The 72089-nt window shown below is 45.2% G+C and overlaps 3 protein-coding genes across 3 annotated transcripts; all 3 read right to left on the bottom strand.

The window, feature by feature from the left end:
* Positions 1 to 8649: 8649 nt before the first annotated feature.
* LOC132401094 (uncharacterized) lies at positions 8650 to 30808 on the bottom strand. Its single transcript, XM_059982967.1, has 2 exons — positions 26960 to 30808; positions 8650 to 15670 (listed from the first exon to the last, which is right to left on the bottom strand). The coding sequence occupies exons 1-2, from the start codon at positions 30806 to 30808 to the stop codon at positions 13025 to 13027; spliced, it is 6495 nt and encodes a 2164-aa protein (XP_059838950.1). The 3' UTR covers positions 8650 to 13024.
* Positions 15543 to 41433, bottom strand: LOC132394247 (paraneoplastic antigen Ma3-like). The gene is made up of 2 exons (XM_059970136.1): positions 41358 to 41433; positions 15543 to 19176 (listed from the first exon to the last, which is right to left on the bottom strand). Exon 2 carries the CDS (start codon positions 17030 to 17032, stop codon positions 16202 to 16204), a length of 831 nt encoding a protein of 276 aa, XP_059826119.1. The 5' UTR covers positions 17033 to 19176; positions 41358 to 41433; the 3' UTR covers positions 15543 to 16201.
* Positions 23688 to 26434, bottom strand: LOC132394230 (zinc finger protein 229-like). The gene has a single exon (XM_059970113.1). It carries the CDS (start codon positions 25210 to 25212, stop codon positions 24091 to 24093), a length of 1122 nt encoding a protein of 373 aa, XP_059826096.1. The 5' UTR covers positions 25213 to 26434; the 3' UTR covers positions 23688 to 24090.
* Positions 41434 to 72089: the final 30656 nt, after the last annotated feature.

Genomic DNA, 72089 nt, shown 5'->3' on the forward strand with positions numbered 1-72089 from the left:
AATGGCCATCTGAAAATCACAAAATCAACTAATTCTCCTTTGTCAATCATTTTTGTTATTTCATCAAAGCATTCCAATAGATTTGGCATTCCAACAGATTAAGATTTTCAAGTGAGGAAGCGATATTGACTACGGCTTACTTCATAATCTGCCTCCAACTACCCTCTGACCTCCAGCTTAATAATTACTCCATCATTGTCCCAACTATTGGGTCAGAATAACTGGCGCAAAATTTCCTTCCTTCTGCCTCTCGTCCTTCTTGAAGAGTGGAGTGACATTTGCAATATTCCAGTCTTCCAGAACCATTCCAGAACCGAGTGAATCTTGAAAGATCATTACTAATGCCCCCACACTCTCTTCAGCCACCTCGATCAGAATCCTGGTGTACACCATCTAGTCCAGATGACTTATCTACCTTCAGACATTTCATTTTCTGTTCTAGCTGTTTATGGTAACTTCATGGCATCTGACACATGGTACTTCTGCCATACCTCCAATACCTTTTTACAGTGAAGAACGATGCAAAATACTTATGCAGTGTCCGCCATTTCTTTTGCAGCGTCGTTTCCCAGCCGTCTGATACCCACTCTCATCTCCCTTTAACGCTTTCTGTATCTGAGGAAAAATTGTTATCTGCATTGACTTTGTTGACTAACGTACATTCTTTACATGCTTAATGACTTATTAGTTCCCTTCTTTTGGTGTTTAACAGCTACCCAGTCCTTTTAGTTCCCACTAATTTTTTGAAATGCAGGGTTCTCAGATTATTAACTGTAGTGTTAACTGTTAAGTGCATATATAAGATGGCTTCTTTGTAGTGTTATAATGAATCGGCTTCTCTGTGGATAACTGATGAGGTAATGGTCTAGTTAGCGGAAATGTTTGGGATATAATTATTGATGACGGAGGAACTAACCGATGAAAGCGATGTTACTCTATCTGCGTGTGAAGCTGAGTGAGTGCGAGGGCTTTTTCGGGAGGAGAACCAAAGAGGAAGGACGTGCTGGACGCGCTCAGGTCAACCACCAAAGGTTGTTCCCATGTGGAGAGTCGAGGAGGTCGGAGAAGGTCAAATGGTTGAAGGGAGTCTTCGATAATTGAGCTCCAACGGTTGTGCGCGAATTGATTGAACTCTAATAAGCTTTGACGCCTTTTTTTCTTCCTTTTTATATTGTATCGCTACTAACTACCTAGTTCCAGTAAGATTTATAAAGGGTAATCCGTAAATCATAGATTGGGTGCTGTCTGATATTGTATGTGTGGGTTTTTACCACCGTGCATTACACAGTATCTATGCAAACAGGAGACAGGGTTTGGCCAGTGGACGGGTTTTCCGGTCGACAAACACGAAGCGTTATATATGTCGGGTGCTTGTCCGGGATAGCATTCTGTGTGACCACTCTGCTTAAATAAAGGAAGGTTCGGATGGCGGCTGCTGCTTTTCGGCGATGGGGTGCGGCTGCAAAGATGGTAGAGAGCAATGCGTGCGTGTTGAGCCGGGTGGAGAACCGCGTAGCGGAAGAAGTTTTACTTCGACGTTTGAGTGCGGTTAAAACTTCGGCAAAGTGGAAATTATATCGCGGAACTTTGATTTTGAAGTAGGTACAGATATTGTGTTTGTGCAGACTAATGGGGACATAATAGAGAGGAGTTGTCACAGGGGAGTTGCGACCTCGGGAAGGCGGGGCCATGGCGCCTGCAGAATGTTGGGGTGGGGTGCAAAGCGCAGCGAGCAGAGCTGCTTACAGAGCGGGAGGAGATTTTAGGGAACGGATTCAATTGGTGATGGAGGATTAAGTGAAGCAGTGGTCAGATTTGTAACAGTTGGCCAGTTCCCGTCCCACAGAGAAAGTCTGTTAGCTATGTTGGACACATAATCTCTCTGTATGCAGTACCTACAGACCCGGCTAAGATAGAAGCGAGACCACGTGGCCGAGGCCCCGGACTGTGAGCGTTCAACACTCGTTCTTGGGGTTCTGTGGTTATTATCGGAGATTCGTGAAGGGCTACGCCAAAGTGAGTCCGCCTTAAACCAGCTTCTGCATGGTTACCCTCCCTTGGGGAAGAAAAGAAAATGAGCACGGGAGGTTGGGGACTATCTCAAACTGTCAGAGGCCTTCGGATGGAGGTGGGATGCAAAATGAGAGGAGGTTTTTAAATCGCTGAAAGAGTTGTTGACGCCAGCCGAGAGGGATTAGGGGCCGTCTTGTATCAAGATCACGGCAAGGGTTGAGACCTGTCGCGTTTGTCAGCCGGAGTTTGTCGCCGTCCGAGAGAAACTATCCCACAGATAAGTCGGAGTTCCTGCATTTGAAGTGGGCAGTGGTGGTTAAACTGAGTGACTATCTCTACGGAGCCAAGTTTGAGGTGAGGACGGAAAACAACCCATTTACTTATGTCCTGACTTCGGCGAAACTGGATGCTACAGGCCATCGGTATTTGGCGGCTTTGTCGGTATATGATTTCAGCCTGAAGTACAGGACGGGGAGCAGGAATGTCGATGCGGATGCTTTGTCACGACTGGCTCATGAGGAACTAGAAACGGACGAGGAGTGGGAGAGCGTCCCTGCCCCTTGGGTGAAAGCCATGTGTCCGCTTGCTATCACTGTGAAGGCCGAGGAAAAGGAGAGGCCGGAGCGAGTGGTATACTCATTGGGGGCTTCTGATGACGCCCTACCCCCAGTTTACCGTGAGCAGACTGCGCTGAAGGCTAGGCAGTTACTGGAACTAAGTCCGGGGAAAGTGGCAGCTGCTCAGCGAGATGGCCCAGGCATTGGCACTGTTTGGAGCGCGGTGGAGAAGCAGAATGTGGCGTGGACGGAGAAGATAAAACATGTTTCAGAGCCTCTATTATCGGGGGAATGGCCTCGGTTGAAGTTGAAGAAACAAGTTTCATATCGGGTAACGTCACTCCCGGACCGACCTTGGCGTTGGCAGCTGGTCCTGCCTGAGAAGTGTCGGAAGACTGTGTTAATGTCCCTGCACGATAGTTCTGCACTTCTGGGGTTGGAGAAGACCTATGGATTGCTCAAAGGCAAAGGTTTTACTGGCCCGGAATGAAGGCAGAGGTGGAGGAGTACTGCAAGTCGTGAATTAGCTGCATACGCCGGAAGAGGCTACTTGTTCAGGCCGCTCCGCTGTCACACTTGCAAACTGAGGGGCCTTTGAACCTGGTGTGTATGGATTTCCGGGCCATAAAACCCGATACCAGCAACACGACGAATGTCTTAGTCCTCACAGCCCACTACACCAGGTATGCTCAAGCGCTCCCTACCAAATATGAAAGGACGACTACGGTGGCGAAAGTGCTATGCTTCTGCTACCATCTCTTATTGAAGACTGGAGCGACATATGCAATTTTCCAGTGCTCCAGGACAATTCTATAATCTAGTGATTCGCAAGTGAGTTGTCCACCTGTCACTTCACTCCTACCCCACCATTCAATGACTGACCCATTCCAGGCCTCAACCTTTCTTCTCTCCCAGTTCCACATTTTCCACACTTCCCTCTTATTTCTAAACTCCATCTCCGTACTCTTTAAAACACTCCAAGAATTAGGCCTCCAGAGTTAGAGAGCACTCAATATTCCCTACACTCTGCCTAAAACACTGCAAATCCGATTTAAATTTCCACTTACTGACCTTGTGACTCTAACTGCCCATTACAGCTTCTGGCACTGGCAGAAATATCTGAATATTTCCCTTAATACACTACTAAGGACTTCGGGATTTTCTGAAATTTCACTCTTCACTTGTCCAAGATACCTAGATTTTTTTATTCACTTGAATCACTGGACGTGAACACCCTTTAACCCAGGAACAGACCTGATGTATCCCTTTCGTAATGACTTGAATACCTGCAATTAGGGAACTTGAACTGTCCCCATCTGTATCCTCAGCAGTTAACCTGTCAGAATGTTTCCCGATTTTTAATCCCGTCCCTTCAGTAACAAAGAAAAATATACCTCTTTCGTCCCTAACTGCTTGCTGCACCTGGCTATAAGCACAAAGATTTCTGCACAAGAAAACTTCGATCTCTTTGTACTTTATAATTGCTCCCACAGAAACGACAGTCTGATCTTTAATCCATCCTGCCATTGCACATGCCCTCGCATTTACACGCATGAAGCTCCATTTACCGTTTTCTCCCTCTCACTCACTCTATTTCCTGTTTTATAGGCTAAATGTCCCTATCGTCCCTATCACAGTATCCCATTCTACATCTATCCCTGGTGTGAACAAACTTGAACCCCTCACTTGGTAGGTGTACAGTAGAACTCGGGATGAGATGGTAGGAATGGGGAAGAATAAATTGGGATTACAGTAATTGATGGGTTTTTTGTGGTGTCACAGGGCCAAAGGTCCTGTCTCCATGTTCTGTCACAACCAGTTTGCAAAACATAATCCTAGAGAAATTGACCAGAAATTCTCTCCCAGATGAAGGAAGAACATTGATCAGTGTTTGAGAGAAGAGAGGAGAACACCTACTCCATAAACTACATTGTGCTAGATGAGTTACAACGGTGACTATAATACATAAAACTGCTCAGATATAGGCCCTCCTGGCCATGATACTTAACCCAGCCATGACACCGAATGATACTACATCGATCTCCCTGCACATGATCCATTCTCTGCATATTTGCATACCGGATAAAATACTCATACAAGCCTCTATCATGTCTGCTTCCATTACCGCACTAGAACGTCATTCTCGTTACGTGCGTCTCTGAGTAAAACAAACAAATGCATCTATTTTGTAGATGTTTGTAGACAGGCAACAGGCAGTTCCAATAAATATAATAGGTGATTTTTCTAAGCATTTTATTTATTGTCTGAAATTCCTGCACTGTAAAAGGCAGTGATGAGAAAAAGATTGTCAAGAATATTCAAGGAGGTTTCCCGAGCAAACATCTCGTGGTCCAATCCAGATAGATTATGATACTGGGTCTGTTCTCACCGGATGATACAAGCCAGGTGAGTTATTTATCCTGAGTGAATACCGAAGAAAATAAATTGTTCAAAATCTCCCCCATCTCTTTTGCCTCCACACATAGCTGTCCACTCTGATTCTCTAAGAGACTAATTTTATCATTTTGCTATTAATACAGCTGTAGAAAATCTGTGGATTTACTTTCAACTTACTTGTCAAAGCAACCTCGTATCCTCTTTTTGTTTTATTAATTTCTTTTTAAAGATTCGTTTTACATTCTTTATGTTCTTCGAGCACCTCATTTACTCCATGTATTTATTGTAGATTTCTCTCTTTTTCCGAACCAAGTTCCCAATATCCCTTGAAAACCATGTCTTTCTCAAACTGTTAACCTTTCCTTTCAACCCAACAGGCACATAAAGATTCTGTACCCTGAAAAGTTCTCCTTTAAATGACCTCCATTACTCTGGTACATCCTTCCCATAAAACAAATTGTCCCAATCTACTCCTTCTAAATCCTTTGGCACCTCCTCAAAGTTAACCTTGCTCTGATGAAAAATCTAAATCCTGGGTCCAGTCCTGTCCTTCTCCATAATTATATTGAACCTAATGTCATTCTGACCACTGGCCCCGAAGTGTTCCCCAACAAATACCTCCATTTACTGACCTATATTATTCCCTAACAGGGGATCCAACACTGCCCCTTCTCTAGTTCGTACTTTGTATTGCAGCAAAAACGATCCTGCATACACTTTACAAACTCCAAACCATCCAGCCCTTTTCCAGTATAGGCTTACTAGTCTATGTACGGAAAACTAAAATCTCCCGCAATCACAACCCGGTGTTTACTACAAATATCTGCTATCTCCTTACAAATTTGCTACTGCAATTCTCGCCCTCCATTAGGTGGTCTATAATTCACCACTATAAGTGTTGCTATACCTTTCCCATTCCTCAATTCCACCCAAATAGACACCCAAGACGAACCCTCTAATCTATCCTGCCAGAGCACCGCTGTAATATTTTCTCTGACAAGCAATACAACACCTCCCCCTCATGTCCCTCCGATTCTATCACACCTGAAGCAACAAAATCCAGGAATATTTAGATGCCAATCACACCCCTCCTGCAACCATGTTCCATCAATAGATATAACATCAATTTTCCAGGTAGCAATTCATAATCTAATCTCGTCCACCTTTCTTACAATGCTCCTCGCTTTAATGTAAATGCATTTTAAAAAATCTCCACCTCTTCCTCTCTGTTGATATCCAACAGTGCAAATAACATTACTATCTTCTTTTTCTTCCTTCTCCAATACATATGTTCCTGCATTCTGGTCCCCTACCCCACTGTATCTATCTTAGATGCACTGGAGTCTCTCTAGCAAACCTACCTGCAATATATGTCCCTCTCCAGTTCAGATGTAAAACGTCCCGCCGGAACAGGTCCCACCTTCCCTGGAAAACTGCCCAATTAGCTATAAATCTGAAGTCCTCCCTCCTGCATCATGTCTTCAGCCACGTGTTGATCTACGCTATCTTATTATTTCTAAACCCACCTGCACGTGGCACTTGTAGCAATGTTGAGATTGCTATCCAGGATGTCCTGTCCTTTAACTTGTCGCCTAACTCCCTACACTTACCTTTCAGGACCTCCTCCCTCTTCCTACACACGTCATGGTCCCTACATGGACCATGATATCCGGCTGCTCACCCTCCCTCTTGAGAATACTGAGAACACGATCGGAGATATCGCGGACCCGGGCACCAGGGAGGCAACAGACCATCCGGGATTATCGATCTGTTCCACAGAAGCTCCTACCTGTCCCATTAAATATCGAATCCCCTATCGCTACTGCACTCCTTCCCTTCTGAAGGATAACACATTTAGTGGAACACATTGGATTAAGTCATGATAACTCCATGCAGTGGTTATGATGTAATACGAACTTACATCACAAACCTATCATTTTAATCTATCTGCAGTCTCCCTGAGTAATCCCTTCTCTAATTACCACAATAATTTAGTGCTGCCAAGTGGCCTTCTCCATCATTTGTCTACGTTCCACGCATATATTCTCACTGAACTTGACCTCAGGAATATTCGCTCGAAGTACGTACTACCGTAAAAGGTTACGAAAGGTTCAAAAAACTAAGTAATAGTACATAGATCTAGACTATTATAAGGCTAACAGGAATGAACTTTAGTATGAAACTAGGAGAGCCATAAGTGGCCAGGAGAAGGCCTTGGCGGACAGGATTAAGGAAAACCTCAAGGCATTCTACAGGTATGTATAGATAAAGAGCAAAAGGTGTGACAGAATAGGAACAATCAAGTGTGACAGTGGAAAAGTGTGCATGGAACCGGAGGAGATAGCAGGAGTGCTTAATGAAAGCTTTTCTTCAGTATTCACTACAGAAAAAGGATCTTACCCATTGTCGGAATGACTTGCAGCAGACCGAAAATCTTAAGCATGTTGATATTATGGAACAGGATGTGCTGGAGATTTTGTAAAGCATCAAATTGCATAAATCACCGGGAAAGGACGGGATGTAGACAGACTACTGTGGGAAGAAAGGGAGAAGACTGCTGAGCCTCTGGCGATGGTCTTTGCATCGTCAGTGAGGATAGGAGTGATTCCGGAGGATTGGAGGCTTGCAGATGTTGTTCCCTTATTCAAGAAAGGGAGTAGCGAAAGACCAGGAAATAATGGACCACTGAGTCTTACTTCAGTGTTTGGTAAGTTACTGGAGAAGATGCTCAGATGCAGGACTTATGATCATTTGAATAGGCATGATATGATTATGAATGGTCAGCATGGCTTTGTTAAAGGTAGCTCGTGCCTTACAAGGCGGATTGAATTTTATTAGAATGTGACTAAACACGTTAATGAAGGTAGAGCGTAGATGTAATGTATAAGGTGTTGAGCAATGGATATAATAAGGTACCCCATGCACAGCTTATTGAGAAAGTAAGGAGGCATGGAATCCAAGGGGACGTTGCTTTGTGGATCCAGACCTGGCTTGCCCACAGAAAGCAAAGCGTAGTTGTTGAGGGGTCATATTCTGCATGGAGGTCGGACACGAGTGGTGTGCCTCAGGGATCTGTTCTGGGACCCCTACTCTTCGTGATTTTTATAAATGACCTGCATGAGGAAGTGCAGGGATCGGTTAGAATCTTTGCTGATGAGGCAAAGTTTGGGCGTGTAGTGGATCGTGTGGAGGGCTGTCAGAGGTTACTGCGGGAGATTGATAGGATGCAAGGTTGGGCTGAGAATGGTAAGGTGTAGTTTAACGCAGGTAAGTGTGAGGTGGTTCATTTTGATAGGTTAAATATGATGGCAAAATAAAACATTAATGGTAAGACTCTTGGCAGTGTGGAGGATCAGAGGGATTTTTGGGTCCGATTGCATAGGACACTTAAAGCTGCTATATGTGGTTAAGAAGGCATACGGTGCAGTACCCTTGATCAATCGTGGGATTCGGTTAAAGAGCGGAGGGGTAATGTTGCAGCCATATAGGGACCTGGTCAGACCCCACTTGTATTACGGTGCTCATTTCTGGTCGCCTCTCTATAGGAAGGACGTGGAAACTATATAAAGAGTACAGAGGAGATTTACGAGCATGTTGCCTCGATAGGGGAGCATGCCTAATGAGATTAGGTTGACTGTATTGCTGAGTAAATGAAATCACAAGACAAATTTAATTGTGGGTACAAAGCAGTTTCTTTATTCGACAAACAAGGTGCAGTAGGCATCATATGGAGACGCTTTTGTGATCGTAATGCTGCTAGCCCATATGGGGATCGTTATTTATTTGCTAAACACAAAGGACAATTTCATATTTACGAAGTTTAGGCAATGCTTTCTTTCGAAACTCCATACAAACCACACCTTCTGATTCCATCTATCACACAGGCACAGTGCTTCAGGAAAAATCATTGTTCCAAATGAAATCCAGATTCCACTATCAATAGACAGAAGACTGGTAGCCAAAGTCGTTTGTTAAATGTAAATGACCTGAAACCCAAAAATCACTCTTAACAGTCCTTCCTCTTGGCCCTCCTGAACAAAAACAAGCTTGTACCAGCAAAGGACAACTTAGGGGGATCTAGTCAAATTCTTGAGTAGGTCTGTAGTCCAGTGTGGTTTTTTTCTGTGTTGGTTTTTACTTAGTTCTGTCTATTTTTTGTACTATGTCATGTAACACCATGGTCCTGAAAAAAAAAACGTTGTCTCATTTTTGCTATGTACCGTACCAACAGTTATGGCCGAAATAACAATAAAAGTGACTTGACTTGACTTGAAATAGGGCAGCAAAAACGACCTGTCTGGAAATTCTGCCCTCCCCCACAATTTTGTGTGCAGGTATCTACCTAGTCGCTACCTTCCAACTCTTAAGAAGAGGGGTTGTTCTAGAAATTTGAACAAGTCTTTAGAAATGTGGCTTCTTTCGTGTGCCTGTCGGCCCTGTTCCTGCAGGCCGACTGCATCTTAATCACATTCTTTGTCTTCACCCCTTCATTCTCTGGTCGCTTAAACTCTATTTCTCAGAGCACCCACAGGCCTTCTCATCGATATACAGGAAGGACCTGTCTGTGAGGACCTCTCCCCGATGGCACCCTCTTCCGAACATGTCCAGTCGATCACTGGCCCGTCTGCTGAAAGGACCCAAATCCTCAGACGGGGAGTGACTGCTTCAGATACTGTATGCAATCTGAAATGCCAACAAATTTGTGGAACTTGCTGTCTCTTCGTTATCTTTAAAAAATCCCTGCCCATCTATTTCCCAATATATTTTCTATTCTATGCTATTCAACTGATCATCTACTTCAGCAACAGCTTTCATTACAGCTTACCATCATCATCACACTTTAGTAAGCTATTCAGTTTTTTGTCACACTCTCTGTGTCTCCCGCCACGCTCTTGGCGTTTTCCGCCTTCGCGTTTCCTCCAGGTATCTTTTCATCAGCTGTGGCCAGGTCTGGCATGGCCGGCTGATGTTCCTCTCCTAGTTACTGAGTACACTTGATCCCCCGATCTTTCTGTGGGAACAACAAAAGGGTGAGTCGTATGCTGTAACCTGAGTCCGGTGTTTCCATTGGTTGCCTCGACAGGTCTGCACACATATACATGTATGATTGGTTAAGAGTACCATCTGCGCTCCTATCCATCTGGGGGCAAACACTGGCCTTTCCGGCTGCACCCTCAGCAGGACTTGGTCGCCGAGCTGTGGAAGGACTGCCTTTCTTCCCTCTGGCTATCACTGATCACTGATGTGCTGCTGTTGTTCCGCTCGGCCCTTCAACACTTGAAGTTGATTACAAAAGTCGTTCATGTATTGTGTCATTCTGTCCCTGAAAGCCCCAGGCTCCCTGCAACCTGTAATTACCCCATGATATAACTTCACTAATATCTACCTAATACATGGTGCGTCCATCGCGACTGTTCCCTCCCGTATGCCGATGTCCCCTCTGATCCGTCCTTTGCTCCTTTTCGCTGCCACGTATCCTTTTCTTCTGCATCCACCTCTTCAGATAATTTTACTAAACTGGTTTCTGTCTTTTCCTGCTGCACACTTGCAATTTCAATTGCGTCTAGTTCTTTTGCTGCCGTATTCGCAGTAATATCTGTCCTCGGAGGAACTGGAACAGCTTGATGTTCTGGAGACAAGCCATTCAAGATTGTTGCCAGGCCCCCACTACGGGATGCATTCTTGTCATGGTCTGAACGGCGGTACAGCATGTTAATAAGCATGACCCACTCGGCTTTACTGTCCATATAGGCGAGTAAGAGGTGGCTGCAGTCTCTCCCAGTATCTCGTGGTGTTTTTGTTCCTTCACTATACGCTGGACAGCTGGCAGTCGGTCAGTTTTTATAGGGTATTGTTTATAGGTTTTACACAGACCCTCCGCTATTTTAACTGGGTTTATCCTTACACGACCACAATCTTGCTTGTGTATCGCCTACACTGCTGGGAACCGCTGACTAAGTAACCCGTAGACCCTATCCTGGCTCTAGTCTCTAGTGATCGGGGCAGCTGCGACTATAATAGCCAGGTTGTGTATACTGTTGGTTGCACGCGGTCGCTGCCCCTGACTTGTCCATGTTATTTTTCCCTTTCCCGAAGCTCCTGCTTCCCGCAGGATGTCTATTCTAAGGATAATTCCCTCGATATTTGGAGATACCCAGAAATACACACGAAGCTGCACTCACCCGATTTCGAGTATTTGCGACTCGCTTCTTTCTGTTTTCACAGTTTTCACTCCAACACACCGAATATAAATGACCCGTCCGGTTGTTGGCAAGGGTAGGTCTGTTATCGATGCCGATGCTCCTGTGTCCACTAACATATTGCATTGCTGTCCCTATAACAATGTTGTTGTATTAATCCTTGGGTCACCAGTGCTGGTAATGGGGCCCACCATCTCATCTATTTCTCACCTAGGAGCCATCTTTACTAGCACTTTGATCTGATCGGCAGTCAGGCTGGCAGACTGGGCACCGGTGGGGTGAGAGATTGTGTGTCTGCTCTGATGTTCACCTGTTCTTCTTTCCTCCGTTTCGGACACCGCCTCCAACCATGTCCCAAATGGTGACACCTGTGGCATATCAAGGCATTTTCCCTCCTTCAGCCTCCAATCTAGCAGTTCCTTGCTTCGTGCCCTGGTCGCCGGTAAGCAAAACAAACTCTCTCTGACATCGCAGCAGCTGCATCCACTATAGCCACTTTACTCTCCCTCACTGAATACTCCTCATACGCTTGAAACTTACGTTCTGCATAATCCATAGCGTACCATCAGATTTTTGAATCACTGCATTATCGTTCCCCAGCTGCTCTCACCTCCCTCCAGTCGCTGCCTCACTTCACTTTAAAAAAGTGATATCTTTCTGCATTGCTGGCGTTCCTGGTAGTTGCGCAGGTACCATCCAGAAACCCCCTGGGCCATCCTGCCCCATATATTCCTCGGACAAGTCGCTTTCACCAAAATGTGTATAACTTTAGGTTGCATCAGATGAATTTCAACCATTTCTTAAAGCTCACGCCAGAATTCTTGTTTTCCACATGCTCCTTTAAGTGATGTCAGCTCCGACAGCGTGCTCTGTTTCTCCCCGCGGATGAAGGCTTATGAATTGTCGTAATCAATGTGAAGGGCTGTCTCGGATCATGAGGATTCTCGACCTGGTGTTGCCTGAGTTAGTAGGTGCCACTCTGTTTGATCTGTCTGGGTAAAACCTCTCCTTGATGTATCTACACGCTCATCCCCACACTACGCAAACTATAAAGGACGGGTAACAGTTAAACAGCACACAGTTAAAACCGAAGAGTATGTACTCCACAATCTGACATTTGTGAGCACTTGAACCCATGATGCCTTCTGTATTCCTTTGCATCACTCTTGCAAAACGTAACCACTAAAATGCAGCTTCCCAAACGAGTATACACGCCCACACTCTGGCGTGGCGAACCGTCGGTAAACACCCTTCGCAACGAATGGCTTCGTCTCACGAAGTTAATACGCAACGTTTCCTCACATAAACACATGGACGCGTACACTGTACATTTATATCGACCAGTTCAGTTCTCCGCGTTCATATAACTTGTGTTCCTGTGTACCACTGACCCGAACAGATCCAATTGTTAGTCCTATCACCAACTTAGACTGCTAAGATAGCTGGCCACAGGCTGGGTCACGATTAATTGTGTGGATAGTCAGAGGTTTTTTCCCAGGGCTGAAATTGCTAGCACGGGAAAACGTCGTTTTAAGGTACTTGGAAGCAGGTACAGAGGGGCTGTCAAGGTTATTATTTTTTTACGCAGTGAAGGTGAGTCCGTGGAATGGACTGCCGGCGGCGATGGTGGAAGCGGATACGATAGGGTCGTTTAAGAGACTCATTGATAGGTACATGGAGCCCATAAGAATGGAGGGCTATGGGTAAGACTAGGGAATTACTAAGGTAAGGAGATTTTCGACACAGCTTTGTGGGCTGAATGTCCTGCATTGTGCTGTATGTTTCCTATGTTTCTATGCTTCTATAATGCTCTCTCCAATCATAACCTCGAATTTTTCTTCTCATTTCCCCCCACCTCTATCCTCCCTGTAGCGTCTCGGCAAGAACATTGAACTGCCGGTGCCTCTGCATTTTCAATTCAGTATGGGAAGGGCCAGGAGCCTCCTCTCCTGGTACTGGAACACCAGCGAATGGGAACAGGACCCACTCATCTGAGTCATCCTCCTCTGAATCGGTAGCCATTCCCGGGTGAGGGTCCCGTCCCCGCTCTTCAGCAGCGGGCTCTTCCCGTTCTCCGCGCCCTCGCAGAGTCCTTGTACTGGGCGTAACCTCCCACTCAGGCTCCTTATCCACCTGCACCGCTTGACCCAGTGGCAGCAGATGATTCCTATGGAGTACCTTGATAGGCCCTTTTCCATCCTCGGGTTTCACCCGGTAAACTGGCAGGTTCGGCATCTGGCTCTCTATTACATAGGGGCTGGCCGCCCATCGATCTGCAAACTTGTGCTTACCAGGGAGTCCCAAATTCCGTAAAAGGACCCGGTCGCCCGGTAATAATTGTACAAACTTCACCTTTCGATCATACCGCATCTTATTCCTCTGATTTTGTTTGGTAGCCGCCGCCTCGGCCAACTCGTACGCCCGCTGTAACTCCCACTTCATGTCGGACACGTACTTTAGATGGGACTTCCCGGGAAATTCACCCACTACACCTCCAAAACACACATCAATGGGCAACCTCGCTTCCCGCCCGAACATCAGATAATAGGGCGAATACCCTGTAGCATCATTGCGAGTACAATTGTAACAGTGAACCAATTGTCCAATATGACGACTCCACCTGCTTTTCTGCCCAATCTCCAGCGTCCCGAGCATATCCAACAGGGTCCTGTTGAATCTCTCTGGCTGAGGATCTCCCTGTGGGTGGTAAGGGGTAGTCCTGGATTTCTCAACCCCAAGCATAGTCAGTAATTCCTGGATAAGGCGGCTCTCAAAGTCCCGCCCCTGATCACTATGGATTCGCCTGGGAAGGCCATAATGCACAAAGTACTTCTCCCATAACACCTTCGCCACCGTCGTCGCCTTCTGATCCTTGGTGGGAAATGCCTGAGCATAGCGAGTGTAATGATCGGTGATGACTAATACATTCGCGGTGTTGCTGGTGTCAGGCTCAATCGACAGGAAATCCATACATACCAGGTCCAGAGGTCCCGCACTCTGCAAGTGCGACAGTGGAGCCGCCAACGCTGGCAGGGTCTTCCTCTGGATGCAACGACGGCAGCCCCTACAGTATTCTTCGACGTCCCCCCTCGTCCGGGGCCAGTAGAACCGGTCTTTGAGTAATCCATATGTCTTTTCCACCCCCAAATGTCCAGAATCATCATGTAAGGCCCGGAGTACAGCCTGGCGATACTCCTCCGGCAGGACCAGTTGCCAACAGCGGGGTTGGTCCGGAGGCGTCGTTACCCGGTACAAGATTTTGTTCTTTAACTTCAACCGAGACCACTCCTTCAACAACAGAGGCACGTATGGGTGTTTCGCCTTCTCAGCCAACGCCCCATCCCCCTTCTCGACCGCTCTCCACACTGTGCCAATGCCCGGGTCATTTTGCTGAGCAGTTGCCACTTCCCCCGGACTCAGTTCCGGCAACTGTTTAGTCCCCAGAGCGGTCAGGTCACAGTAAACTAGGGGTATGGCGTCGTCAAAAACCCCCAAATGGTCCACGGCTCGTTCCAGCCTCCCTCTTCCCTCGGCCTTCACGGTGATAACAAACTGACACATCGCCTTCACTCCAGGGGCAGGGACACTCTCCCACTCCTCATCCCTCTCCTCCTCCCCTGGCTCCCGACGAGACAATGCATCCGCATCGACATTCTTGCTTCCGGGGCGGTACCTCAGGCTGAAATCATATACCGACAATGCCGCCAGCCACCGATGTCCTGTGGCATCCAGCTTCGCCGAAGTCAAAATATAAGTGAGAGGATTGTTATCCGTTCTCACCTCAAACTTGGCTCCGTACAGGTAATCGCCCAGCTTGTCCACCACCGCCCACTTCAGCGCCAGGAACTCCAACTTGTGAGTGGGATAGTTTTTCTCCGATGGCGACAAGCTTCGGCTGACAAAGGCTACCGGTCTCAATGCTTTGCCATGCTCCTGGTACAGAACAGCCCCGAGACACTCTCGGCTGGCATCCGTGTGCAGCACATATGGCTTCTGGGGATCGGCAAAAGCCAACACCGGGGCCTGGGTCAGTGCCCTTTTCAAAGATCGCAACGCCTCTTCACATTGATCATCCCATCTCGAGCCAAAAGGTTCCGCCGGGTTCCAGTATCCTCCAGCATCCTGCCTCTGATTCCCCGTCCTCTTCTTCCCCACTGGGGGATAGCCACACAACAGCTGAGTCAACGGGTGACACACTTTGGCGTATCCTTTCACAAATCGCCGGTAATACCCACAGAATCCCAAAAATGAGCGCAGAGCACCCACTTTCTGGGGTCTCGGCCAGGTGGTCACGGCCTCTATCTTGGTTGGATCAGTAGCCACTCCCTCTCGCGAAATGATATGGCCAATGTAGTTAACCGACGACTTGCAGAACTGGCATTTGTCCAGGGAAAGCTTCAACCCTTCTTCATTAAGCCGGCCCAACACCTTCAACAGCCTCTCCTCATGTTCCTCTAAAGTCGATCCAAACACTATCAAATCGTCCAGGTACACCAGCACCTCCCTCGTTTACACTCCGGGTCCAGCCCTTGGGAGACAACCCCTTCTGCGAACACTGCTCGAAACACTGGATGCACCGAGAGGGTCTCCAGAAAGTCTTCTCCTCCTTTCTCCTTACAAGCTCCCAGGAGCCGTCGCACAACGGGGGAGTTAGTCCCCACCAGGAGGGCAGCACCACCGGTTTCCACCGGGTCAGGACACACCAACACCAACGTCTCAATAGCTTCCGACACTCCCACATCGCCCTCCGAGAACTCCAATCTCACCAATAGGTACCCATCGTACGGGTAGTCACCCTCGCTCACACCCCAAATCTGCAGGGCAAATGCTTTAGATATCGATTGTAGAAAGACCGGTACAATAAGGTCACCTGCGATCCCGTATCAAGAACGGCTTTTGCGTAAATTCCCTCTATCCGTAGACCCACACTGGCACGGGGTCCTACCAGCCCATCCGGAACAGAGGCGTGGGCACCTGGTGGTCTTCCGGCTGATCTCTGAGAACGTGTTTCTCCAGAGGCTCCAGTCCGTTCCCTCACTGAGCCTCTCCTAAGTTTCCCGACACCTCTCCCTTTTTAGTCATAGGGGGGCTTGTCCTCCGCGGGACTCCTTGTCTCTCACAATCCCACCTAAAGTGACCCTCCTCTCCACAGCTATAGCACACCCTCGGCCGCCCACAGTACCGCCTGAAATGCCCCTCTTTCCCACAGTTAAAGCACACACTGCCGGCCGCCCCTCCTCTCCCAGGACGGCTCCTGCTCCCAATCCACTGCACTGATCGCCCCTGAGAGTAGGTACCTCCCCTGTCCCTCCCCTCCAAAGGAGGTTCCCTACTCCCCGGGGGATTGTCATTCCTCCACTCAGCCGCCACTTCCTGTATCGCTGAGGATTGCTCCCGTAGGCCCGTGCCCCTTTTCCGCCCCAACGCTCTCTCTTCCTCTCGCACCTCTCTAATCAGTTGCCCGACGGATGGAGGGGGACCTTTCCTATAAGCCTGCCGGATAGTCCACGCCACCTTGTCCTCCTCCAGAGAGCCACTGAATAGCTGACTCATCCTCACGCTAGCCACGTCACTCGCCTTCACTACCCCCCGGCGCCGCAGCCCCGAGAGCATACCCTCCATCCTAAATATGTACTCGGAGAGCTTTTCCCCTCTCCATTGTTCCAGGCGTTCAAACTCTGCTAAAAGCAGCCAGGGTTCCCCTGACAACCCAAACGCTCCCTCCAAAACTTCTATGCAGTCCTCCACTGAGGCCCCAGGCTTCTCAGCTTTCAACTCCCGGACGATTTTGGCTGCTAAACCCCTCAAACTTCCCACCAATCGCTGCCTCTTCTCCTCCTCTGAGCCTGGCCACTCGTCTAACATCAAGGACGTATGCTCGATCCAGGTCTCATAGTCCACCTCCCCATCCGGAGTAGGCTTGGCTCCGGAGAACACCCCCAGCTTCAGCCGTGGCCTCTCGGCCACCCCCACCAGGGAATTAAGTGCGACTGCCAGCTCCGAGGCTTCCACCCTACCTGGGGAGCGGGGCTTAGTCACCACTCCCTCCTCCCACCTCCCTTTACTAGTGCCGGGCACCTCTCTGGGGTCCACCTCTAGCTCTAGCTCTTCCCCCGATGTCTCCTCAGCCTCATCCTTGTAGGAGTGGAGACCCACGGCCCCTCCTCCCCCGGTACACCGACCGTCGCCGGCAGTTCCACCGTCCTGACTTCAGCACTTGTACGAACCAACACCCAGCTGGACTCTGCCTCTTTACCACACCGTCTAGCTACCAATTCTACCTGCCCAATACCCTTCACCGAACTTAAACCCTGCACTATCGCGTCTCCCGAAACTCGAACATCCACTCCGCTCACTACGCATGCGTACTGTACTGGTACACCTTCAAACTGGCACCAACAAACAAACTTATCTCTGTCCATCTCCGCTCTGCTGCCTGCGCGACTCCACAGCCCCTGACAATCCAATCCCGGACGAGCACCCCACAAATGTAACCCTTACCCAACAGGCTGGTATATGTCTAGGGGAAAAAGGAGATCCAGCCACTCTCCAACCCACCTCCCGTACACGCAGGTGCTGTGAGAATCGAGTTAATGCCTCGCGCCCGCCAACAGTATCAAACCCACAACAAATACCGTTATGAAATACACTTTAAAGAGTCTACTAAAATTAAAAAAAATAGTAGGCAATACAATATATATATATATATTTACAAGGAAAAAAACAAAAGGCGCCAACTTATCAAAGTTCAGTCTGTTTAGTGCACTCGTTGGAGCTCAATCAACGAACCAATCGACCCATCCGGCCGTCGCACCTGGGACCACCCCGGTGGTCTTACGAACAGTCCAGCACACGTCCACCTTCCTCGGCGTCTTCCTCGGCCTCTCCAAAAAACCCGCGAAAACCCCTCCCCCAAGTTCCCAGCATCACAAGACACAATGACATTCCCCATTGATTAACAAATGAATACAATTACCATATCAGCCATTCTAAAGTGAAACAACGGTGAGAGAAACACTTATCCGACAAAGAAGCATTCCTACTTGTAACAAACCAAAGAGGCCATTCTGAGTAACATACCCAGGACATTGTACATAAGTAATACTATTACTGAAGTGTCAGCTATCTGGCTGTACAACAAATGGAAAAAAAATGTATTACTTTCCTATGCAAGTATGTAATTTCTGTTTTAATACTTAAGTGCATATTTTTAATTTAGGGCCCCTTTATAACATATGCTACAGCTTAATCCGGCCCTGCCACCTGCCTGATTTTCATAATCTCCCTCCATCCTCCCAGCTCATGGCAGCTTGTCCCACGATCATCAATGAGGAGACTATGCACATCAGCACTGCCAACTCTGAAACAGCAAATTTCCCGAAGCAATAAGTCTTCTCAACAACTCCGCACACTAACCCAGACTTCCACACCACCAAACACCGCTAATTTATCATTTCCTGTCAGTCGCCTTAAGAATAGCCACCCTGAGCTTCGCGCCGGTTTCGGACATATGTACTGTGTGCCAGCTGTGGATATATATTTTTTATTATTGTTTGTTTGTTTTTTTGCTGCACCGGAGCCGGAGTAATAATTATTTTGATCTCATTTACACTTGTCTGCTGGAATTGGAATAAAACAACCATGAATCTTGAATAAACCGTTCAGCAGATTGTAGTATCAGCGTTATTGTGGCAGTGGAGTCCAGAAATCCGGTGTCTTATAATTGTGGCACATCACCACCAAGAGGCAGTGCTGTCCACAAAAGTGAGAGTGTTACAACGAGGCTCACCATTATTACTTATTGTGTCAAACTTAACTTCGTATGAGGCAACACTTCAGCTTCGTGCCTGGTGCGGTCATCTACTGTTTTCTGTTCTCCCCGTGTGGCTTGCTCTAGATTAGGGCGACCAGAAGTCATCTCTGCACCCTGACCCCTTTGAGATTCTGCGGATGTTGAAGTTGAAGAGCATTCTTCACAAAATGCTGAATGAACTCAGGTCAGGCAGCATCTACAGAGGGGGAAACAAGCATAACAGATATTTCTAGCTCAGATCCTTCATCAGAACTGGAAAGAGGGCCGAATAAGATGGTGGGCGTAGGGGACGGAGTCAAAGCTGGCAGATGATAGGTGAAACCAGATAAGAGTGAATCTGAGTGGGTGGGGGAGGGTGTTGAAGTGCGAAGCAGTGAGGTGGGAGGTTGAAAAGGCAAAGGGCTGAAAATGAATCTGAGAGGAGACAAGGGCGGGCCATGGGAGAACAGGATGGAAAAGATGCTTCAGAGGGAGATGATCAGCAGAGGACAAGAGAGGAGGCAAGATTGGAGACAGAATTGAGAGGGCGGGGCGCAGGTGGAGGTAGAAGTTCAAGATATCGATGTTCGTGCCATCAGGTTGAAATCTAAACAGATATGAGGTGTGGCTCTCATTGTGTTAGTCAAACAATGGACTGGGATGTTGGAATGGGAAGGCAGGGTTGTTCTGAAATTATTAGCCACCAGGAAATAAGTCTTATTGCGGGAATGAATGTGCTTGACAAGTTGGTTTCCAATCTACAGCCGGTCTCACTGAAGTTCAGGAGGCCGCACTGGGAGCGCCGGATACAGTGAATAAACGGACAGACCCGCAGGTGAAATGTTGACTCATGTGGACGGACTGCTTGTGATCATGAGTGCTGCTCAGAGAGGAGATAAATAGGAACGTGTAGCACTTTCCTCACTTTGCAAGGATATGTTCCTGGAAATAGATTGGTGGGGCGGAGACGTGTGGACAAGGAAATCCCGATGGAAAGCAGGGAGTTGGGGCGGTGGTAGAAGATGTGTTTGATGGTTGAAGATAAGAGAAGTTGTGGAGGTGACTGGAATATGGAGTGAAGGCGGATCTTTAGGGAATAGAGCAATTTGGTGTGAGATCGGCATCAATGCTGGTGCAAGGGAAACTGCATTGTTTGGAGGAGATCTCTGATGATCAGGAAAGGAAATCCTCATCCTGTCAACAAATGTGGTGGAGACAAAGGAAAGAAATATCTTTTTTTACAGTAGGCAGCGTAAGAGGAGGTTTAGTCAAGATATCAATGCAAATATAGGTTTATAAACAAAAATCATGATGGTGTTTTATAAACCCTGCCCACTGCCACGGGTAGTGTCCTTCTCAGATCAGCCATCACTTGAATGCACCAGTGTGGATGGTGAGGGTTTTTCAGAAATGGCAAGTGCAATAGGGGTCGGAGGGGCTTGCAGAAATGGGGTGTGCTATAGGACTCCGAAGGGTGTTCAGAGATGGTGAGTGGTATTTAAGCATTTCTCTACCACTGTGGAAATGTACTTCACTTGTAGTTCCAAAATGGCATTTTTCTCTGTTACAAAATGAAACCCATATAGTATCGGAGTGTTTTGCTAATAATGTCTGTGCAACATCATGCTGAGGGAACCCGAGTCCCCGACTGCAGACCCTCAGACCCGACACTGTATTTCAGCTGCCACTTTTATTTATTTCCACCAAGTGCATGACTAAACAGTTCCCTACACTGTTTCTGTTCTTCCACCTTTTTCCTTCTTGAAATGTAGAGTGATATTTCTAAATTTCCAAACTTGCAGAACCATACCATAATCCACTGGTTCTTGAAACATCATTACAAACTCCTCGACAATCTCAGCAGCCACCTCCTTGAGATCTCTGGGATATACACCATCTGGTCCAGGTGATGTATTCAGACCTTTCTGTTTCCCAGGAACCTTTTGCCGAGTAACGTAACTTCACACACTTCTGACCACTGACATCTGCACTTCCACTGCTTGTGTTTTCTATAGAGGAGACTGATGCAGAATACGTATTCATTTCATTCGCCAGCTCCTTATCCCCCACTGCTATCCCTCCAGCCTCATTTTCCAGTGGTTTGATATCCACTTCCGCCTCTCCTTTACATTTCATGTATCAGAAGAAACTTCTGATATCCTGCTTAATATTACTGGCTAGCTTAACTTCACATTCCATATTTCCCTCCTTAATTACTTCCTTAGTTCTCTTTTGTTGCTTTTTAAAAGCTTCCCAATCCCCTAACTCCCCACCATTGCTTTATCCTCTCTTTGGCTTTTATGCTGGCTTTGCCTTCTCATTAGCTGCATTTGCATCATCTTGTCTTTAGAATACTTCTTCCTCTTTGGTACATATGGTTTATCCTGTCCCTTCCGAATTGCTTCCAGAAATTCCAGCCATTCTGTCGTCAACTCTGCCAGTGTTCTATTCTAAACAATTTTGGACAATTCTTCTCTCTGCAATTCTCTTTATTCTACTGTAAATCTCACTTATTTTAAGATCACTTGCCACTATGGGTTCTTTCACCTTAAGTGTTCTAATTAATTCCTGTTCATAACACAACACCCATTCAAGAACAGATGATCCCCAGCTGGGCTCAACCAGGAACTTGCTCTAAGAAGCCATGTCGTAGGAATTCATCAAATAGAAAAATAGTGCAAACAGGAAAATTCTTAGGCTTAAGAACATTTGCCAAGCAGACATCCATAGTATAACAAATAGAACGGAGGAAATAGAAATCTGCAGCACATTACAGGCTCTTGGTCCCACAATGCTCTGCCTGCCATTTTACTACTCTGGAAGATACCTGGAATTTTTCTTCCACATTTCCCTTTATTTTTCTAAGCTCCATGTACTTATCTAAGGGTCTCTTAAAAGACCGTACTGTATACACCTCTACCCCTTTATCCTGCAGTGCATTCCACGCACCTACCATGCTCTTTGTGGAAAAGAAAAATTACCTCTGACACCCGCTTTGTACCCATTTCCAAGCACCATAAAATTATACCCCCATGTATAAGCCATTTCAACCAGGGGGAAAATCGTCTGACTGTCCACAGGATCAATGTCTTATCTACTGGATCATTGCCTAAACAGAGGCAATAAACACTTTTGCTACACCCATATTAACCTATTCCTTACGCAAAATATCTCGGTCCCATTCCAATCTGAAACACTACGGAAAAAAACTGAAATGACATATTTAGAAAAGACTATTTACACTCAAACTCGCTTAGATTAACACTACTGAGGACAAAAGTAAGAAGAGCAGTAACAGACATTTAAAAAAAAAAGTCACCCAACAGTCTGATAAGGTTTCTAAAGTATTTGATACTAAATAAACTGGATTCAGCACACCATGCAGGTATATGCAATTCTGATAAGAAATACAGGCCAGAAAACTAAAACTAGAGGCCAACTCAGAAAAATGAATCATCACTATGGAAGAAACATTAACCAGCGGGATGAGTATGACCCTCCATGGGGGTCATCCCAATGATCTGAGCAGACTAGATGTTGACAAGGAAGCATCGAGCACCTGACTGAGATTTGGAGACATCTTCCCAAAAACAGGGGTTCCTTGCATAAATACAGAACAAGGTGGTTAACATATTAAAAATTCAAAAATACATAAAAGACAAACAAACCAGGCAATAAATACAGAAAATGTCAAGAGAAACCAGACACAATTCAACACGTTCTGGGATCCTGCAGCGGTTTAACTCAATCTGATCAATTACGCAGGTACAATCAAGTGGCAAATACCATTCACCAAAATCTTGCTTTAAAATACAACCTGATTAATGCCCTCCATCACTTCATAAAGGCTCCATAAATTCAAGCCTGATCCAGTTTTAGAGTCAAAATCTTACTAATTATATGCTAATCAATACATTATTTCAGATAAGACAATCCATAATAACTATCTGGATATAATATTACAGGATAAAGTAGGAACAACCTGCTTATATCCCAGTATAGCTATTATGTCTATAGAATATTTAATCTATTTATATTGAGATATAATCTATTATATCTCAATAGATGAAACCATTCCCAACATACACATTCCTCAACCAAAGGGGCAACATACAACAGGCATTGTTTGTGTCATCAATCAGACAGGTGAATTATTTTCCCTGTCAATCAGCTTCTAAATATTGCTACTCTGACACTCGCTGCCACGCCCCACTGCTGATTCCCTTCTCCTCATCATATGTTCTGACCCGGACCATCGTCGAGAACCCCAAACTCTGCCCTGTGGAGATATGCCTCTGGTTTCTGACCCTGCTCCGATGAACATCCAATTAAAGGCTTCCCATTCTGCTTTCAGTCTTTAGAGCACAGTAGTGCTTTCTAAGAACACTTTAGGAGCAGGAAAAATGACCCAAAATGTGGAAATGTGTCATGATTAAGGAGGTTAACTACCAATGTCATTCTTCCTCAGCCCAGAGATTAGAGGGTCGAAGAACATCTCAGACAATACTGCTGTCAGCTCGACTTCTCAGTATGCAGAAAATTCAAAGGAAACCTCTTCGCCCACAGAGTGGTGACTGCAGCCTATCACCACAGGCAGAGCATGAGGTGAACATAAGGGGAGGATTTAAAAGGACTGTCATGGAACAGAATCACCGGCAGGGTCCAGCCGGCCTGAGTTGACTGTCTCCTGTACACTAGGTGTATTAAAAATTCACTAAGTACCGGACACAGAGTTTAAAAGGGAACTGATTTATTTGTCTCGGATACAGAATATTAAACGCCAGTTCCATTAAAGGTGAATAGGCAGCAGAAGAAACTCCTCCCATGTCCAGTAACCAGGGTGCAGAACTGGGTGTGGTGAGCAGCAGCAATAATTGCAGATTTCAGCACTGACAGTCACTCGTAAAATTTCATTCAGCAACAATGATGGACAAATATCCAGCATGAAACCTATTAAAACTTTCTCCCCAGTGTGAACCCAGTAGTGTTTCACAAGGTTAGGTTACTGAGTGAATCCTTTCCCACATTGACAGTAGGTGCATGGCCTCTCTCCAGTGTCAACTCAATGATGCACATTTGTTGGAAATGGCTGAGAGAATCTCTTCCCAAAATCTGAGCAGGTAAATGGCCTCTAGCCAGTGTGAACTTCCTGGTGTCTCAGTAGATGAGATGATTGTGTGAATACCTTCCCACACACACAGCAGGTGAACAGCCTCTCTCCAGTGTGAACTCGCTGGTGACTCCGTAGGCTGGATGAGCAAGTGAATCCCTTCCCACATTCTGAGCAAGTGAATGGCCTCTCCCCAGTGTGAACTCGTTGGTGTGTCATCAGATCAGTTGACCGAGCGAATCCCTTCCCACAGTCTGAGCAGGTGTACGGCCTCTCTCCAGTGTGAACTCGCTGGTGAGTTCGTAGGTTGGATGACTGAGTAAATCCCTTCCCACATTCTGAGCAATTGAATGGCCTCTCCCCAGTGTGAACTCGCTGGTGACTCTGTAGGTTGGATGAGCAAGTGAATCCCTTCCCACATTCTGAGCAAGTGAATGGCCTCTCCCCAGTGTGAAGTCGTCGGTGTGCCAGCAGATCAGATGACCAACTGAATCCCTTCCCACATTCTGAGCAAGTGAATGGCCTCTCCCCAGTGTGAACTCGTTGGTGTGCCAGCAGATCAGTTGACCGAGTGAATCCCTTCCCACATTCTGAGCAAGTGAAAGGCCTCTCCCCAGTGTGAACTCGTTGGTGCCTCTTCAGATCAGATGACCGAATGAATCCCTTCCCACATTCTGAGCAATTGAATGGCCTCCCCCCATTGTGAATTTGCTGGTGACTCTGTAGACTGTATAACTGACTGAATCGCATTCCACAGTCTGAGCAGGTGAACGGCTTCTCTCCAGTGTGAACCCGCTGGTGACTCTGTAGGTTGGATAACTGAGTGAACCCTTTCCCACAATATGAGCAGGTGAACCGCCTCTCTCCAGTGTGAACTCTCTGGTGGGTCCGTAGGTGGGGTAACTGAGTGAATCCTTTCCCACAGTCTGAGCAGGTGAATGGCCTCTCTCCTGTGTGAACTCGCTGGTGATTCTGTAGATTGGATGAGCAAGAGAATCCCTTCCCACAGTCTGGGCAGGTGAACAGCCTCTCTCCTGTGTGAACTCGCTGATGAGTCTGTAGGTTGGATGAGGAAGTGAATCCCTTCCCACAGTCAGAGCAGGTGAATGGCCTCTCCCCAGTGTGAACTCGCTGGTGAGCCATTGGGTCAGATGACCAAGTGAACCCTTCACCACAATTTCAGCAGATGACCAGCCTCTGCCCAGTATGAACTGACTGATGTGTCCACAGATGGGAAGACCGACTGAATCCCTTCTCCCACACAGAACAGATGAATGGTCTTGTCCCAGTGTGAACTTGCTGATACCTTCAGTTGAAATGACTGAGTGAATCCACTCCCTCTGTCTTGAGTAGGTGAACGGCCTTTTCTCTGTGTAAAATAGCGAGGATGCCAGTTGGTCAGCTGACTGAGTGAATCCCTCGTTCCACTTCTTCAATATCTAAATTGCGCTAGCAAAACTGGTGTGTTGTTCTTGAATTCCCATAGACAAATTCCTTGTCATTTTTAACCTGTAAAAAGATTTAAAAATCCATTAATTGCTGAAGGACAACATTTCAGATGAGATCACTTGAATTGCCAGGGTGTGATCTGGTATCACACTGTTACAGTGAGGTTCAACACTAGTTGGAGATAGAAATCATCTTCTAACTGGGCAGAGTGCTGGTATCTGGAATGACCATCAAACTCTCTGATGCTCTTCCTGCCTCTTATTCTTATAGAATTTGGCATTTCTGCCATCTCCAGTCTGTGACTTGGCTCAGTTTCACTCTCTCCATTGGTATTATTCCCTGTTCCCACTGAGCTGTATGTGTACCTGGATCACACAGTAACCGAAACATTCTCATGCAAATTGCATTTGTTAACGTGCAGCTGGGATTTTCTTTTTTGTACTGTTAAAGTGACACAGTTTTATGCCAGGTAAATATCTCCTACTCAGATGAATGATTGGTCTGCACAGCTGTTGAAAGGAATTAGAGTGAAAGTTAGTAGTCCCACCCTATCTCAGTGGCAAAAGCCAGCTTGCATTTACCCTATCTATAACCCGCATAATGGTGATACACCTCCATCAAATCTCCCCTTATTCTTCTACATTCAAAGGAATAAAGCCCTGACCTGTTCAATCTCAATTTATAACCCAAGTCCAGCAGACCTGACAACATCCTTGCAAATTGTCTCTGAACTCTTTCAAACTCTTTTACATTTTTCCTGTAAGTTGGTGGTCAAAACTGCACACAAAACTCTAAATTAGGTGTAACACTTACCCACAGGCTGGTATATGTCTAGGGGAAAAAGGGATCCAGCCACTCTCCAACCCACCTTCCGTACACGCAGGTGCTGTGAGAATCGAGTTTACGCCTCGAGCCCGCCAACAGTATCAAATCCACAACAAATACCGTTATGAAATACACTTTAAAGAGTTTACTAAAATTAAAAAGAGTAGTAAGCAATACAATATATATACACAAGGAAAAAAAACAAAAGGCGCCACTTATCAAAGTTCAGTCTGTTTAGTGCACTCGTTGGAGCTCAATCAACGAACCAATCGAACCATCCGGCCGTCGCACCTGGGACCACCCCGGTGGTCTTACGAGCAGTCCAGCACACGTCCACCTTCTTCCATGTCTTCCTCGGCCTCTCCCAAAAAAACCCGCGAAAACCCCTCTCCCAAGTTCCCAGCATCACAAGACACAATGACATTCCCCATTGATTAACAAATGAATACAATTACCATATCAGCCATTCTAAAGTGAAACAACGGCTAGAGAAACACTTATCCGACAAAGAAACATTCCTACTTGTAACAAACCAAAGAGGCCATTTTGAGTAACATACCCAGGACATTGTACATTCTCTCCCCACCAGCAAATGTCATGCCCTCATGGCATTACTAGAGGTCCCCAAAGCTTCTTGCAACACACAAAACCCAACCCAGGTGCAGAAGGCAATGACATAACTACCCAGAGCAGTAGAAATCACACTCGGTTCTCCCGGTACCACATATGTCAACCGCTCTGGGGGGCGCCTAATCCTCTGAGATCTCCATACCCCTTCTGCCCCACTGGGCTCCCTCGTCACCTGCGAACCCACTGTCTCGGACACCCCAGGTCTACCTGACAGACCCGCACCCCCTTCCTCACAGGGGTCCTCCCTCACCCGAGATCTCTCCGGCTCACGCTCAGATTCCACCCTCTCTCCCACCAATGTAGGCTGCCTCTCCATCTGACCCTCAAGACCTTCCCTCCTCTCACCCAATTCAGTATGGGAAGGGCCAGGAGCCTCCTCTCCTGGTACTGGAGCACTAGCGAATGGGAACAGGTCCCACTCATCTGAGTCGTCCTCCTCTGAATCGGTAGCCATTCCCGAGTGAGGGACCCGTCCCCGCTCTTCAGCAGCGGGCTCTTCCCGTTCTCCGCTCCCTCGCAGAGTCCTTGTACTGGGCGTAACCTCCCACTCGGGCTCCTTATCCACCTGCACCGCTTGACCCAGTGGCAGCAGGTGATTCCTATGGAGTACCTTGATAGGCCCTTTTCCATCCTCGGGTTTCACCCGGTAAACTGGCAGGTTCGGCATCTGGCTCTCTATTACATAGGGGCTGGCCGCCCATCGATCTGCCAACTTGTGCTTACCAGGGAGTCCCAAATTCCGTAAAAGGACCCGGTCGCCCGGTAATAATTGTACAAACTTCACCTTTCGATCATACCGCATCTTATTCCGCTGATTTTGTTTGGTAGCCGCCGCCTCGGCCAACTCGTACGCCCGCTGTAACTCCCTCTTCATGTCGGACACGTACTTTAGATGGGACTTCCCGGGAAATTCACCCACTCCACCTCCAAAACACACGTCAATGGGCAACCTCGCTTCCCGCCCAAACATCAGATAATAGGGTGAATACCCTGTAGCCTCATTGCGAGTACAATTGTAACAGTGAACCAATTGTCCAATATGACGACTCCACCTGCTTTTCTGCCCAATCTCCAGCGTCCCAAGCATATCCAACAGGGTCCTGTTGAATCTCTCTGGCTGAGGATCTCCCTGTGGGTGGTAAGGGGTAGTCCTGGATTTCTCAACCCCAAGCATAGTCAGTAATTCCTGGATAAGGCGGCTCTCAAAGTCCCGCCCCTGATCACTATGGATTCGCCTGGGAAGGCCGTAATGCACAAAGTACTTCTCCCATAGCACCTTCGCCACTGTCGTCGCCTTCTGATCCTTGGTGGGAAATGCCTGAGCATAGCGAGTGTAATGATCGGTGATGACTAATACATTCGCGGTGTTGCTGGTGTCAGGCTCAATCGACAGGAAATCCATACATACCAGGTCCAGAGGTCCCGCACTCTGCAAGTGCGACAGTGGAGCCGCCAACGCTGGCAGGGTCTTCCTCTGGATGCAATGACGGCATCCCCTACAGTATTCTTCGACGTCCCCCCTCATCCGGGGCCAGTAGAACCAGTCTTTGAGTAATCCATATGTCTTTTCCACCCCCAAATGTCCAGAATCATCATGTAAGGCCTGGAGTACAGTCTGGTGATACTCCTCTGGCAGGACCAGTTGCCAACAGCGGGGTTGGTCCGGAGGCGTTGTTACCCGGTACAAGATTTTGTTCTTTAACTTCAACCGAGACCACTCCTTCAACAACAGAGGCACGTATGGGTGTTTCGCCTTCTCAGCCAACGCCCCATCCCCCTTCTCGACCGCTCTCCACACTGTGCCAATGCCCGGGTCATTTTGCTGAGCAGTTGCCACTTCCCCCGGACTCAGTTCCGGCAACTGTTTAGTCCCCAGAGCGGTCAGGTCACAGTAAACTAGGGGTATGGCGTCGTCAAAAACCCCCAAATGGTCCACGGCTCGTTCCAGCCTCCCTCTTCCCTCGGCCTTCACGGTGATAACAAACTGACACATCGCCTTCACTCCAGGGGCAGGGACACTCTCCCACTCCTCGTCCTTCTCCTCCTCCCCCGGCTCCCGACGAGACAATGCATCCGCATCGATATTCTTGCTTCCGGGGCGGTACCTCAGGCTGAAATCATATACCGACAATGCCGCCAGCCACCGATGTCCTGTGGCATCCAGCTTCGCCGAAGTCAAAATATAAGTGAGAGGATTGTTATCCGTTCTCACCTCAAACTTGGCTCCGTAAAGGTAATCGCCCAGCTTGTCCACCACCGCCCACTTCAGCGCCAGGAACTCCAACTTGTGAGTGGGATAGTTTCTCTCCGATGGCGACAAGCTTCGGCTGACAAAGGCTACCGGCCTCAATGCTTTGCCATGCTCCTGGTACAGAACAGCCCCGAGACCCTCTCGGCTGGCATCCGTGTGCAGCACATATGGCTTCTGGGGATCGGCAAAAGCCAACACCGGGGCCTGGGTCAGTGCCCTTTTCAAAGATCGGAACGCCTCTTCACATTGATCATCCCATCTCGAGCCAAAAGGTTCCGCCGGGTTCCAGTATCCTCCAGCATCCTGCCTCTGGTTCCCCGTCCTCTTCTTCCCCACCGGGGGATAGCCACACAACAGCTGAGTTAACGGGTGACACACTTTGGCGTATCCTTTCACAAATCGCCGGTAATACCCACAGAACCCCAAAAATGAGCGCAGAGCACCCACTTTTTGGGGTCTCGGCCAGGTGGTCACAGCCTCTATCTTGGTTGGATCAGTAGCCACTCCTTCTCGCGAAATGATATGGCCAATGTAGTTAACCGACGACTTGCAGAACTGGCATTTGTCCAGGGAAAGCTTCAACCCTTCTTCATTAAGCCGGCCCAACACCTTCAACAGTCTCTCCTCATGTTCCTCCAAAGTCGATCCAAACACTATCAAATCGTCCAGGTACACCAGCACCTCCAACAGATTCATATCCCCCAGAGTTCTCTCCATGAGCCTCTGGAAGGTGGCTGGGGCTCCGGATATGCCTTGGGGCATTCGTTCGAACTGAAAGAACCCCAGTGGGCAGATAAAAGCGGTCTTCTCTTTATCGGCCGCACTCATCGGGATCTGGTAATACCCACTTCTTAAATCCAGCACACTGAACCACTTTGCACCGCTCAGGCAGGCCAACGCATCCTCGACTCTTGGGACAGTATATTGATCAGGGACAGTTCGCCGATTCAACGTCCTGTAGTCAACACACATGCGCACTCGCCCATTCTTCTTCCGTGCCACCACTATTGGGGACGCATAAGGACTTCGAGACTCAGCTATGATTCCGGCCTCCTTCAACTTGCACAAGTGCTGTCGCACGTCCTCAACATCTGCCGGAGCCAGCCGCCGGGATCTCTCTCGGAACGGGGTGTCCTCCGTCACCCGGATGGTGTGGCGAGTGCTTTTGGAGCAGCCAACATCAAACTCGCCCCGAGAAAAAACAGCTTCCATCTTCAGCATCTTCTCCACTAGCCTGCGTTTCCACTCCGGCAACACTGGGGAATCCCCGAAGTTAAAGGCTTCAGCGGTCAGCTCCCTTCGATGCTCCGATCCCTCCCCGTTAGGGGTCCGCACTAGTGCGCTGGACATTACCGTCACCGGGAACAGATGTGCCAGCGGCATTCCCCTCTTAAAGGTGATTTCTCTTGCCGTGGTGTTCCTGACACTTATAGCTATACGCCTCGCATGTACCACCCCTGGTCTCTGCACTTCGGGCCTCACCAGCGCCCCCGCCGGAAATCGTGTCTCCCCTTCAAGATCGTCTGGGGCATCTACTAACAGGGCTTCTCCTGTCGGCACTCCTGGGAATCTGGGGGTCCCCATCACTAGTGCTACCTCCCCTGGTTGGATCACCTTGGGCCTCGCCTGCGTACACCACACCGTCCCTCGTTTACACTCCGGGTCCAGCCCTTGGGAGGCAACCCCTTCTTCGAACACTGCTCGAAACACTGGATGCACCGAGAGGGTCTCCAGAAAGTCTTCCCCCCCTTTCTCCTTACAAGCTCCCAGGAGCCGTCGCACAACTGGGGAGTTAGTCCCCACCAGGAGGGCAGCACCACCGGTTTCCACCGGGTCAGGACACACCAACACCAACGTCTCAATAGCTTCCGACACTCCCACATCGCCCTCCGAGAACTCCAATCTCACCGGTAGGTACCCATCGTACGGGTAGTCACCCTCGCTCACACCCCAAATCTGCAGGGCGTCAAATGGTGTTACGGGCAAATGCTTTAGATGTTGATTGTAGAAAGACCGGTACAATAAGGTCACCTGCGATCCAGTATCAAGAACGGCTTTTGCGTAAACTCCCTCTATCCGTAGACCCACACTGGCACGGGGTCCTACCAGCCCATCCGGAACAGAGGCGTGGGCACCCGGTGGTCTTCCGGCTGATCTCTGGGAACGTGTTCCTCCAGAGGCTCCAGTCCATTCCCTCACTGAGCCTCTCCTAAGTTTCCCCGACACCTCTCCCTTCTTAGTCGCAGGGGGGCTTGTCCTCCGCGGGACTCCTTGTCTCTCACAATCCCACCTAAAGTGACCCTCCTCTCAACAGCTATAGCACACCCTTGGCCTTTCACAGTCCCGCCTGAAATGCCCCTCTTTCCCACAGTTAAAGCACACACTGCCGGCTGCCCCTCCTCTCCCAGGACGGCTCCTGCTCCCAATCCACTGCACTGATCGCCCCTGAGAGTAGGTACCTCCCCTGTCCCTCCCCTCCAAAGGGGGTTCCCTACTCCCCGGGGGTTTGTCATTCCTCCACTCAGCCACCACTTCCTGTATCGCTGAGGATCGCTCCCGTAGGCCCGTGCCCCTTTTCCGCCCCAATGCTCTCTCTTCCTCTCGCACCTCTCTAATCAGTTGCCCGAAGGATGGAGGGGGACCTTTCCTATAAGCCTGCCGGATAGTCCACGCCACCTTGTCCTCCTCCAGAGAGCCACTGAATAGCTGACTCATCCTCACGCTAGCCACGTCAGTCGCCTTCACTACCCCTCGGCGCCACAGCCCCGAGAGCATCCCCTCCATCCTAAATATGTACTCGGAGAGCTTTTCCCCTCTCCATTGTTCCAGGCGTTGAAACTCTGCTAAAAGCAGCCAGGGTTCCCCTGACAACCCAAACGCTCCCTCCAAAACTTCTAGGCAGTCCTCCACTGAGGCCCCAGGCTTCTCAGCTTTCAACTCCCGGATGGTTGTGGCTGCTAAACCCCTCAAACTTCCCAGCAATCGCTGCCTCTTCTCCTCCTCTGAACCTGGCCACTCCTCTAACATCAAAGACGTATGCTCGATCCAGGTCTCATAGTCCACCTCCCCATCCGGAGTAGGCTTGGCTCCGGAGAACACCCCCAGCTTCAGCCGTGGCCTCTCGGCCACCCCCACCAGGGAATAAAGTGCGGCTGCCAGCTCCGAGACTTCCACCCTACCTGGGGAGCGGGGCTTAGTCACGACTCCCTCCTCCCACCTCCCTTTACTAGTGCCGGGCACCTCTTTGGGGTCCACCTCTAGCTCTAACTCTTCCCCCGATGTCTCCTCAGCCTCATCCTTGTAGAAGTGGAGCCCCCACGGGCCCGCCTCCCCCGGTACACTGACCGTCGCCGGCAGTCCCACTGTCCTGACTTCAGCACTCGTACGAACCAACACCCAGCTAGACCCCACCTCTTTACCACACCGTCTAGCTACCAATTCTACCTGCCCAATACCCTTCACCGAACGTAAACCCCTCACTACCACGTCTCCTGAAACTCGAAAATCCACTCCGCTCACTACGCATGCGTACTGTACCGGTACATCTTCAAACTGGCACCAACAAACAAACTTATCTCTGTCCATCTTCCTCTGCTGCCTGCGCGACTCCACAGCCCCTGACAATCCAATCCGGGACGAGCACCCCACAAATGTAACACTTACCCACAGGCTGGTATATGTCTAGGGGAAAAAGGGATCCAGCCACTCTCCAACCCACCTCCCGTACACGCAGGTGCTGTGAGAATCGAGTTTACGCCTCGAGCCCGCCAACAGTATCAAATCCACAACAAATACCGTTATGAAATACACTTTAAAGAGTTTACTAAAATTAAAAAGAGTAGTAAGCAATACAATATATATACACAAGGAAAAAAAACAAAAGGCGCCACTTATCAAAGTTCAGTCTGTTTAGTGCACTCGTTGGAGCTCAATCAACGAACCAATCGACCCATCCGGCCGTCGCACCTGGGACCACCCCGGTGGTCTTACGAGCAGTCCAGCACACGTCCACCTTCTTCCATGTCTTCCTCGGCCTCTCCCAAAAAAACCCGCGAAAACCCCTCTCCCAAGTTCCCAGCATCACAAGACACAATGACATTCCCCATTGATTAACAAATGAATACAATTACCATATCAGCCATTCTAAAGTGAAACAACGGCTAGAGAAACACTTATCCGACAAAGAAACATTCCTACTTGTAACAAACCAAAGAGGCCATTTTGAGTAACATACCCAGGACATTGTACATAGGCTTTACCAATCTCTTGTGCAAAGTCAACATAACATCCATCTCCCGTACTCAGTACTTTGGTTTATGAAGGTCAATGTGCCAAATTTTTTCTTTCCGTCCCAATTGAACTGTGACACCACTTTCTTCTACAACACTCCTCAGTGCCCAACCAGTCACTGCGTAAGACCCACCCTGGTAGGTCCTACCAAAGTGCAACACCTCACACTTCTCTCCATTAAATTCCCTTTTCCATTTCTCAACCCATTTTCCCAGCTGATCTGCATCACACTGCAAGCCATGTTAGTCTTCTCGAGTCCACTGAATCCCCAGTCTTGGTTTCATCCACAAAATTGCTGATCCAGCTAACCATGTTATCATCCAGATTCCTGATATAGATGACAAACAACAACAGATCCATCACTGATCACTATGGCAACTGCTAGTGACAGGCCTCCGGTCAGAGAGGCAACCATCTGATACCACACTCTGGCTTCTCCCAAAGCCAATGTCTCATCAAATTTACTATCTCATCTTGAATGTTGAGTGACTAAACCTTCTTGATCAACCTCCCATACGAGACCTTGTCAAGTGCCTTGCTGAAGTCCATGTCGTCAACAACCACTGTCTTACCCTCATCCACTTTCCTGATAACATCCTCGAGAGACTCTATAAGATTGGTTAGACATGACCCACCATGCACAAAACCATGCTGTCTATCCTTGTTCAGTCCACATCTATTCAAATACTTATATACCTGGTTTGTGCACATGTGTTCCAATAACTTTCCAACTACTGATGTCAAGCTCACCAACATACAATTTCTTAGTTTATTTTTAGAGACTTTCTTGAACAGCGGAGCAACATTGGTTGTTTTCCAATCCTCCAGTCCTTCACCTGTAAATAAAGATGATTTCAATATTTGTGCTTGGGCCCTGACAGTTTCTGCACTTGTCTTCCGCAGTGTCCCAAGAAACAATTTGTCAGGCCCTGGGGATTTATCCATGGTAATTTGCCTTCAGACAGCAAACACCTCCACCTCTGTAATCTGTACAGGGTCCATGAAGTTGATACTGCTTTGCCTCACTTCTATAGGCTCTGTGTCTGTCTCCTTTGTAAATACAGATGTAAGAATATTATTTAAAATCTCCCCCATCTCTCTTGTCTCCTCATATGGATTACCATTCTGGTCTTCTACAGGATTAATTTTCCACGTGCAATCATTTTGCTCTTAATATATCTGCAGAGTCCCTGAGAATTCACCTTCACCTTGTCTGCTGGGGCAACCTCATGCCTTCTTTTATTTATTTTATAAATGTTCACTTTAATTTCCTGTACTTCATAAGTACCCCATTTGTTCCTATTTGTCTGTACCTGGTATGCACCTACTTTATTTTGATCTGGGAGATGGAAGTCAAAGGGGTGATAGAGCTGCATGGTGGGAGCTGGGGGTCGGGTGTCTTTAAACTAAATTTGCAGGGGGAATGGGAGTTTGAATAACAGATAGTGGAGGGGTTGTGGAGACAGATGATGTTCAGACCTCAGACAAAGTCAGGAATGAAAAAGTTGAGCATGGTACAGTGACTATGCTGAGCCCTGTATACTTCAGTACATGGAGCATCGTAATAAAGGCGGATGTATTCGGGGCATGGAAGAACACCTGGAATTATGACACTAGGATCTGGCAAATGTGGACTGGGACAGGCTGCTTTATGGCAAAGGTGTGCTTGGTAAATGTGAGGCCTTCAAAGCAAAATTTTCATAGTACAAAATGGGTATGTGCTTGTCAGAAAAGATAGAAACTGGTTTTAATGAGATATTGAGACCCTGGTGAAGCACCCTGTCGCATAACAGGGATAGGTAGGGAGGTTCCTATGGAAGATAACTCATGCATGACAACAAATAAGAAATACATCAGGATGGCAAAAAGAAGGCATGAGATTGCCCTCACAGAAAAGATTAAAGATAATCCTCATGGATTCTAGAGATAGATTAAGAGCTAAAGGATTGCAAGGCATAAAGTTGGTCCTCTGGCAGACCAGAATGGCAATCCACGTGTGGAACCAAAGCAGATGGGGGAGAGCTGAAATATCTTTGTCATCATTATTTGATGATGATGATGGTTCTATGGGACTGTGGAAAAGTGGCATTAAAACCGTGGACCCTGTACAGATTAAAGAAGAGGAGATGTTTGCTATCCTGAGGCAGATTAGGGTGGACTGATCTCCAGGGCATGACAAGGTGATTCTCTCGGACCCTACAGTAGGCAAGTACAGAAATTGTCGGGGCCCTAGTAGAGACAATTAAATCATCCTTGGTGACAGGAGAAGGTATCAGAGGATTGGAGAACAACCAATGTTGTTTCGCTGTTTAACATAGAACACAGAAATCTACAGACCCTTCAGGACACAAAGTTTTGCCCACCATGTAACCTACTCTAGAAACTGACAAGAATTTCCCTAACACATAGCCCTCTATTTTTATAAGCTCCATGTACCCATCTAAGAGGCTGTTAAAAGAACCTATTTTATCTGCCTCTACCACCATTGCTGGCAGAGCATTCCACGCATTAGCCAATCTCTGTGAGAAAAATTTAACCCTGACGTCCCCTTGGTACATATTTTCAAGCACCTTAAAACTGTGCCCCCTCGTGTTAACCATTTCAGCCCTGGGAAAAGCCTCTGGCTATAGACATGATCAATGCCTGTCATCATCTTATACAACCTAAAAAAAGACTCTAAACATAAACAGGGAAATTATACATTGCTTTCTGGATTCATTAGAAATATACACAATTATGAAGGTACAGATAGGGTGAATGCAAACAGCTTTTTCCACTCAGGTTGGGTGGGATGACAACCAGAGGTCATGGGTAAGTGGGGAGGGCAAAAATTTAAAGGGGAACATGTGGAAAAGCTCTTTAATGAAATGGCCATGAGAGTGTGGGATGAGTTGCCAGCACAAGTGGTTTAGACCAGCTCAAGTTCACCATTTAAGAGAAGCTTGGATAGGTACCTGGATGGTAGGAGTACGGAGGGCAGTGGCCCCAGTGCAGGATGTGGCACTAGAGAGTTTAAATATTGTGTGATTGCCTAGAAGGGTCGAATGGCCTGTTTCACGGAACTTCTCCATGCCCCTATGTCAGAGAAGCTGGCCAAACTTGATTGGAAAGGGAGACTGGTAGGAATGACGATGGAGCAGCAATGGCTAGAGGTTCTCGGAGCAATTCAGGAGCTGAGTGATCAATACATCCCAAAGAAGCAGAAACATTGGAAAGGCAGGAGGACACAACCGTGGCTGAAATGAGAAGCCAAATTCAACATAAAAGGCAAAGAGAGCGCAAATAATAGAACAAAAACTATTGGAAAGCTTTTAGTAACAAACAGAAGAGAACTGAAAAATTAAAATCAGATATGCTCAGGACATTGAATTATGATTGGTAGTCATTAATGAGTCTTGGCTGCACCCAACAGACTGAGGGATTTTGAGGAACAAAATATCTGGGGCCTCAATATCTCTTGAACACCGAGGTTCCCTACACCAGTTAACTTTCAACTTTTATTTTGGAAGGCACATACAAACACTGCACCCTCACAATTTCACTTCTGAAGGCCTCCCACTTACCAAGTACATCTTTGCCAGAAAACAGCCTGTCCCAAACCACACTTCTCAGATCCTTTCTGATACCATCAAAATTGACCTTTCTCCAATTTAGAATCTCAACCTGTGTTCCAGACCATTTTTTTCATATTTAGTTGGAATCTCATAGCATTATGATCACTAGATTCAAAGTGTTCCCATACAGTAATTTCTGTCGCTAGATCATTTCTGATAGCTAATTGCACACTCCTATGTTGGAAATTCTACATGCTGATTAAGGACACATTTGACAAACTCCACCCCAGCTAGTCTTTTTACAGCATGGGAGACCCAGTCAATATCTGGAATGTTAAAATCACTTACTATATCAACATTTGTTTATTAGCATGGATTGCAATCTCTCTACAAATTTTTTCCTCTAAATCACTCAGTCTGGTGAGTGCAAGCAAGTCGCAGTATTGGCTACAACATCTTGATTCCATGCCCTCAGCTCAACTGGCTTTTCTATGATGCTTCCTGCATTGTGATATACACAGCTCAGCACATTCAGCGCACCATGCTCAACCTTTTGATTGCTGACTTTGTCTGAACAACATCTGTCTGGGCTTCAAGAAATCAACCTATCCCTCAATGTCACAAAGACAAGGGAACTGGTTGTGGACTACAGAAGGAATGGAGACAGGCTAACCCCTCTTGACATCAATGGATCTGGGGTTGACAGAATGAACAGCTTTAAGTTCCTCGGCATAAACATCACCAAGGATGTTTCTCACCACAACCACAAACTGTTCCAGCTGCTATCATCTGGGAAATGGTACCACAGCATAAAAGCCAGGCTCAACAGGCTTCTGGACATCATCTTCCACCAGGTCGACAGACTGATTAATTCATGCTGATACAATTGTATTTCTGTTATAATGACTGTCCTATTTACAAACTATTTATTATAAGTTACTATAAATTGCACATTGCACATTTAGATGGAGATGTAATGTAAAGATTTCTATTCCTCATGTACGTGAAGGATATAAGTAATTTCAATTCAGCCTCTCCACTGTCTGTTCTGGCATTCTGACTCCAATCCCCCCTGCAACTTTAGTTTAACCACCCACCCCGACCCCCCCTTCCCACCACACTCTAGCACTAGCAAGCCTTAACCACTAAGATATTAGACTTCTGCTAGTTTTAATACCCAACTAACCAATCCCCTATCACCCATTTGACTTTCCTCTGCTCAGTAATCACCCCCACCAACAGTTTCTAACAACCTGTTGTTGTGTGGGATGGCCATAAGAGTATTCTGTGATTGCTTTTTAACCTCGTTCCCCTTCCTAACTCTCAGTGCAACTCATCTCTCTTCATATCATATCTGTCACCCACCTGGACTCCCAAATGATCTGGAATTCATCCATTTCCAGCAACTCCCTAGCGTGCAAGGTTACAAGCTGCAGCTGGATGCACATCTTGTACATGAGGACATCAACGACACAGAAAGTCTCCCCACCTTCCTACCAATGCGCTGTCTAATTTGTAATGACCAGTGTGCTGCAAAATCGTGTGCTGTGCAAGTTTTACCCAGTGACAACAACATGTGCGTACTGAATTTTAAATAGAGAGGTATATATTTTAACAGCTAGCAAATCACTATCAGTAAGAACTTTGATTCAGTTCATCTGCACTGTCGAGGGTTATGAAGGATTTTCTCACTTCAGCTTTTGCACCCCATCCATATCTGATTTGCTTGCTAAATGACGCTTAAAAAAAGTCAGATTTCCAAAAATCACTCCACTTCTCCCCACTTCCAAATTCTCCAGCAACCTTTGCATCGCCACAATACACACAGGTAACACCAGTTTCTGTATTGGACATAAATATTTCACCTGAACCCTCCCCCAGGTAACTGATGGTGGTGAACCCATTGGTGGCAATGCCAATGAATATAAAGGGAAGGGCAGCAGATTGTCCCATTGGAGTCTGACATGTTTGTGATGTGAAAGCTACTTGTTGCCCAGGGCAAAGGTGTCTGATATCATTATGTACCCAGAGAAAATGGGTCAAAACATGTTCTTGTGGGTAGAAAGGTCCAGAACAAGAGGGGATAGAGCAAGCAACACACACAAAATGATGGTGGAACTCAGCAGGCCAGGCGGCATCTATAGGGAGAAGTACTGTCGACGTTTCAGGCCCAGACCCTTCGTCAGGACTAATTGAGAGAAAAGATGGTAAGAGATTTGAAAGTGGGAAGGGGAGAGTGATATCTGAAAGGATAGAAGACAGGAGGAGAGGGATGAAGCTAAGAGCCAGAAAGGTGATAAATAAATAAGGGATGGTGTAAGAAGGGGAGGAGGGGCATTAATGGAAGTTAGGGAAATCAATGTTCATGCCACCAAGTTGGAGGCTACCCAGACGGAATATAAGTTCTTGTTCCTGCAAACTGAGTATGGCTGTCTGGGAGACTGTTTCACTGAACAACTACGCTCTGTCCGTCAGAGAAAGCAGAATCTCCCAGCGGCCACACACTTTAATTTCACGTCCCATTCCCATTATGAAGGGAAGGGCAGCAGTTTGTCCCATTGGAGTCTGGCATGTTTGTGATGTGAAAGATACTTGTTGCCCAGGGCAAAGGTGTCTGATATCATTATGTACCCAGAGAGAATGGGTCAAAACATGTTCTCACGGGTAGAAAGGTCCAGAACAAGAGGGGATAGAACATGCAACACACACAAAATGCTGGAGGAACTCAGCAGGCCAGGCAGCATCTATGGAAAAGAGTACTAATGCTGAGTTCCTCCAGCAATTTGTGTGTGTTTAAAAACGCAAACAAGAGGAAATGTGCAGATGCTGGAAATTCAAGCAACACACACAAAATGCTGGTGGAACGTAGCAGGCCAGGCAGCATCTATAGGGAGAAGTACTGTCGAAGTTTCAGGCCCAGACCCTTCGTCAGGACTAACTGAGAGACAATATGGTAAGAGATTTGAAAGTGGGAAGGGGAGGGTGATATCTGGAAGGATATACAGGAGGGGAGGGATGAAGCTAACAGCTGGAAAGGTGATTGGCAAAGGCATACACAGCTGGAGAACAGAAAGGATCATTGGATGGGAGGCCTGGGGAGAAAGAAAAGGGGGGAGAGCACCAGAGGGAGATGGAGAACAGGCTAAGAGTGATTGTGAGAGAGGCAGAGAGAGAGTAAAATAGGAGGGGTGATAAATAAATAAGGGATGGTGTAAGAAGGGGAGGAGGGGCATTAATGGAAGTTAGGGAAATCAATGTTCATGCCACCAAGTTGGAGGCTACCCAGACGGAATATGTTGTTGTTCCTGAGTATGGCTGACTGGGAGCCTGTTTCACTGAACACCTAGCTATGTCCGTCAGAGAAAGCAGAATCTCCCAGTGGCTACACACTTTAATTTCACGTCCCTTTCCCATTCTGATATGTCTATCCAAGGCGTCCTCTACTGCCAAGATGAAGCCACACTCAGGTTGGAGGAACAACACCTTATACTCTGTCTGGGTAGCCTCCAGTTTGACGGCATGAACATTGATTTCTCTAACTTCCGTCAATGCCTCTCCTCTCCTCCTTACCCCATCCCTGATCTATTTATTTCACGCCCCTCCCTTTTTCTCTCTCTCTGCCCATCACTCTATCTGTTCTCCATCTCCCTCTGGTGCTTCCCTCCAACTTTCTTTCTCCCCTGGCCTCCCGTCCCATGATCCTTTCCCTTCTCCAGCTCCGGATTCCTTTTGCCAATCACCTTTCCAGCTCTTAGCTTCATCCCTCCCCTCCTGACTTCTCTTATCATTTCAGATTTCCCCGTCGCACTCCCCCTCCCACTTTCAAATTTCTTACTATCTTTTCTTTTAGTTAGTCCGGAAGAAGGGTCTCGGCCGAAACGTCGACTGCACTTCTTCCCATAGATGCTGCCTGGCCTGCTGCATTCCACCAGCATTTTGTGAATGTAATTTGTGCGTGTTGCTCGGCATTTTCAACATCTGCAGATTTTCTCTTGTTTGTGGCTGGAAGTAGAACAAAACTGATTTTCTTTACTGATTTTTTTAAGTAAAATATTTTGTTCCCGTTCTCCAAGTTCCTAATCCTTGCGTTTAGATAGCTGGAGCTCAGCTCTGTTGGTTCCCATTCCCTCATCAGCGGGAAGATCCCCGGAGCCCGTGTGCAAATCGTGGGGCTGAGAGAGAGGGTAGAGAGCAGGACTGTCGCAGAATTGCGCGCAATGGTGTCCGCAGGTCAAAGCAATTGCCCTTTACTCGGTGTTGAAATCTCCGAGCCGGAGATGTTTTCTTACCTTCTACGATCCTTCTGAGGCCTTTGTGTACTGCGCGCAGGCGCAATAGTAGAGAACTTCCGCATCCATGACGCCTGCGCATTGGTTCGGAGCTTCAGCGAGGACGAAAATTGTTACGCAGAGCTTTCTGGGAAATCACGGTGCCATTAAGTGTTTCAGCAAGTACCAGTTCAATGTCCAGAGCTCAGATTTTTTTTTGTGTAGAAAACTCAGCAGCTCTTTTAACGCAGAAAGCAGCTCCCATGAACAATACAATTAATATCGCCAAGCTTTCCGCGTGTTTAACGCCGAAGTAGAACCTTCTTACAAATGCAGATATGAAACACAAGAGATTCTGCAGTTGCTGGAAATACAGAGACACACTCACACAAAATGTTGGAGGAACTCTGCAGTTCAGTCAGCAATTAAGCAGAAGAGTAACAGTCCAGACATGCTGAACGGGCTCGGCCTAAACTTTGCTATTTATTCCACTCCATATTTGCTGCCCCATCTGTTGATTTCCACCAGTAATTTGCAGAAATTTACCACCTTTTTGTTTTCGATTAAGCAGTTTCAAAATTTTTCTGATCTTTCATTTGTAGCCACATCCTGCTGGTCTGGTTCCTCTTCCTTCTCTCCGTCGTAAACTCCAGGCCCCATCTCTCTCTCTGGAGCAACAACGCCCTGACTCAGGCTGACAACTCGTTAGTTTCTGACTCTGTTCCATCGAAGATTCACTCGCTAATCTGCTGCCAAACTTTAGAAGTGCATTGCAACAGCCCATCTGTCCGAGGCACAGCGCTTTGAAATGAGTGAAAATGACACAAAACATTGAAAAGTGCAGGGAGGAAAGGGTTTCACCACCTTAATCCAGAGCGTTGTAGAACGTCAAAGCTACAGTGAGCCCATCGTCTTATTCAGCCAAGAGAAACTCATGCAGGTAGATAAAATTATGAGGGACATCGATCATATGGAAAGCCACAGTCTTTTCCCCAGGGTGGAAATGGCTAACATGAGGGGGCATGGCTTTATGTTGCTTGGGAGTAGTTGCAAGGGAAATGTCAGAGCAAGCTTTTTACACAAAGAATGTGTGCAGAATGCACTACCGGTGACGATGGTGCAGGCGAATACAATAGGGTATTCTACGAGATTCTTAGATTGGTACATGGAGTCCAGAACAATAGACAGCTGTGCAGTAGGGTAATTCTAGCCAGTTTCTAGAGTAGGTTACATGGTTGGCACAACAATGTGGGCCGAAGGGCCTGTAATGCGTTCTAGATTTATATGCTTCTATGAAATTAAAGGGAAATCTCTTCTCTGACAGAGTGGTGACTAGTTGCAACCTGTAATCACAGGGAGAGTGAGAGGGGAACGTCAGCGAGAGATTTTGATATACTGATATGGAATAGAAACATGGGCAGTGACCAGATGGGCCGAGTGGCCTCTTGTGGTCATCAAGAGTGTGGCAGAGATAGGAAGTACCTGAGACACGGGATCTGACACAGAACTGATTTATCTTTCACAGATGCACAATATTAAACACCAATCTAATTTCAGGCGAACATCAGCAGAATGGACTCCATCACTGCTCAGTGACCAGGGTTCAGTCCTGGATGCGATGAGCAGCCGCAAGAACTGCAGATTCTGAGAGTAACAGTCCCTCATGAACCTGCAGCTGCCTCTGTCACTGTGATGGTTAACCATTTAACACGAAGCTGATTTCAACTTCCTCCCTGATGTGAAATTGCTGGTGTTGCAGCAGCTGGGATAATTGAGTAAAAGTCTTTGCTCACTCTAGACACTAACGTGACCTGTATATGTTGTGACCTCACCGGAGCATCACTAGCTGGGTTAACTGAATGAGTCTCTTCACACACACGGATCAGGTGAACGACTGCTTCCCCGTGCTGCTGAATCCCTCACAAAATGAAATCTCACTGCTAACAACGCCATGGCAATGTATCGAATCAGATCACGGACATCGACATGTGATCGTGCTCTCCTTGTAGCGAGTGGATCGTTGTCTTCTCCAGCATCTCCAACTACACATTCAACGAAAGGCGGCTTTGATGCATTGGTAAACTGACAGATACAACGGAACTAACGTGATGTTGTGCTTGTGATTCTCATACATAAACCTTTAGACAATTCTGCACTGTTAAAGGTTTATAAAGTACGTCAGTGGGTGAAGGACAACATTTCAACTCAGATCATTTTTGTCTCCATGGTGCCTTCTGATAAAAACACTGTCAGAGCTCAAAACAATTTGGAGGAACAAGACTTCATCTTCTAACTAGCTACAGTTCCGTCATCAGGCACAATATCAAACTCACTGCTTCCCTCTCTGTATCAGAGTGCATCATTCCTCCCCTTCATCAGTCTGTGACTTGGCTCAGTTTGTCTGTTTCCTTCGCATTCTGAGCATTGGCCACACCTACCAAGATCACATTTTATTTACACGGCTGCGACTGGAGACTTTCTGATTATCATGTCCCTCCCGGGATCTGTCGGAGGTAAGCTCAGAGTCAGCAATTGTATTGAACATCGAGAGTAGGTGATTAGGTTTTTTCGTTGGAGATCGATGAACTGCCGGTAGTGTGTGGCTGGATGAGTGGGTCGTTTTCAGACTGGAAGGAGGTAACTTTTGGAGTACCCCAGAGATCAGTCTCTGTCCCTGACCACAGTTGTTCACCGTGTAATGTCCTGGCGGAGGCAGCGAAATGTGAGATGTCCCAGTCTGCTGGTGATGCAGAAAGAGTGGAGTTGGGGGAGAGGAGGCTATTCACATGCAAGGCTATTCACATGCAATTTCGTAGCTTTGCGATCAGTACATAGTGCACTGTGGGGCTGCACTGGCGTGTTTTATTACACAGACACTGTGGGCTATGAGGATTTTGTGAATAAAGCACCATTCTCCAATTTAGAATCTCAAGCCGCGGCGCAAGCCTATCGTTCGTATATTTAAGTCGTATTTATGGCATTGTGATAACCAGATACTATAGCCATCCACGACCTCTCTGTCCAGTCCTTTCAATATTCGACTTCATGGGGAAATTTGGCCACAGGCCCATCAATACTGTCATCCGATGCATTGACACAGAACGTAAACAGAAACGTTACCAACACAGACCCCTGTGGACCTCTGGGGTAGTAATCTCAGGATTGCTGCCTGTGCCACGTGCTAGCGATGAAAGAATAGCATGATCAGGCTTATTAATGTGTGGCTGGGAGACTTGTGTACAGAGACAGGGCTTCAGATTTCTGGATCACTGGGGCCTCTTCCGGGGGAGTTAAGACAGGTATATAAGGGTTGGATTACACTTGAAGCTGAAGTGGTCCAATATCCCAGCGGGCACATTTAATAAAGCTTTTAGTGAAGGTTTTAACTAATTTGGCAGGGAGATGGGAACCGGGGAGATTGGGCTGAGGGAGGGGGAATCAGAAATAAATCAAAGATAGCATGCAACAGCGATTAGAGAAAGAACGGGGAGGAGATAAAGCTTAATCAAAGCCAGTGGCTTGAGTTACAGGGCAATGGAGTCGTGGTGCAATTAAAACAGAAAGCAACAAATGCTGGACTGAGAGTGTTGTATTTAAATGCACGCAGCATAAGGAATAAAATGGATGATCTTGAAATTCAGCTTTAAACTTGGCTGAAGAATGGCTGCCATTGGAAGCTGAACGTCCAAAGCTGTAAGGTGTACCAGAAAGATAGGTTAGTAGGCACAGGAAGTGTTGTGGCACTGTGTACAAGAAATAATATTTAATCATCAGAAAGAGGTGACATAGGATTGGTAGGGGTAGAATCTCTATGGGTTAAATTAAGAAATGGTTGAATTAAAAAATGTACGATATCTGTCAATGATTTGGACTATGTTATTAGTGGATTTGTGCAATGGTGAGGCTCGATAAGGCACTCGTAAGTTCACACAGACTAATGTGTGCAATTTTGGGCTGCTTATTTTAGAAATGATATACTGACATTGGAGAGGGTTCAGAGAAGATTCGCAAGATTAATTCCAGCAATGAAAGGGTTATCATATCAGGAACTTCTGGCAGCTCTTGGGCTGTATTCCCTGGGGTTCAGGAGAATAATGTGAAAAAAGGAGTATTCTCTATTACTAGGGTGCATATGCTTCCGGACCTCAATTAAACCATAATCAATTAAAAAGGAGTTAATAAGTGATGCAGAAAGATTAGGAAGTTGATGTTTGGATGATGACTTATCCGTTAAAGGATTTAGACAAGCATTAATATCTCCACCCATTAATAACATACATTCATTTAAATCGGGTAATAGAGCAAAACACCGTTTTAAAATATGAAGGATCATCAACATTTGGTCCATAAATATTAACCAAAAACATTTTCCTATAACAAACAAAAATCTACCATTAATATCAGCTACAATATCCTCCTGATTAAAAGGAATATTAGAATCAATAAAAAAATAGAAACACTTCTAGCTTTACTCTGGGAATTTGCATGAAACTGAGGATCCTACCAAAATTTAAAAAAATGATTTTTATCACATAACCTTATATGCACCTCTTGAGCAAAGATTATATCAGGCTGGAATTGGTTAAAAACTTTAAATGTTTTCTTATGCTTAATAGGATGATTCCAATTGTGAACATTCCAAGTTCAAACATTTAGCTGTTTAGATATCATCTTGGAACTTTGCATCTAAAAACAATAGTTAGATGCATGTCAGGATAATGTAGTCGAAAATGGCAGAGATGAACACATGAAAAATAATTGACGTATGCTCCGGGATTCCGTAATGTGGGAAAAAAAAGAAAATTCAAAGCCCAGAAACAAATCGATATCAATTAGCGCAAGCCCCAAGAAAAGCATAAATACAGATACAAACTCCACCTAAGGAAAAAAAATGAAAAAAAAATCATCCCTGTCTGTGGAAAATTGCCATGAGCGGCTGTGGAGGCCAAGTCATTGGGTGTACTTAAGGCAGAGATAGATAGGTTCTTGATCAGCAGGCGCATCAAAGGGTTTGTGTTGAAGGCAGGGGAGTGGGATGACTGGATGAATGGCGGAGCCGACTCGATGGGCCGAATGGCCTAATTCTGCTCCAATACATTATGGTCTTATGGTCTATTACACTGTTTCGCCCTGCCAAAGTGCAGCTAATATTTCTAGGTATATGACCCGTTCATATGAGAATTTAGCCTTTCCAATTTTTCTGAGCTTCTCATAAATGTGTAGATTTTAGTTAAGCTTTGCTCGACAATTTCCACACAATTAAAAGAGTTTATTACAGTTTTTATTTTTGCACTACTTGTATGATTTAACTATTTAATTTGTATACTATTGTAATTCATGGTTGTTAAAATCTATTGTTATCAATTAGATTCTACTGCTGCCGCAGAGGCAATGGATTTTATGAGATATGCCAGTGCTATTAAACCTGATTCTGATATTGATGTGAGAGACCCACCACCGGTCAACTAATCCCAGTTACCGCAGATCCACATAGATCAATATATTACAACAGTACATTGAGCTGATATACGACAAAACAATAACTCTAACAAAGCATAATGCTGCAGAGAAAGTGCAGTGCAGATAGACATATGGTGCAGGGATCACGTCGAGTTACATTGTGAGGTCAAGTACATTTTATCAATCATTTGGCTTATAACCACAGACAGGAAGCTGTCCTTGAGCTGAGTGGTACGCGCTTTAAGGATTTTTTTTATCTCTTCTCTGATGGGGGAGTGGGTTTGCAGCAAGAATGTCCAGGTTGTGGGGATCTTTGAGTACATGGCCTGCTTTTCCGAGGCAGTTGAAGTGTAGGAAGAGTCCATGGAGGGGAGGCTGGTTTCTCTGATGTTCTCTGTTCTCCAAAGTTCTCTGCAGTTCCTTGCAGTCATGGGCAAAGCAGTAGCCATACGTAGGCCTGAGCTATCGACAAGAAGTTCAGTGACCTCGGCCTTCACCTTGCTTTGTGTAGCTGGATCCTGGACTTCCTGTCAGAATGCTGGCAGGTGGTAAAAGAAGGCTCCCTCACCTCTGTCTCTCGGACCCTCAGCACACATACCCTACAGGGTTGTCTCCATGGCCTCCTCCTTTGCTCTCTGTGCACCCATGACTGTGTCGCCACTGTGACTGTGTTTCCTTTTTCCTGAATTATGGGTTATGTGTCTTTTTAACCTTTTATGATATACACAACTAATATTGGCATGATGGATAAATCTATTAATTTTATCTCTTGGAATACTAATGGTTTAAATCATCCGATTAAACGTAAAAAAATATTTAAGGTATTCCATAGATTGAACGCTAATATTATTTTTGTACAGGAGACCCATATTAGGAGGGAGGATAATCAACAATTTTTTTTAGGTTCTGGAGGGTCAACAATTTCACTCGAATTGTACCGCTAAAATTAGGGGTGTGTCTATTTTTATAGACCCCTCAATTTTGTTTACACATCATGAAATTATTTCTGATCCACAGGGCAGATTTTTGTTGATAACTGGTTCACTTTTCAATCGGAAAGTGGTTCTAGTTAATATTTATGCTCCAAATTTTGACTGCCCTGATTTTTTTAAACGTTTATTTACTTCCCTTCCTAATCTGAATGAATATATGTTGATAATGGGTGGAGATTTTAATTGTTGTTTGAATCCTTTGATGGATAGATCTAAACCTATTCGAACTCTTCCGAATAGATCAGCCTTACTTATTAATTCTTTTATGGTTGATTCGGGAATTACAGAAATATGGCGGTTTTTGAACCCTAAAGATAAAGAATTTTCATTTTTTTCACATGTATATCATAGTTATTCTAGAATTGATTATTTTCTTATTGATCATCGGTTATTAACGGATGTTATTGATTGTAAATATGATTCTATTACTATTTCGGATCATGCACCTTTGAAGTTATCTATTAAGATTCCGGACTTTTCCAATAATGTTAGATCTTGGAGACTTAATGCTACTCTGCTTCAAGACCCAGAATTTGTCACCTATATAAAACAGCAAATTGATTTTTTTTTCTCAACGAACTATACTGAAGAAGTTGACAGAGGAATACTTTGGGACTCTTTCAAGGCTTTTATCCGTGGACAAATTATTTCGTATTCCGCTGGTAAAAGGAAACAAAGATATTTAGATATTGCTTTATTAGTGGATAAAATTAAGGAAATTGATAAGATTTATTCCGTGACTCCTACCATAGAACTTTATAAGAAGAGAGTTGAGCTTCAAATGGAACATAGCTTATTATTATCTTCTTCAATTGAAAATCAATTAATTAGGAGCAGGGCTCAATTCTATATTCACAGTGATCAAACTGGTAAACTGTTAGCTAATCAATTAAAAGCTATTTCGACCAAGCGACAAATTATTAAAATTCGTAAACAAGACGGTAATTTAACTACTGATCGTAAAGAAATCAATAATACTTTTCAAGATTTTTATATATCTTTATATCAATCAGAATTTGATGGTGACCTGTCCATGATGGATAATTTTTTTAACAATTTGAATATTCCTAAACTGATAGGTGAAGATCGTAGCTTGTTTGATGCTCGTATCTCTATGGCCGAAATAGGTGAGGCTATCTCATCAATGAATTCAGGGAAAGCTCCTGGCCCTGATGGTTATATTGTAGAATTTTTCAAAACTTTTTCTTCTTTGCTTTCCCCTTGGTTATGTGAAATCTTTAACGATGCGTTTGCTAAGAAGAGACTACCTCAATCTTTTTATGAAGCTACTATTTCTCTAATTCTTAAAAAAGATAAAGATCCTACTTTATGTACATCTTATCGCCCTATATCATTATTAAATGTAGATTCTAAGATTCTTACAAAAATTTTAGCCACTAGATTAGAAAAGGTACTACCACAGATTATTTCAGAAGATCAAACTGGTTTCATTAAGAATCGGTATTCTTTTTTTAATGTTAGAAAATTGATTAATATAATTCATACTTCATCACCCACAGTCCTAGAATGTGTTATCTCATTAGATGCTGAAAAAGCCTTTGATAGAGTTGAATGGACATATTTATTTAATGCATTGAGAAATTTTAATTATAGTCCTAATTTTATATCATGGATTAAACTAATATACTATAAACCTGTTGCTTCTGTTCTTACAAATAATTATAGATCCTCCTTTTTTCAATTATCTCGTGGTACGAGACAAGGTTGTCCTTTAAGCCCTTTATTATTTAATATTGCATTAGAACCTTTAGCCATTGCTATTCGTGGGAATCTCCTAATATTTTTGGTATTACCCGTAATGAGAAATCATATAAATTATCACTTTATGCTGATGACTTGCTGTTATATATTTCTGATCTTGATAGATCTATTCCCACTATTTTATCCTTGTTGGCTCAATTTGGTAGTTTTTCTGGTTATAAATTAAACTTAGATAAGAGTGAATTATTCCCTTTAAACGCGCAAACTTTATTGAATGACAGGATTCCATTTAACGTTGTTACTGATAATTTTATCTATTTAGGTATAAAAATTGCCAAGAAATATAAAGATTTATTTAGACTGAATTTTTTACCTATGCTTCTTCAAATACAACACCTTACTTCAAGATGGTCTCCCTTATTCCTATCATTAGTTGGTCGGATTAATGCTATTAAAATGATGAATTTACCGAAATTTTTATATTTATTTCAAGCCTTACCAATTTTTATTCCTGAATCCTTTTTTGACAACATTGATTCAGAAATTTCCTCATTTGTGTGGCAAAATAAAAACCCCAGGTTAAGTAAAAGACAATTACAAAAATCTAAAAAAGATGGTGGTTTAGCTTTACCTAACTTTAGATTTTATTATTGGGCGAATAATATCCGTAACCTAACGTATGGGAAATTAGATTTGGACTCATTATTGTGTCCGCAGTGGGTAAATTTGGAATGCAATGAGGTAAAGGGATATTCTTTATTCTCTGTTCTTGGTTCTTTTCTTCCTGCTGATTTAGTTAAATTCAATAAACAGATATCTAATCCTGTTATTAAACACACATTACGAATTTGGTTTCAATTTCGGAAATTTTTTACTCTGAAAAACTTTGATCTTGATAGCCCTATTTTATTTAATTTTTTCTTTAAACCTTCCTTGACAGATCAAGCCTTTAGCATATGGAAAAGGAAAGGTATAAAATGTTTTTGTGACCTTTTTTTTTGAAGGTACTTTGATGTATTTTGACCAACTTTCCAATAAATTTAAATTACCAAAATCTAATTTCTTCAGATATTTACAAATCAGAAATTTTTTACATAAAGTTTTACCATCTTTTCCCAACTCAACTTCAACGGATTTCTCAGATTAGATTTTTACCTTAAATCCTTGTCAGAAGGGATTAGTTGCTTTTATTTACAACATGATTATGAAGATACAACCAGAGATGTCTGATAGAATTAAACAACAATGGGAAAAAGAACTTCGATACAATATACCAACAGATAAATGGGAAAAAATTTTACAAATGGTTAATTCTTCTTCTATATGTGCTAAACATGCTTTAATACAATTTAAAATTGTACATAGAGCTTATATGTCTAAAGATAAACTTGCTCGATTTTATTCTCATATTAACCCTCAATGTGACAGATGTCATTCAGAAGTGGCTTCACTGACCCACATGTTTTGGTCATGTCCCACTTTACATAACTATTGGAAGGACATATTCGTTACCATTTCCTCAATTTGGAACATTGATTTACAACCTCACTTTATTACTGCAATTTTTGGTATACCAAATGAGGATGGTAATCAGTTTTCTCCTTCAATCAGACGAATGATTGCTTTTGTAACATTAATGGCCAGAAGGTCTATATTACAAAATTGGAAAGAAGTAAATCCTCCGACCACGTCTCAGTGGCTTTTTCACACTATTTCTTATCTGAGTTTGGAAAAAATTAGAAGCACTATTTTTGACTCATCAATTAAATTTGAAGAAACTTGGGGACCGTTCATTCGACATTTTCATATAAATTAATTTGGCCTTTCCCAGACCTTCTCTCTGCTTATTCTTGTTCAGGTATGGAGTTCCGGAGTTCTTTGACACTATCATATACTTATAAACTGTTATTATTGTCCATGTTAGTTTTAGTTTAGTGTTTGTTTCATATATATATTTTCTTTCACACATTTTTATTTTTTTTTCTTTTTCTTTTGATGATTATTTTTGTTTTTTTTCATATATAATTATATAGACTCGATTGATTAATGTACTTTTTTTGTTGATGTTTAATAGGATATTATTATCCTATTACCAATGTAATTTCAAGTCTATTGTATTCATAACCTATTCATTATTATGGTATTTTTTTATATTTATATGAAACTCAATAAAAAGATTGAAAAAGAAAAGAAAGAAAGAGTGTGTCGCCACCCACAGCTTCAATTTGCTAATTAAATTTGCTGAGGACACTATACTGACTGGCCCAATCTCAAACAATAACGAGACAGCCTACAATCATCAACCCGACACGGTGTTGTCAGAAAACAACCTCTCCATCATTGTGGCAAAAACAAAGGAGCTGGCTGTGGATTACAGGTGGAATGGATACAAGGACCAAATTCAAAATTTCCAAGACTGTTATTGACACAAAATGCTCATTTTAATATTAATCATGACACAATGTATTTTATGTATTGTTAATGACATAAACATATTTATAGATTGTTACTGCCAGAGAATCGTATAATTTGTGTTCCGTGTTGTAACGTTCTCCTTCGCGTGTAACGAAACGCCGAATTAAACGTCGAGATAAACCACAGTCAATAAGAACCAGATCGCAGTAAGATTAACCATTTACTGTTCACTCTTCACATTAACATATGGTGAAAACTGTTGATAAAACAATACAAGATTGATACAGTATTTGTTCCTTCCTTAATATCACATTTCAATTGTAAATACTTGTAAAGGTGACTATAACTACATTACACTAAGGTGCAGTATACAGGGAGAGTTTACCTGCTCCATTGACTACTTTAAATACACTTCCATGCAAACTATCCGCAACTCTTTAACTAACGAAAGCATAAACATTATCTACCGTCGTTACTTCTAACAGGATCGGCATTAACATCTTAGTTCAATATATCGATTATCTATTAACTTACAGCGTTGCTCTCACTGTGATTTCTCATGCCTGCAAAACAACCTCTGCTCAGGTGTGCCTCGTGGTGAGCCCCCACCCTCGCGCTAATTTCAAACCGGTACTTTCCCACAAGACGCGGTGAAACCGGATGTGACGTCATCGCATGCCGATATATTTTACATGCAATGAATATACTTTAAACACTTCTAATTCTAACTAGAAAATACTATCGAATGAATTACTAGGTGAAAATATTATAAACTAAATAACTGTCGTAAAGACAGCACACGTGTATTATCTGAATGTACTTGCCTGTGATGCTGCCACAAGTCAGTGTTTCTCTGTACTGTACCTGTACCTTCCCGTCCTTGTGTCCTTGGCAACAAATTCAACAGGACCTGAGATATCTCGGTGAGATTTGATTAGTGATGATCATCTTGGCAGCTAGGCAGGTCGATGGGATGAGACAGTACACTATTAAATGCAAAACCCTGAACAGTGTTAATGATCAGAGGGATCTTAGACTCCCAAGTTCATCGCTCCATGAAAGAGACTGCACAGATTGATCGGGTGGTTAAGAAGGCAAATGGCATGGTTGTCTTTGTTAGCTGAAGCACTGAGTTCAAAAGTCTTGAAGTTGTGTTGCAGTCGTTACGAGCCTGCGGTCGTACTGTGACTGTTACTTTAAAAGTGCCGGAGTGAGGAGGCGGGACTATGACGTCAGGCACAGGCTGCCGGCACTAACTGTGGACTTAACCATAAGAAAGAGAGCGATCTGCGGACTGGAGGTCGGCCAGTTTAAAGAAAGAAAGAGACTGGAGAAGCTGTTTGTCGCAGCTGAGGCTTGGAACTCTCCTGTGTCCACAAGAGTGGGTTGATCATCGGTTCACGGAACCACAACAAATGTGTGTGTCTGTTACTTTGTATAATCCATAGGAGTGGACTTTGGAATATCTTAGGGAAACGCTTGAGTTAACCTTTGTCTGGGTAAGTTGTGTGGAACACGGTATTCCTGTGACAGTTCATTTTCGCTGACAACTCGCATGTGGACGGATTCAACGGATAAGAAATTCGACGACGGTTATTTTGATGTAACGGCCTTCCCTCTACGTTTCACCCTGGATTACAAATATCACACTCCCATCATTTATTCGGTGGATTACTGAACTTTCCTACTTTACCATCTCAAGACTCTAAGCTTTGTTCCCTCGGGCTCGATAGTTTGGGAGTTATATTTACACATATATACACATAACACTGTCAACTTTCCTTTATTTTGGTAAGTTACTATATTGTAAGTAGATAATAATAAAGAAGTGATTTTAACTTCAAGACCAGATTCCAGTGTGAACTCTGTTGCTGCTGGTTCGTTTGTAAAACATTACAGTTTGTAATGCAGTTTTATAAAACTAGTTAGACCACATCTGGAGTGTTTCACACAGTTCTGGCCGCCCCATTCTCGGAAGGTTGTCAGCGGTTTGGAGAGGGTGCAGAAGAGGTTTACCAGGATATTGTCCGGACTAGAGGGCATGAGCTACAACGAGATGTTGGACAAACTTGTGTTGTCCAGAGCGGTGCAGGCTGGGGTGAGACTCGATGGACGTTTACAAGATTACGAGAGGAATAGATAGAGTGGACAGACGATATATTTTTCCTGGGCGTTGAAGTGTCTAATACATTTAAGGTGAGGAGATCTGAGCGGCAAGTCTGTTTCTCCACAGAGTGGTGGGTAGCTGCAGTCTCTGTCTGGGGTGGGATACCCCATCGGTCACGTGATCCCGATTGCCCCTCACATTTAACCGCAGATGGGCAGCATCTGCGCGTCTGTTTTCGAAGCCCTGCCCTCCGGATGATGCATCAATCACTTCGCGCAGGCTCACAGTATCCGGGTGGGCAGTGTCGACATTTCCGCTCAGTGCTGAAGAAGACGTCTGCGGGATCGGCAAAGGATTACGGAGCCGGGGGTCGGGGTCACTGTCTGCGGGCCCAGAAAAACACTTTCCCAGTGGTGAGTATTAAGACCAATCCGGAGCGGGGAGATCTGATGTTGGCCGTGAGACCTGAACTGAGGGGTCAATTGCTCATTTATTTTCCAGTTATCTGGGTTCGTTAAAAATGTGCAGAGTTCACTGAATCTGCATTGAATGATCCAAACTTTGAGTCCAGGCTGTTTATTTCTGCAGAATTGAAATTTAAGCTCCGCCAACAGATCACGTGAGGCTCTGTGCCGCAGATCTGCCTTGCCCTCCGCTTGGTGACGCAAGATCACGTGGCGTGCACTGACAGTCTCTGGATGGGTGGTGATGCAGGACGGTGGGGGTGGGTGGGGGATGTATGGTTACATATACCTACCGAATGCTGAAAAGCCTGGATACAGTGGACATGAAGAGGATGTTTACGTTAGATGGTGAGTCTGTGATCTGACAGCACTGTCTCGGAATAAAGATGCTTCCCTTTAAAACTGAGATGAGAAAAATTTCTTCATCCAAAGGATAGCTGATCTGTGGAATTTGTTGCCGCAGAGGGTGGCTAAGGCTGCCGTTTGGGTATGTTTATGACATAGATTAATATACTCATGATTGCTAAGTAACTTCAGGGTTACAGGTGGAAGGCAAGAATATGGTGTTGGAATAAAAATCAGCCATGGTTGAGCGGTGGGGCAGACCAGATGGATCACCTAATTCTGTTCCTGCGCCTTATATCTCACCATGACTGAACGATGACTCCTTCCTATCCCAGATCAGGTTTTGTGACGTGTCAGGGACAATTACAGATTTGTTCACTTGTCTTCAATGTTTCGATTTCAATGCACAGAAATATTTTGTTCTCCTTTGTATTGTTAACGTGCTTCCATATCTTTTATGTTAAAGTTAGACCTGCGGTGGGAGATTTATTGGAAGAAAAACCCAAAACTGGAAGCAAACCACAACTGAAGACGAGGGAACAGCAACAAGTGAACCTGCCCGAGAATTGAGAGCATCAACTGGAGAGAATCCTTCTGACTCAGGGTTTCCAGTGATTCAGTCAGAGAAGGTTTGGTGAGTCTCATTTATTCAAACACTGGTCCTTTAGACATTACTCATCTGCACAAAGAAAGGTAGGAAATAGTTGAAGTGAGACTGAATGTGCCCAGAGGTACCAGGTCTGCCTCCGTCAGACCCAGTTGCAACCACTCCAGATCTGCTAATGTACTGTCAGTATCCCAGATCTTTAAAGTCACACACAATTCCTCACTGTTTGCTCATTTGAAGAACTTGCATCTTCTGAAGTAGTTTTTGGTCTGTTCTCAGTGTGGAGAAGGAAAGAGGGGTGTTTATTTTTACTATCTTGCAAAAAAAATAATTCTTTGCAATTATTTGCTGAACACTGACTATCCACACCCTGCACATTCTCAACCAGATTATTGACATAGATGACAAGCAGCAATGGGTGTAACCCTGGGGAACTCCACGAGGCATTGGCCTTGATTCCAATAAACAGCCTCCCATCATCGCCATCTGCTTCCCACCACCTAGATGTTCCCAAACTCTGGGTTCTGTGACAAACACAATGTTAGCAGCAAGATTAGACAGTGATTAATATAAAGAGAGATTTGTTGCTTCCTGAAAAATGTCTGATGCAATGGACTAGATCCTCCCTTGTTTACAACTTAAATCTGCCCTATGACCCATCCTCCCGGGTCACACAATCTCCATTAACCCACATCCCCAATCTCCTTCCACCCCACAACTTCGCCACCATTTAACCCACACCCTTACACATAAACAGATCCACTCTTACAGCCTGGGGAACCAAAACTAACTGATCCTACATTTCCGGCCCAGACTGTCCAGCTGTTTTGCTCGGTCCCGGCCCTTTCCCACTGCAACCTTCCTTCGATTTACACAAGCACGAGATCAGGCCCTTCCTCATTGCCACCCAGCTAGGAGAACCACCGGCAACAGCTGGGGTCGCTACTGTGCTGTGATTTGCAGGAGGACCCACCAGTGGCTGGAGATCAGAGGGACAATGTAGAGGATTCGGCTATTCCGTTCTTTCACTGTGACACCCCCAAACTCTGCATTAGCTCCATTCAGCCAAATCTGGATGAACGTTAATGACCAACAAATGTAATTCCTCTCAGCGACCAGCTCTCTGAATGATTCACTCACTTTTAACGGAAGGGATACCTACACTGTCGGGGTGTTAAGATTGCCGGGAAGCAAGGACAGCAGCAACAAGAGGTCTTCTTTTAACTGATACAAACCTGTCTTTACCCTGTCTCAGACATCCCGTGGGCATCCCCGCTGCACATGGCGCCCAAGTCCGAAGGAAGACGGAGGCCGTGCAGAGACTACAGAAGGTTCAGCGACGCCACAACCACCGACAAATACCCGGTACCCCACTTACAGGACCATATGGTGAACCTGCACCATCTTATCAAAAATCGACCTGGTCAGGGGATACCATCACATCTCAGTGCACCCCGACAACGTGTCCAAGGCAGCCTTCATCACCCCGTTCGGCTAGTTCGAATTCCTGAGGATGCCTTTCGGTCTCAAGAATTCAGCCCAAACTTTCTTAATGCTCATGGACTCAGAGGGACGCAGCCTGGATTTTGTTTTCATTTAATTGGACGATACCCTGGTGGCCAGCAGATCGCACCAAGAGCATGTGGCTCATTTGCGCCAGCTCTGCCAACACCTGAACGACCACGGACTGGCAATCAATCTGGCGAAGTGCCAGTTCAGGCTGACAGAGATCAACTTCTTGGGCCACAGAGTCAACCGGCATGGCTCAGTTCCCCGACTGGACAGACCATCCGTCAGTTCCCCAAGCCCAGCACGGTCAAGGGCCTGCAGGAGTTCGTAAGGATGGTCAACTTTTATCATCGGTTCATGCCTGCGGCGGCACACGTCATGAGACCCCCGATGAGCCTGCTGGCTGGCAAGGCCAAAAAAGAGGCGTGGGACGCGGAGTCCACAGAAGCGTTGGAGCAGGCCAAGGAGGCGCTGGCAAAGGCGGCCCTCCTAGTGCACCCGACAGTCGATGTACCCACAGCACTCACAGTCGAGACTTCCGACATGGTAGTTGGCAGAGTCCTGGAGCAGCTCGTCGAGGACCAGTGGCGACCACTCGCTTTCTTCAGCCGGCACCTACGGCCACCAGAGTCGAAGTACAGAGCTTTCAACAGAGAGTTACTAGCACTCTACCTGCCTGTCCGGCATTTCCGGTACTTCCTCGAGGGAAGGGAGTTCACGGTGTATACGGACCACACCTTCGCACTGGCCAAGGTATCAGACCAATGGTAGGCTCGACAGCAGAGGCACCTCTCCTTTATTTCAGAATTCACCATAGCCATCCACCACATCGCAGGGAAGAACATTGTCATCGCATACACACTGTCTCACCCCTGCCTTCACTCAGTAGGCATACAGTCCTCAGGAATAGACTACGCAGCACTGGCAGAAGCGCAACAGTCAGACACGGAGATCCCAGCTTACCGCACCGCCGTTTAAGGGCTCCAGTTGGAGGACGTCTCCATCAGTCCGGCAGCGGTTCGACTCCTGTGTGATGGGTCTACCGGCAAAAACATCCGTGGTACCAGCAGCATGGAGGCGCCGGGTGTTCGACAAGCTGCATGACATGGCCCACCTGTCCACCCATCAGTCCTTCAAGCTGGAAGCAGACAGATTCCTCTGGGGCGGTTCCCACAAACGGACACTGCGCCAGGACCTGTGTACACTGCCAGACTGCCAAAGTCCAGTGAAGGCTCCCCTCCATCCGTCCCAGCCGACACACAGGAGGCTGCAGCACATCCATGTGCACATCACTGGACCCCTGCTAGACTCTCAGGGCACCAGGTATAACTTTACCATGGTAGACAGGTTCACCAGATGGCCAAAGCCGTACCACTCGCAGAGACGTCCACTGTGCCAGGTGCTCATTGCAAACTTAATAGCCAGGTTCGGCCTCCCAATGGACATCACCTCTAACAGAGGGGCGCAGTTCACACCTGGTTTATGGACAGCTCTGGCGCCGCTGTTGGGGTCCCGTCTGCATCACACCACAGCGTACCAACCCCAGTCCAACGGTTTGGTAGAGCGATTCCTTTCGCATCTCAAGTCAGCCCTGTTGGCATGCCACAGCGGCCCCAACTGGACAGTTGAGCTTCCCTGTGTCCTAATGGGCATCCGCACAGTTCCCAAGGAGGACCTGGGCACCCCCTCGGTGGAATTGGACTATGGCTCCCGCATGACGGTGCCATGCGAGTTTGTACCAAAGGCCCAAGGTTTGGAAAAAACTCCAGCAGCGGTGCTAACGAGGCTGCGGGACAAGGTAGGAACCATGGCACAGGTCCCAACCTCCAGGCATGGTCCCACACCATCCTTCACCCCTAAAGACCTCCGAGACTGTGAGTAGGTTTATATTTGCAGGGGCATGCACAGGTCACCTCTACAGCGGCTGTACAAGGGATCCTTCAAGTTGATCTGGCACAATGGATCCAGGAGTGTCGTGGAGGTGGGTGACTGCGAAGAGACTTTTACAGTGGACTGCCTCAAACTGGCGCACTGGTACATTGAGCAACCAGTGAGCAACCGCTCCGCGCCGGCGAGGCCAGCCACACAGGAATTCCACACAGCCTGGGGGCTGCACTCCCCTGATGAACGTTTCTGGGAGGGGTGGTGTGGCTGTCCGCACACGGGGACTCGGACCGCCATTGGGAGCCACGGGCAGACACGCGGTAGACCGTTTGGAACTACCCACTCGGGGCGGACCTTCCGGGAACAGTTGGATGTCACGTCCGCCCTGCGAGTCGCAGGTGCCCATGGGAAGGGAGATTAAAGCTTGGAACTTTGAAGCAGTAAAGGCATTCGAGTTCAGCTGTCTCTGACTCCGTGATTTTCTTTAGAAGCGCGTTGCATGCGACTACAACATTGTATTTGCCATCCTCACCACAGACTCAACCCATAAATTAACCTTTAGGAAATCCTGCACAAGGACTCCCAAGTCCATTTGCACTTCAGATATTGTTGTATGTTCTCTCCATTTAGAAAATAGTCAATCCTTTCATTTCTTTTAGCAAAGTGTATAATCAGGCACCTCCCAACACAGTATTCTATCTGCCATTTCCTTGCCCATTTTCCTGATCTTTCTGTAGCCTCCCTGCTTCCCCAAAACAATCTGTCCTTGAACCTATCTTTACAACTCCTGCGAACTTTGCAACAAAGCCATCAATTCCATCATCCAAGTCAATGGCAGACAACATGAAAATAATCATTCCCAACATAGACCTCTGTGGAACTCGATTAGGAACCGGTAGCCAGCCAGAAAAGCTTGCCTGTATTCCCACTCGTTTCCTCCTGCCAATCAAACACTACCTTTTTCCTGTAATACAACGTGCCTCATGTGTGGCACCTTGTCAAAGGCCTAAGATTCCAAATACACAAAATCGACCAATTCTCCTATGTCTACTCTGCTTATTATTGCTTTAATGCATTCCAACAAATTTATCAGGCAAGAGTTTCCCTTGAGGAAGTAACGCTGACTCTGGATTATTTTTGTCCTGTGCCTCCAAGTACCTCGAAGTCACATCCTTAACAATCGACTCAAACATCTTCCCAACCACTGTCAGACAAAGTTGCCAATAGTTTCCTTTCTTCTGCCTCTCTCCTTTCTTGAAGAGTGGATTGACATTTGCAATTTTTCAGCCTTCCAGAACCATTCCTGAATTTACTGATTTGTGAAGGATCTTTGCTAATGCCTCCACAATCTCTCTGGCCACGTCTTTCAAGATTGTGGGTGTAAACCATCTGGTCCAGGTGACTTATCTGCCTTCAGATCTTCAGTTTCCAAAGAACCTTCTCTCAGGTTATGGTCCCTTCTGCACAGGTCCCATCTTCCCTGGAAGAGAGCCATGGAACCAAAAATCCTATCTCCTCCCATTCCCTCCCCCTCTCCCCCCTCCGGAGGCCTGATGTCATGCATGGGTTTGCTACACTGGCATCTGACATCATGTGTGCATTTTATTATGTCTGCGGGTTTGTTTGTCATGGTTGTGCAGTGTAATCTTTCTTCCGTTCAGACAAGGGAGTGAGATCCAAATCCGCCATGTCCTCTCATTGTGGGTCAGCATTTTTTTTCATTGACTCCATTCCATTGTTACAAATTCCCAAAATGCAGCCAATGTTTAGAGGTATATAACCCTATTACTGCAAGAAAAAAGCCTGTTCTGATTTCTTTCTTTTTTTCCCGGGCTTCTCAAAAATTTGTACACTTAAGTGAAATCTCCCTCCAGAAGTTCCGGAGGAGAAGCTCAGTCTGTCTAATATTTCTGCAAAATTAAAGTGGGGAAACATTTATTATTGTCATGTAACAAGGTTCAAAGAAAATCTTGTCTTGCATACCATCCTCTCAGATCAACGCGTTACAACAGGAGATTATGGTAAAGCATTATGGTTACAGAGGAAATCCACTGCAGGTAGACATATGGTGTCAGGTCACATCGAGTTATATTATGCAGTCAAGATACCGTCTTTTAATGCTGAGGAATATTTAGTTTGCTTATAACATCAGAATGGAAAATGTCCCTGGGACTGGTGGTATGTTTTCTGTTTTTATGTTCTCATTTATCTTCAAACCAATGGGTTGTTGAGAATGACGTGCTGAGCTGTGTCCACAGCTGTAAGCTATTTCTTCAAGTCAAACGAAGAGAGTAGTGGTACAATGGTGTGAAGTATCTAGAAGGGTTACCTCTTAATGGGGTAAAATTAAATTCGCCAGACCAATAGCCACACCACAAACAGTTCTTTACTCTAGCCTTCCCACAAGTTTATATTTTTGAACTGAGCCATCAAGAAGTTCATAACCAACCATCCCAGAGAAAGAATTCCTCACCCTCTGGGGGCTCGTGATGGACCTCTAGCAGAAATGTTACAATTATAGAACAAGCGAAACAAAAAGCACTTTATTTCAACTGGTATTCCCAACAAGTCTTTTCGCGCAAAACTTAATTTCTTAGATAAGAGAGTCCACTAAATCAGGGTTTTAATTACAAATGAATGTTCTGTCCAATCCCTATCAATTGTTCTCTTTTGTTAGACAAAGGAGGGAACGTCATTCTGTTCGTGTCTCAGAAGAACTCAACTCTACATAACGTTCCCAAAAGACATCTGTGAGTCGTTAATCGAAACAAGCTGCAACCAGGTTCCACAGCGAAGGACAGAACAGAAATTTGCACACTATCCAGAACAGAGCACACACAAGTTTGCACTTAATTTAATCCATTATTTACATGAGTCCAAGAATCATTTCCTACATCCCCCGATACCCTCAAAACTTCATCACCAGAGTGTGGTAGCAGATGGTTGCCTCACTGTCTGGAGGTCACTGACTAGTGGTGTGCTATAAGGATCAGTGCTGGATCAGTTGTTGTTAGTCATCTATAAGAGTAATCTGATGATAGTGGGGTTAACTGGATCAGCAAATTTGTGTATGACACAGGATTGGTGGTGTACCGGACAGCGAGGAAAGCTATCATGGCTTGAAGTGTAATTTGGACCAGCTGGGAAAATGGGTTGAGAAATGGAAAATGGAATTTAATGCAGACAGTGTAAAGTGCTGCACTTTGGTAGGACTTACAAGGGTAGGTCTTACACAGTGACTGGTATGGCACTGAGAAGAGATGGAGAAGAAGGGCATATGGGAATAAAGGTCTATGTTTCACTGAAAGTGGTGTTGCAGTTCTGTAGATACAGAAAGAAAGATTTTGGCACATTGGACTTCATAAACGAAAGTACTAAGTACAGGAAATGAATGTTATGTTGGCTTTGTACAAGGCATTGGTGAGGCCTAATTCAGAGAATTGTGTGCAGTTTTGGTCACTGACCTATAGGAAGATACAAAAGAGATTGAAAGAATTCAGAGAGTTGCCAAGTCTAGAGGACTTGGGTTATAAGGAGATATTGAACAGGTGTGGGCTTTATTCCTTAGAACGTAGAAGATTGAGGGGAAATTTGATGAAAGTGTACCAAAATTCTGAGGGTGAAAGATGGGGTAAATGCAAACTGGCTTTTTCCACTAAGATTGGGTGGGATTACAACCAAAACCAATTGATTAATGGTGAAATGTGAAACATTAAGGGGAACAGATGGTCATCCAGGCGTGAATGAGCAGACAGCCCGACTGGTGCATGCGAGTTGAATTTCAACATTGATGAGGTTTGTATATATACGTGGGTGGTAGGGCTATGGGAGTTGGCAGTTTTAATAGTTCAGCACAAACCAGATGGCCCAACGGGCCTGGTTCTGTGTTGTACATTTCTATGGCTCTGTGACAAGAACATGAAATAATACTAATATTCATGTAAGTCCTTTTAACAACTGTGCAGACCAATTATTCATCCGAGCAGGAAATGTGTACATAGATTTAAAACGGTGGCACTTTAGTCAAAGCAACAGGTGGAGAGGGAAGAAGTAAAGGCATCTGGAAGAGAAGCCTTATTTTTAACTGATCGGGGAAAAGAGGCTAGACTGCGCAGGCGCGTGGCGTAGCGTGCTAAGGGTTTAAAAAAAGACCGGCATATACGGCGGCCGTCGTCTGAGTGGACTGAGGCGGAGTGGGACGGCTTTGGCTCAACAGGCTTCGGCGAGAACAGAAGTCTGAACGGGGAACGACTGTGCAAGCGCGTGAAAGTCAGCCGCTGAGATCAGCGGGAGAATTTAAAAAGCGAGCAGAGGCTGAGGACGAGTTTCACTCCAAGTGAGGTAAGGGCGGGTAGCTCCTTTAATTAATTTTATTACCTTAGGATATGTAATGGAGGCAGCAGTTTGTGCAGTCGAGTGTTCCATTTATAGTATGTGGGAAGTCAGGATGAGCAAAATTGTCCCTGAAGACTACATCTGCAAAAGGTGCATCCAGCTGCAGCTCTTGACAAACCGAGTGAGGGAACTGGAGCTGGAGCTGGATGAACTTCGGATCATTCGGGAGCCAGAGGCAGAAATAAACAGGAGTTACAGGGAGGTAGTCACCCCTAAGAGTCAGGAGACAGGTAGCTGAATGACTGTCGGCAGAGGGAAGGGGATTAGACAGAATGAACAGAGCACCCCTGTAGCCGTTCCCATCATCAATAAGTATACGGTTTTGGATACAGTTGGGGGGAAGACCTACCAGGGACAAGTTGCAGTGGCTGCATCTCTGGCACCGAGACTGGACCCTCAGCTCAGAAGGGAAGGAGGGAAAAGAGCAGAGCAATAGTGATAGGGGATTCGATAGTTTAGGAGAGCGTAAGAGGTTCTGTGGAAGAGATCGAGAATCACGGATGGTCTGTTGCCTCCCTGCTGCCAGGGTCCGCGATATCTCGGATCGAGTTCTCAGTATTCTCAAGAGGGAGGGTGAGCAGCCGGATGTCTTAGTCCATGTAGAGACCAATGACGTGGGTAGGAAGAGTGAGAAGGTCCTGAAAGGTGAGTTTAGGGTGCTAAGTGCCAATTTAATCGACAGGACCTCCAGGGTAGCAATCTCAGGATTGCTACCAGTACCACGCATAGGTGGCTTTAGAAATAGTAAGATAGTGCAGAACAACGCGTGGCTGAAGACATGGTTCAGGATGGAGGGCTTAAGAGTTATAGATAATTTATAGATAACTTTCCAGGGAAGTGGGACCTATTCCGGCGGGTCAGTTTACATCTAAACTGGAGGGGGACAAATCTTCTTGCTGGTAGGTTTGTTAGAGAGGCTCCAGTGGATTTAAGCTAGATACAGGGGGGGGGGGTAGCCAGAGTGTACGAACAGATGTATGGGAGAAGGAAGAAAAAGAAGATAGTAAAGTTGTTTGCACCGTTAAAGATAGAGGGAGAGGTGGAGAATATCTTAAATGCATTTATTTTAATGCTAGGAACATTGTAAGAAAGGTGGATGAGCTTAGAGCATGGACTGATACCTGGAAATATGATGAAATATTAGTGAAACATGGTTGCAGGAGGGGTGTGATTGGCAACGAAATTCTCCTGGACTTAGTTGCATCAGGTGTCATAGAATTCAAGGGGAAGAGGGGGAGGTGTTTCATCGCTTGTCAGAGAAAATATTACAGCGGTGCTCTGGCAAGATAGATTAGAGGGCGCGTTTAGGGAGGAGATTTGGTTGGAATTGAGGAATGGGAAAGGTGTAGCAACACTGATAGGAGTGTATTCTGGACCAAATAATGGGAAGCGAGAATTGGAGGAGCAAATTTGCAAGGAGGTAGCAGATATTTGTAGTAAACACAGGGTTATGATTGTCAGAGATTTTAATTTTCCACACATAGACTGGGAAGCCCATACTGTAAAAGGGCTGGATGGTTTCGAGTTTGCAAAATGTGTGCAGGATGGGTTTTTTTGCAGCAGTATGTAGAGGTACGAACTAGAGAAGGGGCAGTGTTGGATCCTCTGGTAGGGAATGAGATAGGTCGGGTGACGGAGGTACGTGTTGGGAAGCAATTCGGGTCCACTGATCACAATGCCATTAGTTTCAATATATTTATGGAGAAGGATAGGACTGGACACAGGATTGAGATTTTTGTTTGATGAAAGGCTAACTTTGAGGTGATGTGAAAGGATTTAGAAGGAGTGGATTGAGGTAAATTGTTTTATGGGAAGGACGTAATAGAGAAATGGAGGTCATTTAAACGTGAAAGTTTCAGGGTACAGACTCTTTATGTTCCTGTTAGTTAGAAAGGAAAGGTTAAACATTTGAGAAAGCCATGGTTTTCAAGTGATATTGGAAACTGGGTTCGGAAAAAGAGAGATTTACATTAAATATAGGCAGCATGGAGTAAATGAGGTGCTCGAGGAATATAAAGAACGTAAAAAGAATCTTAAGAAAGAAATTAGAAAAGCTAAAAGAAGATACGACGTTGCTTTGGCAAGTAAGCTGAAAATAAATCCAAAGGGTTTCTACAGTTATATTAATAGCAAAATGATAGTGAGCGATAAAATTGGTCCATAAGAGAATCAGAGTGGACAGCTATGTGTGGAGCCAAAAGAGATGGGTGAGATTTTGAACAGTTTATTTTCTTCGGTATTCACTAAGGAGAAGGATATTGAGTTGTAAGGTAAGGGAAACAAGTAGGGATGTTGTGGAATCTATGGCGATTAAACAGGAGGAAGTACTGGCGGATTTAAGAAATATAAAAATGGATAAATCTCTGCGTCTGCCTGGATATTCCCTCGGACCTTGAGGGAAGTTAGTCTAGAAACAACAGGGGCTCTGACAGAAATATTTCGAATGTCATTAGAAACGATGATGTTGCCGGAGGATTGGCATATTGCTCATGTTGTTCCATTGTTTACGAAGGGTTCTAAGAGTAAACCTAGCAATTATAGACCTGTAATTTTGACGTAATTGGTGGGTAAATTAATGGAAAGTATTCTTAGAGATGGTATATATAATTACCTGGATAGACAGGGTCTGGTTAGGAACCGTCAGCATGGATTTGTGCGTGGAAGATCATGTTTGCCAAATCTTACTGAATCTTTTGAAGAGGCTATGGGGAAAGTTGACGAGGTAAAGCAGTGGATGTTGTTGATGTTGTCTGTAGGGAATTCAGTAGGGCCTTTGACAAGGTTCCACATGGAAGGTTAGTTAGAAAGGTTCAATCTTTAGGTGTTAATACTGAAGTAGTAAAATAGATTCAACAGTGGCTGGATATGAGATGCCAGAGAGTAGTGGATAACTGTTTGTCAGGTTGGAGGCCAGTGACTAATAGCATGCCTCACTCCTACTCAGACTGTGGAGAGTGATTCACTCGATCATCTGAGCTACTGGCATGCCTGTCAGTTTATAAAGTGAAGAGGCTGAATCTGCTGAATTTGTGGGAAGGGATTCACTCGGTCATCTGATTAAATGGTTCACCAGCAAGTTCACACAGGGGAGAAGCCGTTCTCCTGCTCGGACAATGGGAAGACATTCACTCGACCATCTCACCTACTGAGACACCAGTCAGCTCACACTGGAGAATGCCCATTCACCTGCACAGACTGTGGGAAAGAGTTCACTCAGTCATCCGACCTACTGGTACACCATTCAGTTCACACCGGGGAAAGGTCGTTCACCTGCTCAGACTGTGGGAAGACATTCACTCGATCATCTCACCTACTGACACACTGGACAGTTCACACCAGGAAGTGGCCATTCACCTGATCGTTCTGTGGGAAAGGATTCACTTTGTCATCTCAACTGAAGGTACATCAGCGAGTTCATTCAGGGGAGAGGCCGTTCACCTGCTCAATTTGTGGGAAGGAATTCATTAAGTCATTTAATCCGAAGGTACATCAGTGAGTTTTCACTGAGGAGAGGCCGTTCACCTGCTGTGAATGTGGTGAGTGATTCACCCAGTCATCTAACCCTACGTAACAGTAGCTTAATATAGTGAGTGATAGAAACCCCAACCTGGCCAAACTTAAGAAATCTCGTTTGGGTGGATGTTGTGTGATGTGTCCCCTGTTACAAATCAGTACCCCAAAATAACAAACAGTGCACTATATGCGATAAAACGATTGAGCTTTATAATTCTTACTTGACTATAGGGTTAATAAAGAAATCAAAAAAAAAAAGGAAAAGGGCCCACTCTGTCCATTCACGTCTTCTCATCACTCCCTGGCAAAAGACCGGGAAAATCTCTCTTCTAGACTCACAAGAAAGAACAGTTTTCTCATTGAATAGTCTCGCCCACCAAAACCCTGTTAGTCGTAACCTAAACAATGTTGCTACAGAGAAACCATTACCTCAGCAATGACACATTACAGAGAGGCCATTTCATTAGCAGTGAAACCTTGCAGCATGTTACACTTATGACACAGTACCGGGTTCGCACTGGGGAGAGAATTTCAATAAGCTCCATGCTGGATATTTGTCTACCACTTTTGCTGAATGCAATTTTGAGAGCGACTGTTGATGCTGAACTCTGCAATTATTGCTGCTGCTCACCACACCCAGTTCTGCACCCTGGTTGCTGGGCATGGCAGGAGTTTCTTCTGCTGCACATTCACCTTTAATGGGACTAGAGTTTAATATTCTAGATCGGAGAACTCTGGTTCTGATACTTAGTGAATTTATAACAGATCTAGTGTACAGTAGAGAGTCAACTAAGGCCGGCTGGACCCTGCCAGTGATTCTGTTCCACAACAGTCATTTTAAATCCTTCCCTGTTGTTCCCCTCCCCTGCTCCCTGTGGTGATGGGTTCCAAACAGTCAGTCTGTGGGTGCAGAGGTTTTTTCTTGAATTTTCTGAAGACTAAAGAGGAAGGAGAAAGCATTTGTTAGATTTAATAGGCAGGAAGCAGGAGGTGCTCATGAGAAATAAAGAGCATCCAGGAAGGAGCTTAAGAAACGACTTAGGAGAGCTCGAAGGGGGCATGAGAAGGCGTTGGCATGTAGGATTAAGGAGAATCCCAAGGCGTTCTGAGCATATGTGAAGAGCAGAAGGATGACAAGAATGAAGGTTGTTCTGCTAAAGTATAAAGAAGGCAACATGCGCCTGGAGGCGGAGAAGGTTGGGGAGATCCTAAATGAATACATTGCTTCAGTATTCACAAGTGAAAAGGACGTTGATCAGGTTAAAGCCAAAATACAACAGGCCTGTTATCTGGACAATGTGGAGATTACGGAAGAAAAAGTGTTAGATCTTCTGAAAAACATCAAGATTGATAAGTCCCCAGGGCCGGACTAGGTTGCTGTGGGAAGTGAGAGAAGTCATCGCTGGATCAGTAGCTATTATCTTTGATTCCTGTTTGGCTGCAGGGGAGGTGCCGTAGGATCGGAGAATGGCAAATATAGTTCCCTTGTTTAAAAAAAAAAGTAATAGGGAGAATCCTGGGAACTATAGACCGGCGAGTCTTACGTCAGTGGTTTGCAAACTATTGGAAAGTATTCTTAAGGATAGTATCTACGAGCATTTGGAGAAGTACAGTGTAGTCATGGGTAATCAACATGGCTTTGTGAAGGGAAGGTTCTGCCTCATGAGCCTAATTGAGTTTTATGAAGAGGGTGTGGTAGTGATGTGGTATACATGGATTGTAGAAAGGCATTTGACAAGGTGCTCCACGATAGACTCATCCAGAAAGTCATGAGGCATTAGGTCAATGGAACCTTGGCTGTTTGGATTAAAAAATGGCTGAAAGGAAGAAAACAGAGGGTAGTTGCAGAAGGAATGTATTCTGCCTGGAGGTCACTGACTAGTGGAGTGCCGCAAGGATCTGTCCTGGGACTCCTGTTATTTGTGATTTTTATAAATGTTGTGGATGTCGAGGAGGAAGGATGGGTGACTAAGTTTGTGGATGACACAAATATTTGGAGCAGTTGTGAATGGAGCTGTATGTTGTCGAACGTTACAAGAGGATATGGACAAGATTCAGAGTTGGGTAGAAATGTGGAAGATGGGGTTCAATCCGGTTAAGTGTGAGGTGATGCATTTTGGAAGGATAAACAAGAAGACTGAGTACAGGATTAATTGTTAGTTAAGAGTGTGGACGAACAGAGGGACCTTGGTGTTCAAATCCATACATCCCTCAAAGTCGCTGCACAGGTTGATAGGATAGTAAAGAAGGCCTATGGAATGCTAGGCTTCATTATTGAGTTCAAGAGTAGAGAGGACATGTTCCAACTCTATAAATCTCTTCTGAGACCACACTTCGAGTATTGTGTTCAGTTCTGGTCACCTCATTATAGGAAGGATGTGGAAGGAATGGAGAGGGTGCAGCGGAGATTCACCAGGATGTTGCCTGGATCGGAAAACAAATCTTATGAAGCAAGTTTAGCAGAGATGGGACTTCTCTCTTCGGATCGTATAAGGATGAGAGAGGACTCGATAGATGTCTACAAGATTGTGAAAGGCATAGATAGGTTGGATAGTCAGTAACTGTTTCCCAGGGCACAACTAGTAAACACCAGAGGTCATATGTACAACGTTAAGGTAGGGAAGTTTGGGGGAGACATCAGTGATAAGTTTTATATACATGGGACTTGCCAGGGATGGTGGAGGCTAAAACATTAGGGGTAGGTAAGAGCCTCTTGGACAGGCACATGGATGAAAGAAAAGTTGAGGGTTACGGGTTAGTGTGGGTTTAGTACTTTATTGGGGATTATATGGGACGGCACAAAATTGAGCGCCGACGGGCCTGCTCTGTGCTTTAGTATTCTAGTGTCTAGTGAAGAAGTCGAGCTGACTGCAGTTCTGTCTGAGACGTTCTTCTCCTCTCTAATCTCTGGGCTGAGGAAGAATGACATTGGTAGTTAACCTCCTTACTCATGCAAATTTCCATTTTATGGGACATTTCCCCTACTTCTAAAGGGTTGTTAGAAAACACCACTGTCCTCTAAAGACTGAAAGCAGAATGAGAAACCATCAGTTGGATGTTCAACGAAACAGGGTCAGAAACCTGAGGGTAGCCTGCACAGGGCTGAGTTGGGGGCTCTGGACGATGGTTGGGGTAAGAACATATGATGAGGAGAAGGGTATCAGCAGTGGGGTGTGGCAATGAATGACAGAGTGGCAACATTTGGAAGCTGATTGACAGAGAAAATCTTTCGGTTGTCTGACTGATGACACTAACAATACTTGTGGTGAGGTGATCCACTGGTAGAGGAACATGTGTTTGTTGGGAATGGTTTAATCTATTGAGGGAGTTGTTCCGGTCTGTGTATCCTATAATGTTATAACCAGATAGTTATTATGGATTGTACTATCTGAAATAATGTATTGATTATCAAATAATTTGTAAGATTTTGACTCTAAAGCTCGATTACGCTTGAATTTATCGAGCCTTTATGAAGTGATGGAGGGCATTCATGAGATTGTTTTTTAAAGGAAGATTTTGTTGAATGATATTTGCCAGTTGATTGTACCTTGGTAAATAATCAGATTGAGTTAAACTGCTGCCGGATCCTTGAATGATTTGGATTGTGTCTAGTTTCTTCTGTCATTTTCTGCACTTACTGCTTTGTTTGTTTGTATTTCATGTATTTTTGAAGTGTTTTTGTTTCCTTTTGTTAGCCAGCTTTTCCCATATTTCTGCAGATAACACCTCTGTTTTTGGGAAGAGCTCTCCAACTCTCAGTCAGGTGCTCGCTGCTTCCTTGTCAACATCTAGTCTGCTCAGATCATTGGGATGTCTCCCATGGAGGGTCACTCTCATTCCACTGGCTAATGATTTCTTCCATAGTGATGATTCGTTTGTCTGAGTTAGCCTCGTTTAAGATTTCTGGCTACTTATCATGATTGGATATTCACACACGGAGTGCTGAATTCTGTTCATTTTTGATGAAAATATATACTTAGAAATTTTATCTGACTCTTGTTTGATTTATTTTATGTGTGTTAATTCTCTTTCCCCTTCTGTCCAAGGCAGTGTAATCTAAGTGGGTTTGAGTGTAAATAGTCTTTTCTAAAGTTTTCTAAAGTTCTTATTTATCTTTGTAAATTTTACTGATTGTAATGGGACCAACATATCTTTATAAAGTATGTCAATGTTGGCATTGATAAAATGTTTATTACCTATGTAATTGTTAACTATTTGTTTGTTGCCTATGTTAACTATTAGCTCGGTTTGGCAGGTTTTTTTAAGCCTCGCACTAAATTTTGTCTTAAAATTTCCCAATTTTGCTCTACTTTCTATTTTCTTTGCTTGTTGATATTCCAGATAAATGGGTATCAAGGGACCCGACGAAGGGTCTTGGCCTGAAATGTTTATTCCCATCCAGATGCTGTCTGACATGCTGAGTTGCTCCAGCACTTTATGTGTCGTTCTCTAGATTTCTAGCATCTGCATGACCTATTGTTTCCCAGGTACTTGTATGTTTCCTGAGAGAACAAGCTGGTGGTGGTGTTGTAGGGCTCTGTTAGTAAGATATTAAATAAAATCATTAGAAAGGGGTGGCATATGGTTGGAAGGTGTAGAATTAAGGAATGGGTAGAATTAAGGAACAGCAAATGTAAAGAAAAAAATCCCTGATGGCAATTGTATAGTGACCTCTAAACAGTCGTAAGTATGTGGTCCACAAATTGCAGTGGGAGATAGAAAATTCATGCCAACTGGGCAATGTTACAATAGTCATGTGGGATTGCCATGCAGGTGATTTGGTAACTTAGAGTGGTGTTGTTCTCAAGAGGACAAATTCCGAGAATGCTTACAAGATTTTTTTAGAGCAGCTTGTAATTGAGCCCAATTGGGGATCAGCTATTCTAGATTGGGTGTTTTAATGAACTGGAATTAATTAGGTCATTTAAGTTCAAAGAAACCTTAGAGGCAAGTAACGTAATCAAATTCACACTGATATTACTGAAGGAGAAGCTAAAGTGAGAATAAAAATAATTGGAGAGGCATGGGAGAGAAATTGGTCAAATGTGATTTGAAAAGAACACGCACAGGAATGAAAACAGAGCAGCAATAGCTGGAATTTCTGGAAACAATTTGGAAGGCACAGAATAGACTCATTTCAAAGAGGAACTAGTATTCTAAAGGTAAGATGATAAAACCGTAGCTGGTAAGAGAAGCCAAAGACAACTTAAAAAAAAAACGTGAGTGCAAAGTGCAAAATTTAGCAGGAAGTAAGCGGATTGGGAGGCTTTTAAAAATGAACAGAATGCAACTAAAATAATTAAGGGAAAGATGGAATATATGGGTGTGTCGTCTGTCTGT

The sequence above is a fragment of the Hypanus sabinus genome, chromosome 1 (assembly GCF_030144855.1).
Source record: "Hypanus sabinus isolate sHypSab1 chromosome 1, sHypSab1.hap1, whole genome shotgun sequence".
NCBI classification, from domain to species: Eukaryota; Metazoa; Chordata; class Chondrichthyes; order Myliobatiformes; family Dasyatidae; genus Hypanus; species Hypanus sabinus.

Bases quoted from the DNA above. Each gene is read 5' to 3' on its own strand.
- LOC132394247 (XM_059970136.1), bottom strand. From the start codon at position 17,032: ATGTTAGACGAGTGGCCAGGCTCAGAGGAGGAGAAGAGGCAGCGATTG.
- LOC132394230 (XM_059970113.1), bottom strand. From the start codon at position 25,212: ATGGCTCACCAGCGAGTTCACACTGGGGAGAGGCCATTCACCTGCTCT.
- LOC132401094 (XM_059982967.1), bottom strand. From the start codon at position 30,808: ATGGGGACCCCCAGATTCCCAGGAGTGCCGACAGGAGAAGCCCTGTTA. The intron at 15,671-26,959 runs AGTAATGCCATG...GTGTAAACGAGG, and splicing joins AAGAAGCTTTGGGGACCTCT to GAGGTGCTGGTGTACCTGGA.